The sequence below is a fragment of the Molossus molossus genome, unplaced genomic scaffold (assembly GCF_014108415.1).
Source record: "Molossus molossus isolate mMolMol1 unplaced genomic scaffold, mMolMol1.p scaffold_m16_p_1, whole genome shotgun sequence".
In the NCBI taxonomy this organism is placed as follows: domain Eukaryota; kingdom Metazoa; phylum Chordata; class Mammalia; order Chiroptera; family Molossidae; genus Molossus; species Molossus molossus.
The window spans coordinates 55,201,552-55,273,640 of NW_023425344.1; the positions used below are offsets into that span (position 1 = coordinate 55,201,552).

Consider the following 72,089-nt stretch of genomic DNA (forward strand, 5'->3'; position numbering starts at 1 on the left):
ATAAAATGTTGTGTTTATGAAAAGACTGCACAAGAATATGTTTGCTCTGTTATAGGAAAAAGAGCAGAACACAAATATGTAGTATGTTATGATCACAAGTAGGGGTTTTTAAAGCTTAGAGAAGAGATTGTGAGGAAATAAACCAAACTGCTCACAGAGTTGCTTTTGGATGCACGATTAAGGGCCACTGTTTTTCTCCATTTCTTCTTTCTGCTCCTCCACATTTCCTAATTTTCTATCATGAACATGTGTTTCTCTAATAAGAAACTAAGATAACCTCATTTTAGGAAAAACTGTGATCTGCGTAGTACTCTCATCATGGCAAATACATCGTCATTTTACTGATTTTTATACAACTTTAAAGCATTAATTTATAACGAGTTACAATTATTGTTTACATTATCAAATTGATGAGGGGAGTTTTCTCCTTATAGCAATGTTCCTGTTAATAAGCAAAAGATAAATAATAGACTAATCTTCAGCCCCTAATAAAGTAATGGATCTTAGGCCTGGCCAATCTGGGTCAGCAGTAGAGCATCAGCCCACAGACCAAAGAGTCAAGGGTTCAATTCCGGCCAAGGGCACATACCTCAGTTGTGGCTTGGTCCCCAGCCCTGGTGGGGGTCCTGTGAGAGGCAACCAATCAACATGTCTCTCTCATGTCATTGTTTCTCTCTCTCTCTCTCTCCCACTCTATCTGAAGATAAAAATGAAAAAAAGTACCCTCAGATGAGGAGTGTTTTTTAAAGTAATGGACCTTAGACAATGATCATAATGGCTGCCAGTCACTGTGTCTCAAAATGGAAGAACACAACATAATCTACAAGTAGTCTTGACAAAAAGTTATCTTAAATCTGATCAAGCTTCTAGATCAAGCTATCTATTTACAGGAAATATAGGAACTAGAAGAGCATGATAAATGATACACAGGGATGCACTGGTATTATTGATATTCAGATTATAATTTAAACACAATGGTTGTTATATAGTTAATTGTTCATTGCTTTTAGTGTAAGAATATTGTTGTTGTTGTTTTACTATAGTCCTTATCGTTTAGAGCTATATCTGAAATATGTAGGGATAATATAACATTATGATTGAGATTTACTTCAAAATAATGTGAAGAAGGAAAGTGAGTAAGGGCATAGATAAATCAGAGTGGCCATGAGTTGATCATGTTGAAACTGGGCAATGAATATAGGGTTCACTGCATCACTTGCTCCACTTTTGCACATGTTTGATATTTTCCATGGCAAAAATTTAGAGGGGAGAAGTAGGCTACAACTGTGGACTTTTTTTAAATTGACTTTAGGAAGAGGGAGAAAGAGAGGAAAAAGGGGAGGGGAGAGGGAAGAAGGGAGACAGAGGCAGGGAGGGAGAGAGGGAAGGAGGGAGAGAGGGAAGGAGGGAGAGAGGGAGGGAGGGAGAGAGAGATCTGCTGCTTCCCACACATGTCCTAACTGGGGATTTAACCCTTAACCTGGGTATGTGCCCAGGAATCAAACCTGCCACCTTTTGGTGTATGGGATGACACTCCAGACAGGATGTATGGGCTTATTTTCAAGAGGAGCACAATAGAAAGTAGTCTGTCATGCCCTGGCCAGTTTGGCTCTGCAGTTAGAGCATCAGCCCATGGACCAGAGAGGCCCGGGTTCGGTTCCCGCTGAGGGCATGTACCTCAGTTGCAGTTTGGCCCCAGGCCCAGTTGAGGTTGTATGGGTGGCAACCAGTCAATGTGTCTCTCTCACATCAATGTTTCTTTCTCTCTCTTCCTCCCTCTCTCCCTCCTGCTCTATCTGAAGATAAATGCAAAAATGTCCTCGGGTGAGGATTAAAAAAAAAAAGAAAGAAGGTAGTCTGCCACATCAAAGGACCCTGACCAGTCATGCTTCATTGTAGACCCCCTATTTGGCTATCCTAACCTTGATCCAAATCCTTATGCGCTCAAACTCCTTTCTGCTGTTTAGCTTTTAACTTCGGAAATGCATTCTTGACTTACTCTCTTAACCCAGACCCTCTGGTTGATGGACCCTAACTTTGTATTTCGGTTACTATTGTTGGGTAACAATTCACCTCAACATTTGGTGGGTTAAAATGATGACCATCACTTCCTCATTCTCGCTCATGGTTCTGGGAGTTGACTAGATTGAGCTGGGCAGCTCTGCGCTCAGTCTGCCATGTGGTCACAGTCAGGATGTGATTGAGGCTACAGCCCTCTGAAGGCTTCCTCACTCCTAAGTCTGACAAGCAGTGCTAGCAGTTGGTTGGGACATCAGTTGAGGCTGTCAGCCAGAACACCTACATGTGGGCTCTCCACGGACCTGGGCTTCCTCGCAGCATGGCAGTGAGGTTCCAAGAGCTACCATCCCATTATATCCCAGGTAGCAAATCTACCACCTTTATGACCTAGTCTAAGAACTATTATTTCAACCACAGCTACTGTCCATGCATATTCAAGAGGAGAAAAGTAGGTCCCGCCTCTTAATGGAAGGAGTGTCGCATTGGAAAATAAGCCTATGGAACAGAGATCTTGGTGCAGCCATCTTAAAAAATGCAATTGGCCATACTTTGGATCCCCCTTGATATGCACATTTGTTTCCTTGGCTCTGACCAGTTTCACTTATCAGCAAGCCAAACAGCACTTCTCCACTTAGAACTATCATTCATCTGGTCCTGCTCAGCTTGAAGATTCCCCATGGCACCAAAATGTGCATCATTTCAGGACCGCTGCTGCCTGCTCCCAGACTTCATCCTCTCCCCTTGACCCCTCACCACTGCTCCTCCCTCCTCTCTTGCCCCAAAATGTATAAGGACATAACATTAGCAGGTAACACTGGTCATATACTCTTGAAAATATTCCACCTTTACACATCTGACCCAAGGAATACAAACAGGCAGATATGAAATATGATAGTAATAGACATGCTTAATTAAAATTTAAAACTATTCAATGACTATGCATTCCTGATATTGGTTTGTGTCCTTCTTATATAATGAACAACAAAATTTCTCAATGTCAGCTCTTACTTTTTAAGTACCATGTAGAAAAAAAAAAAAAATCATTTTGCACAAAAATTTCCTGTCACCAGAAACACTGTGGCACCCTCTGCTGTCAGGAAACAAAGTTTAAAGGTAACCTAGGTTCATTTTCCCTGCAGGAGTCATCAGCATCCTTGTACCACAGACTGCCAATCATCTTATCCAGATGTAAAAGCATAAATCAAAGAAGGGAGGAAAGTATGGGGCTTAATTTGGGCAAGATGGTGAAGGTAAAAAACAATTATCCAATCAGTGTGTATAGCTGAATTGTAATAAGTACAGAATATCAAAAGGTAGCAGATATGAGGGACATCATAATATAGCTATTTTTGTCTAAACCCTTGGCAGAAGTAAGGTTAATCTTCACAAATAGCCCATGAGGCACAGAAAGGTTAAATAAGTTGCACAAAGTCACACAGCAAGTAAAAATAACAGAACCAATAGATACAAACCCCAGTACTCTGTCTCCAGAGCCTGTGTCCTTAACCACTCTACTGCCTAATAAATAACTATGACTACTAATAGGAGGAAAACTTTTTCTAAATGTATCAAGAATTATTATTATGCATTATTCTTACCTAAAAGAAAACTGATCACTAGGAAAATTACTTGTCCCATACTAAGCAGAGAGATTATGAAGTAATCCAAGTCTCCCATCCACAATTAAACCATTCTAAAGCTTAGAAGATTCCTTCCCTTCTAAACTTAGAAATGTGTTCTTTTGAGAAATCAAAATGTATTATAATGATCTCAAAAGTCATCACAACCTCACGAAAGTCTGTCAGCCACTTGTACAGAGAAAATGGATTCCCCGTATAACAAGCTCAGGGCCTATACAACCAGACTGATTCATCCACCAGTCAACCAGTCAGCTGAGCAGACAGTCACTCAGAACGTCCACAACCGAAGACTAGTTCACTTGCCTTTCCTCATAAAGAACAGAGCAACCTGCTCCTGTCCTCAGTGGACAAGTGAGTCAAACAGGTCTGGGCCAAGATGAGAGAAATGTCCAAGGGACTGGAGAGCCCTGAGCTGCAGGCTGAATGGATAGGACCTAGTATGGTGCTAGAAGAACCTCCTGGTCTGTGAGGCCCTCTAGGAAGAGCAAGGAGCAAGGCCAAATCCACTTGAGGCCATTTGTCCCCGAGCAGACTCCCAAGCCTGCCTCAGTCAGAACCCGGGTGAAAATGATAGGACATAGACTGTTCCAGCCACTGGAGATTTGGAGATAGTGGTCTAGTTCAGTGAGAGCAGACACTCAATGCTGCTGACAGGAAGGGTATGAGCCTTAAGGTCTACTGAGGGCCCAGTACACACCAGGCACTCTCCTTAGTGCTTTACACTTTATCTTATTTAAACCTCACACACAAACCCTATGAGGCTGTTACTACTATTCCTATTTCACAAAGAGTAAAATGTCTGGGAAGTTAAGAAATGCTCCAAGGTCATATTAGATTGATGGAACTTGAACTTCTGTGCTCCCAAAGTCCAAGACATTTCTATTCTATTAAGCTGCTCGCTCAACAAACAATTCATGATGTTAGGCAGCTCAGAGTTGCTTCTGGCCCCTAAAATTTTAGACTAGCCTAGGAGCCCAAATGTTTTGATATAGAAGTACTCCCAGATTGCGACACCCAGCTGTGACATTAAGAAATACAGCTTGGAGTAGATACCTATTCTATTTATTCCTCCATGTTTTCCATTCTTCTCCCACATTCCTCATGTCTCCTTTCTCCCAAACCAGATCATCTCTTATCTCTATGTCTGGGCAGGTGTTTATGCATGGGGAGAAATGTATTTATTGCAGCCTCCCATGTACATACATATACAGAGCCTCAGAGGAGACAATGGTGCAGAAAATAAAAACTCTTCCTTTGCAGGCCTTCTTAGAAAGCTTGGGCAAGTAAATGGCAATTTTCTAGAATTCAGTTTGATCAAGTGAAACCAGTGGGCTGGATTTTATAACTTTTCCAGCTCTAAAGTTTAGGATTCCATTATTTTAAGCAAATCCATTAATCTTCACAACACAATAGCCCCAAAGAAATACATCAACTCACAGAGAAAAAGGCCAAAAGAAAGAGAAAGATTAATTCTGACAAATACTGCTCTTTGCCTAGACATCAACATGATTTGATTTAAAAAAAAAAAAAATGCACAGATTACACCAGCTAGCACTGCTTTAACTCTCACGATTGACAGAGTGAAGTTGGATCTTGCCTGATGCCACAGCCCCCCTGTCCCCAGAGGTCAGGCCAGCTTTCGCGTCTATACTGGGAAGAGGTTATTTACCCCAAGTTACATTCGGCCCACAAAGTCTAACCGTATTCAGATTATCTTCATCCAAAGGATGTCAGGACAACACACCGCCTCGGGGTGTTTGGAACAGGGATTCCTCCACATTCTTGCCTCAGCTAATCAATTCTACTCCCTTTGGAAGAACAGTTAAGCCTTGAACAATGCGGGTTTGAACTACACGAACTACATACAAGCAGTTTTTTCTTAACTGACCAGCGTTGTTCAAGGGTCAAAGGCAAGTTGAGAATCCGCACGTGCAGAGAAGGCCAGCTGATAGTATATATTCCTGGATTTTCAGCTGCGCAGTTGGTCCAGGTCTCTTACCTCTGTTGTTCAAAGGTCAATGGCATTAGAAACCAAGCCTCCAGCCTTCTCTCCTTGGCTTCCCCATTCACCCTACCCCATCAGAGGAGCTACCTGATGGTGGTGAGATTTGGGGGAAAGCTACTGCACATGAGTGGTGAGATTTGGGGAAAAGTCATTACACATGTGGCGAGATTTGGGGGGAAAGCCATTCATTGCACATGCGTGTCCTCAGCCCTTTCTAGGTTGCAGCCTTGCCCTGACAGCTGCCTTATTTAGGACTCACTACTCCCCTCCCCAAGGCAGAGCCTCCCCTGTGGATGGGAGGCTTTATTCAGTGACTATACAGGTAAATTCAACTTAGAATAAGAAAGAGCAAACTCAATTTGGCCTAGATTCCAAACCACAATCTACTTTCCCCATTAGCAGAAATATCTGACTCCCACATTTACTTCTCAATTGATTTAGAACTTGATTCAGAACTCCAGAGGAATATAACTCTTTAAAACTTTAAGAGAAGGCACAGATTCATATTAAGTTCCATACGGCCCTGGCCGGTTTGGCTCAGCGGTTAGAGCGTCGGCCTGTGGTCCTGAGAGACCCGGGTTCGGTTCCCGCTAAGGGCGCGTACCTCGGTTGCAGTTTGTCCCCGGCCCTGGTCGGTTGTGTGGGTGGCAGCCACTCGATGTGTCCCTTTCACATCGATGTTTCTCTCTCTCTCTCTCTGTTCCTCTCTCTCCCCCCAACTCTACCTGAACAAAAAATGGAAAAATGTCCTCAGGTGAGGATAAAAAAAAAAAAAAAAGTTCCATATGAAACACTATACTGGTTGTTCTAAAGGAAATTAGAATTCAACAAAGATTAACTTAACGTGGAAATAAGCAAAGCAGACCGGAACAAATGCCCATCAGAGACTTCAAGCAGACATTGTGATGCCAAGTGGGAGGTCGGGGGAAGGGGGTGGTGGACAACAGACTGGGGCAATCAGGGATGGCTTTCCAAGAGATCTGATGTTGTGACCAGGCTCAAGAAGACTCAGAAATGTTTTTTCCAAGTTCTCCAGACTTGTGCAGCCTCAGCTCCTCAGAGTCCCCATCCACAAGGATGAGGAACCAATGGCCACGCCCTACGTAAGCCCACTCTACAGGCAATGACTGGAATTGCATCAACCTCTAGGCAGGCTAAAGGGCTGTTGACCACACTTAGCTCATGCTGAATTCTGACACTAAGAAAAATAGCATATGCAAGAGGAGTGAAAATGGGACAATAGTTGGAAACAGGTAGGTGATTAAGGGAAGTTTTGAGTCCAGTTTGAATATCTTATGTGTTTGCCTCTAGGAGAAAAAAAGTGCAACCAGCCTGAAGCTCTGACCCCATCAGAGGTTCACCAGAGTAGATGCTTGGCAGCCCGAAGCAACAATCTGGACAAGGTCAATCCTTAATGAATTGGGGAATGGCAGGCATTACACCAGCAGCCCTGTGCATCACATAGCACAGAGCGGGCCTGTTGACACTCATATGAATTTAAGCTTACTTATTCGAAATAGAGAACACTTAAGTCACAGGCTTGCACACCTCCCAAAGACCATACTTTTGTGGTCCCTACGTGGTGAAACCAAACCAAAAAGTTGTCCAGAAGAGGCTGTTTCTAAGGGCTCCTTACCTAGTGAGCCCCTTGACACAGCTGTCAGAAACAGGAAAAGCACTCCTATGGCACTGTCACACCCCCTCTCCCGGGCCAGGAACAACGTGAGGTCATTTACTCATTTTTTTTTTTTTATAACCTGGCATAACTGGTGCAAAATAAAATTTGTTCAATGGGATAAATGAATAGATGGACCTATCCACCAGATTCCAGCATGACTTCATGGAGTCCTGTCTTCTAGTTTGAAAAAGGTTCGTGGTATCACATTTCAATTGATACATTCTAGTACTAAACACTGGGGGGAGGGGGGGGTGTTCTTTTCAAGGAATTTTACACATATAGGTATATACACTTCTATCAGATTCTTAAATACAGTAAAAACTTGGAAACAATTTTTTTTAATCTCACTAGACATTCAGCAACTTCTTATGAACAAGAAATTTTGAGATGAAAAGCCCCATCACTGTCCTCACGAAGCAGGCCCCTTCTCCCACTCCCAGCTACCCTGGGTGAGGGTGCTTCCACAGCCCACCTTCTTCCCTCGGCCTTAGCGCCCATCAGTTACCCGTGTCCTCCACAAGCCATTGCCAGAGGGCTCTCAGGAGTTTTAGTTGTATGCCAAACCCCAGTCCTACTCTGCCCACAGGAAGCTTTATATACACTGCTTCACGTGCAATGTTTACGTGAGAAGGGGAAAGGCAAAAACTGAACCGTAATAAAGGACATGCTAAACCCTTTAAGACTGGCACACGTGCTACAGTGTATTAGAGGGAGAGGTTACAAAAACATGTTGGATATTAATTAGCATTCATGGAGAAGGTAAACTCTGAGCTGGATCATGAAGAAGAGGCAGGCCTTTGACAACTGTTTTTTTCTAAGAATGATTGTTCATTAGGGAACTGTGTGTGCCAAGGCAAGGGAGCAAAAATGCAGAGGAGATATGTTTCAGATATATGTAAATGACAAATAAAACTGAAAAGATAAAATTGGAACAGATATTGTAAAGACTTCAAAGTGAGGCATCTGGGTTTAATTAAATACACAGTTGGGAACCTGTAGTTTATTTTGACCAAAATTATAGTAAGTCTAAACTTAGGAAAAGTAAGCTAGCAGGATGTGAGGGGAGACAGTGAAATTGGGTGTAATACAACCAGGTAGATATAAGATTATGATGAGAATGAAAAGGGAGGTGTGAGAACAAGTAGACCTGCCAAAAGCTGGCATGAATCCAGAGGGTTACCTGGACAATCACAAGGAAAAAAACCCACATGGAAATGACAGTAAGAAATAAGTCCACTTAGGAAGAAATAAATTCAGTGAACAGAATGCAAACAGTGAATTTTTAAAGAGAACTTAGAGATGATTATTTAAAGAAATGGCACCACCACTTCAAATTAATTCATTTCAAATTAATTTACTCACTACTGAACACCTATTAAGTGCCTAGCACTTATAAGGATGTTGACTCCTTAGTGCTCACATTCATTTTGATTCATGACCAAAATTTTTTTAAATTAAAAGAAAATTAAACATGTATGCAATATGCAAAAAAAGTTTTAGTAAAAAGAAAAAAAAAAAGATTGATTTAAAATAAAAATCTATGACTCCATAAACATACTACTACTTCAAACATGAGCTAAAGTTAGTATCCTGCAGAGCTCCATAACTGGTTATGAAGACTCCAGAAATCACAGGAGATAAAAAAAATAAATAACCTACCCACACTTCTTTAATGATAAAAGGGGCCAATGAGCTTCTTTGCACCAAGAAATTCATAAACATGTTGAGTTGCTGGTTTTTAAAATAAGTTCACTAAGAAACAAATTATGTGGCAGGGCAACCTTATTAAGGAACAAGTCTGCTGTTCCATATTTCAGGGACAGACAATTCTACCACTCCTAAAACCAGACTAGGCTTATATTCCTGTAAGCTTTTTAAAAGTCTCTAGGAGCAGGAAAAGAAAAGAATAAAGTTATCTTTAAAATGTTAACAGTAGTTATTTCTGGAAGATAAGATTTACCTTCTTTTTTTAACCCTCACCAAAGAATATTTTTTTATTGACTTTAGAGAGAAATGGGTGAGGGGAGAGAGAGAGAGGTACACTGGTCAGTTGCCTCCCCTACATGCCCTGACTGGGGCTCAAACTTGTGACCTAGGCACATGCCCTGGCTGGGAATCAAACCAGCAACCCTTTGCTGTATAGGACAACACAAAAACCAACTGAACCACCCAACCAGAGCAACCTTCTTCTTACATATTTCCTACAATATACTTTTGAATGAGAAAAAGTTACAAAAAAAAGTTAAGATTTTCCATTTTACGTTAATACGTACTAAATGCTAAGGAACTTGTGATTGTGAATAAGAACTGTTAAAGAATTTTAAGCACTGGATTGATATGTAATGAAAAAATCCTTGAAGAAACCTGGGTACTACAGTCTAGACTTCAAGGGCATTTGAAAACTGCTTCAAGTACATGACTGGATATCATAAACAAGACATTACATACTAATTTTGCATTATGTTGGACAAATTTGGATCCTGAGTTGAAGGTATAAGTAATCATATTTTGAATTAAAATCAAATCATGAGCTCCTCCATAATAGATGACTTAGCTATCAGGGGTACTTTAGCAAAATAAAAGTTTGAGTCAAAGGCAGGGTGGTATACTGGTTTGTGGTCATATGCCTGGAACTGATTCCCAGCTCCAACATTTAGTACATCATGTACTTGAGCATATCATGTAACCTCTGAACCTCAGCTTTCTCATCTATAAAATGAAGACAATACCTACCCTACAGAATTATTCTAATGATTAATGCTAATGCAAAAGCATGGCACACAGATTCTCAAAACACAAAACTTTGTTATATATTCATTCCAACTTAAAGATCCAGTGATTATGATTAAAAGCAGTAACAGGATTTAACTAGTTTAGCAGGATAACAGAAACAAAAAGTATTACAACTAGAAAACTAGTCTTGCCTTATCTGTATACCGAGTGGTAACACTAGAAAGATATCCCATTCCTTCCCCCAAATCAAAGTCAGCACTGCTGCTCTGTCCAGGCCAAGGAAACAGGTGAAGGGAGAGATCACAGAAGAGCAGAATATGTAGGACAGGAAGGCAAGAGAACAGAGAAGATCTGGGCCCAAAACTGGAAATCAATACTGCTGCCTTTATCCAGGTAATTTCAACAAAAGAAATAAATGTACCAGAAATGTTAGGATCACTGTCTTCCTTATTCACAGAACATTCAACTCAAAGTTAGAAATGTAATAGGTGTTGACTGATAAGTACATATTTTACTTCCTAACCTGAAGCTTTTTAGAAACAGGCTAAGTTGGATACTGAGATAATACTGCAAAAGTTCAGGATCATCAAGCATTGTTGGGTTCATTGTTCCTGAATTAAGAGGTATATTTAATTCTACTACATACGTTTTAAAAAAGTATTATAAAATCAGAGATCTTAGCAGGAATATTCTGTGCTCTTTCTACTCATCTATCTACTTTCAAGCATTTAAGGACGAAAGAACCCACCCACTTACAACAAAGACAACCACTGCATACATAAAAACAAACAAAACAAGGAAGCCCTGACCAGTTTTGCTCAGTGATTAGAGCGTTGGCCTGCAGACAGAGTCGTGTGTTCATATCCCTGTCAAGGACATGTACCTAAGTTGTGAGTTCAATCCCTGGCCCTGGTTGGAGTCGTGCAGGAGGCAACCAACCAATGTCTCTCTCTCACATCAATGTCTCTCTCCCTTCCAGTGGAAAAATATCCTCAGATGAGAATTAAAAAAAAAAAACAAAGAAGAAGCCTGTCAAGTATGAGAAATACTAGAATGTACCATAATAAGGGCAGGGACTTTGTCTATACTGTTTTTTTTCTCTCTACAGCATCTAGAACCATACCCAGCACAAAGTAGTAGCTCACTAAATACTTACCGAGTTATTCTTTAAAGAAATAATTGTGGGTAACCAAAACAAAATTATTGTCAATGTTAATGGTTGTCTTAAGGCTTAGAAGAGTTCTATTAATTTACATTTTTCCCAACTACTCTTATGAAAGAATACCGCAAAGAAAAAACAAAGAAAGAAAAGAATATTTCTTTTACATTATAATTAGGGCAGTATAATCTGCCCTAATTGAGCCAAAAACAGATAGTCTTGGAAAAAACTTTCTATAAAAAACTGTTTCAATATAATTTTATTAGCAGTTATTATGTCAAAATTCACATTTACAAGATACAAAGGACTGTCAGAAATAGTTTCTAAAGCATATGGAATTAGATTTTAACAGTAAGATAAAACATATTCTTATTATAGTACAGCCCTTAAAAGTCAAGAATAATACTTAGAATTATTACAGTTCTGTCAAACTAGAAATGAATTCTGCGTGCATAGTGCCACTTAAAGCAAACCTCCATGAAAGTATAACATACTTCTACAGATATGAATTTCAGCGGCAAACATCATCGGCTTCCAAACAACTGACACTAAAGGAATTTTCTATCAAAACACAAGTGCAGTGACTTTCATTAAATATAGAGCTATGATAATTCCATAAAGAGACCCTGAATCCTTAAGTATTTGCAATATGACTTTATGCTGTGACACTAGTACAAAACACAACTCTAATGCATAGATTCTGACACATTATGACAATAGGATACTAAGGATAGCCTTTTTCTATCAGAAAATGCTGAGTTTTCCAGTGCAGTATTAGGCTGGTCATTGCTGATCTAGTGAAATTCTACAACCTCCAGCTTGAGCAGTATTGTAGGATTCACAGATATTACACTTCATGCCTAATATATGGAACTGGACTGTAGATCTCCCATTGCAATCATTGCAGAGAATCTAAAAGTGAAGAGATAAATTCAAATTAAGTACATTAAACTTTATAAAGTGGCATTGCTCAAAACAATTCCTCAAAAATTATATTGAAGACACATATCTATGAGTCTAACCATTTCCATAAGTAAAAATACACATTTTTTGTTCCTGCAAACTCTAAGAGGCTACTTTGAATTCAGAAAATGAAAATGTAGATTTGAGCCAAGAAGACTATTTTAAAATAGCTCCCAAGTAGCATAAATAGTACTAGTATAAAATTTTGTTTTTGCAGTGGAGAAATTAGAGTCGCTTTATTGCTAGCACTATGCAAAGAGAATGGGAAAGCTATTGTTCAAAAGCGCAAACTCCTCAATGGCTTATAATCAGAGGATTTTAAAGAGTCAGGGGGAATACGTATGTGAAAGTGCTAGTGGGGCCAGTTTTAACTGCGGAAACTTGAAACTGGGTCATTTATGGTAAAGGTCTTCAGCACCACATTTTCCTGGACAATGGACCCTCTGCTTCTTCTTCTTTAAGTTTCATATATTAAATACCTAGTCTTCTATACCTCAGGAATGAATTAAAGTTCAAAAGTAGTTTCTAAAATTGAACAAAGAGAAGCTTTTGGCTCATCCTTAAAATGCCAATAAGATGCCACTTAGGAATTAATCTTTTCTAGTACTAAGATCCTGAAAAACAAAAAAGGTGTTAACCTGAAAATTGATCAATACTATGTGAGAAAAGCATTAGCTTTAGAAAAGTCACACCATATTAAGGAGAAAACTTCCAAATTTACTCTAAATTATAATTTGGAAAATAATTCTCTTATGAATACGATCTAACTATAGAGAATAGTAGTTGCCTGGAGTTAGTAAATTGAGGAATGACTGCTAATGGGTACAGGGTTTCTTTTTGGAGTGACAAAAATATTCTAAAATTCATGTTGATGATGTTTGTACAACTCTAAGAATATACTAAAAGGCACTAAATTGTAAACTTTAAATTAATGAGTTGTATGGTATATGAATGATATCTTATTAAAGCTGTTATTTTAAAAAATCATCTATGTGGGACATGGCACAGTGTGGCCTCTAGTGAAACATCACAATTATGAGTTAGCATTCCAAAAGTGATCACAGACCTTACCAACAATTCAATTATCCACATGAATTATAAAATGCCCCAGTGTGATTAAAACAAAAAAATTTTTTTATTTGTCTTTTATAAGTGGTTCTAGTCCTTTTGTGTAGAAGTAGCTAAACTGATGATGTTTAGAAAATTTAGATGTCCAAAAATTACTAATGCACCAGAAAGCTATCTAGAATTCTAATTCTGATCTGTAATTCAATATACTATGCCGAGAATAGACAGCATCAAATCTAATTAATGAAGAAAAGATTATTATTCTCTATAAGGCAAAAAAGACACAGAAATACTTCTTATATTTTAGGTTACAGGCTAATAAGCTCAAATTTTAAAAGAATAAGCAAGGGTAATAAACATTAAAAAACAAAACGTGTCAGGCCGGTGTGGCTCAGTGGTTGAGCATCGACCCATGCACCAAAAGGTCACCAGTTCGATTCCCAGTCAGGGCACATGCCCAGGCTGTGGGCTCAACTCCAGTGGGGAGCATGCAGGAGGCGGCCAATCGATGTTCTCTCTCATCCATGTTTCTATCTCTCTCTCCTTATTTCTTCTCTCTCTAAAATCAATAAAGGAAAAAATAAAAAAACAAAACGTGATCTTCAAAAATCAGAAAATATGTTTGCTTGACAAATTGAAAATAAAACAATTTAAAATAAAACATCAAACCAGTTATTCACCTCTACTCAGTTACATTACTGGTTCTGGTAAGTAATGTGTAACTATTTCAGAATAAAGTTTGTGCCTGCCACCTAGTGTTAGGAAGAATTGCACAACGGTATTCTTAGAACTTTTTTCCCTAGTCTTTTAAGATCAATGTAACTAAAATTTAAAGATTATTTTGTGCGTCCTTCCCATTAATCATCACACTGCCATCTATGCCAAAGCAGTATTTTTTAGACAGATTTGATCAAAAGGACAAAAATAAACAGAAACATCAACAAGGGACTTTAAAAGTTTTCAGCATTAATTCTACTCACATCCACAGTCATGTTCTGATATTCAGATGGCATAGGGGTCTGTGCTACCTCATCATCCAGCTGTCTCCAGTACCTTGTCATATCTACAGCAGAGTGCATACATAAAGGACATCGGTAGCCTCTAGAAAAGATAGGAAGGTTATTTTCCAAACATTAAACTAGGAGCATATTAACCCAGGTATACAAGATAAATGCTACCTGGTACATAAACTATCCAAGATAGCATTATTCTGTATTTCAAGACAAGCTGTTACAAACCTGTAAACTTTTACACTATAAAAATTTTCAGTGAAATTCTGTATCATATGGCTTTTTTTTTTTTTTTTTTTTGGTTACTCCTCACCTGAGGATATTTTTTCCATTGATTTTTTTTTTTTTTTAGGGAGAGTTGAAGTGGGGGAGGGAGGATAAGAGAGAGGGAGAGAGAGAAAGAAACATCAATGTGAGAGACACATCAACTGATTGCCTCCCTTCCATACTCCAACTGGAGCCAGGGATCAAACCTGCAACCCAGGTATGTATCCCTGACCGGGAATCAAATCTGTGACCTTTTGGTGCAAAGGCCAACACTCTAACCACTGCACCACACTGGCCAGGACTCATACGGCATTTTTTGAACCTACCTCTTTTTTCTCAGTCCTCTAAATGAGCAGAAATTAGTCCACAGTCTTTGCAGACTATATTAAATATATTTTTAAAATCAATTAAGCTTTTTAGCTAAATAACCTCAATATCTGAATATATTCAAGTAAAGAAGACATATATTCCTTAAAATTTATTCAAATATTATTTCCTAAAATTCTGAAAGTTTCCTTCTATCTGGCTATTATAAATTGAAACTTCTGCTCATCAATTTGCAGGACCAAAATATACATTTTGCACGGTCTCCTCTTTCCTAACTATTCTTATCTCAATTTAACATCCTTCCCCCAAAATAAAGTCTCAGCTTTAGGTAATCTTGTTTAGATAAGCTTTCTTTGCAGGTCATTACTGAGCCAATATAATGACTTAACAAAATTTTGAACAACACGCCTCAGCATTTTTACAAAGCTATGACTGCCTCTGACAGAGACGATGCTCCCTAATGAGTGTAGCTAGAAAATCAGAGGTGTCTGTCTCAGTTTGTAGGATGAGATAAGGCATAACAGAAACATGAGGACAAAAATGTAGTCCTTATCCTCCAAGATGCTTTGCCCAGTTAAACACTACTCATTTCCCCTACCTATCTGAAGATAAATATGCACCATGCCCAACATGCTAATAGCAATGAAAAAGAAGAAAACAAAAAACCCAGACATCTTACAATTGTAACATTTTTAAATCCCACTCACTCTTTCAACATTTCTTCATAACACGTTCTGGGGGAAAAAAAAAACAAAAACATTATTTTAGTAAAACAAAAAATATTTCCACTAATTCAAACATTTTTGAGAAAAGAAACCAAAGTTACTTTACCTATGTAAAAGATGTCCACATGGCAAGACATGAGCAACAACACGAGATGTGTGAATGTCCTGTGAAAAGAAATAAATGTTACTGCTTACATGAAGACACTATAAACAGCCAAGCATTTTAAATTCAAGAAGGGATATTTCCAAAGCAAAAAATATTCTAACCTTACCTCCAAACATATTGGACAGTTCTGCCGGGAAACATTTTCAATACACTGTTCAAAAGAGAAACTCAAATTACCACTTCTTAATGAGATGGAAATAACAGATATGACAATAGTATTATTAATAAAAACAAATAAGGAAAGAACACCAATTTACTCAAGATAATAATTAACATTAATACATTTCCTATATTTTAGACAAGAACAATTTAACTCTCACAACCTTTTCAGACTTGGCAGAGTACCTGAAATAATAAAATTGCTCAATACATAGTAATTATTCAAATCATATTCATTGTACAGATAAGAAAACTCAGTGACTCAAGTCTTGCCAAAATTGCAGAGGTAATGATGTTTCGAACCTATTTTATATGTATTTTACTCCAAAACTAAACCACTTAATAATATTTATAATAACAGTTCATATTATCAAGATTTTACTACATGCCATATGCTAAGTTCACTACCTGTACTAGCCTAATTAATTCTCACAACTCTAAATGAAACATGTATAACTTTTACCCTATTTTATAGATGAGGTACTTGAGGCCTAGAGAAGCTAAATAACTTCCAAAATTACATGCTTGTAAGAGATGGAGAAACAAAACTACATTTGAGCTCCAACAGGATACCTCTAGGGTCTGGGTTCTTAACTTGACAAGACAGTGTCTGATTAGATGTGGGGAAGTAAAGGAAAGCGCCAAGCCATGGATGATGCCGGGGATTTTTAAGTAAGCACTACAGTAGATGGTAGGACCATTTACCAACACAGACAATTAAAGATAACTGAGAAGTAAAACAAAAATATCTTAAGAGAAAATATATACATTTTTTAAAGACAACATAGCATATCTTCCTGTCACCCCAAACTCAAGTCTATACAACAAAACTCAATCCTTTTAACTCAAACAAATTCACAATCTATTAAACAAGTACCATAAGCCAGAGCTAAAAACCCTGAGGGTCATCTTTACTCAGCTCCATTCTTTCTCCGTTATGTCTTGTCACTATATCCCATATGTGCATTACTTCAATTTCCCTTACCACTTTACTATTATAAGGCAGTTATTATCTAGTATCTATTTTTAAAAACCCTCACTAGTCTGTCCATTCTCTAAATTCTTATGTTAGATAGAACCAGTACTACGAATGATAGTTTACTTTTTTCCCTAAATAATGAGAAATAATTTTAAAGGCCCTGGGATCATGATATAATTGCTACACCCAGATTAAAAATATTTGTCTAATTATTAAAGAAAATATAAAATTATTATCTGAATTTTCTTGGAATGCAGTATGCTAACAGTATATTTTTCCTATACTATGCATCTTATTTAATTTTTTTTTCTTTATTAATTTTAAAGAGAGAGGAAGGGGGAAAGAGAGAGAGATAAAAACATCAATGAGAGAGAGCATCAATTAGCTACCTCCTGCATGCCCCTGCCCCCACTGAGGATTTGGCCCACAACCTGGGCATGTGCCCTGACTGGGAATTGAACCAGCGAACTCTTGGTGCGTGGGTCAATGCTCAACCACTGAGCCATACCGGCCAGGCTATACTATGCATTTTAAAGGATATTTTTTAAACTAATACCAATGATAAAGATTCATTAACCCATTTAGAAATAGACAACAATATACTAATAATTGATATAAGTGCTCTTACATACTATAAAGAAAAGGAATAGATCAGTTATTCTTAAGCATATATTTTAGAACATCTGCTCCTTAACACTGCTTAAAAATAAAAAGCATAGTAGTTGTACTTGATAACACTGAAAATTAGCATGATTCCAAACATATTAGGTTTTAAACTGGTTTGTAAAAACATTGTTAATACTTTTTAATTATGCAAACTGATACCTTGTGCTTTCCTTGAAGATTCATAGCTAGGCATAAGTTACATTTCAAACAGTGGAAAAAATCTTCCTTTGGACCAATCCTACAAAAACACATGAAAGCCAAAAGATTAGATTTGTTTTTACTACAGAGTCAAACAACAGTATTCTAGACAGGGGTTTCTCCACATAGGCATACTGACATTTTGGGCCAGATAATTCCCTTTGGTGGGGGACTATCTTGTGCATTATAGGATGTTTAGTAGCATCTCTGCCCTATAACCAGTAGATGCCAGCAGCAGACTACCTCCCCTCCAAACCCAGTTCTAACAACCAAAAATGTCCCCAGACACTGCAAAATATGCCCAGAGGCAAAATCATCCCTGGTTGAAAACCACTGTTTAGACTCTAATGATGATGGTGAAAATGATCATATATGCAATAAATCAGATTATAGTTTTCAGATGATGATGTCCTAGGTGAATGGTCTCACTCAAGAAAATGAATGAGCAGTATATTTCTAAGAACAAAAAGAAATATGTTATCTTCATCTAGTTAATTATTCAATAGAAAGCACTTCAATTCACAACATTTTCTGGAAAGAACCTGGACCATCCCATTTTGCTAAAAGAATGTGTGGCAGCATTCTTCCATCGGGAGATGAAGGAGACTGCACCACTGGATCCCACAGGACAACTATCTTTGAAAAGATAAACAAGACTGATGAACCTTTAGCCAGACTCATCAAGAAGCAAATAGAGGACCCAAATAAATAAAATCAGAAAAGAGAGAGGCAAAGTAACAATTGACACCACAGAAATACAAAGGATTATATGGAAATACTAGAAATAACTAGCTATTGCCAACAAACTGGACAATCTGGGCAAAATGGACAAATTCCTACAAACATACAATATTCCAAAACTCAATCAGAAAGAATCAGAAAACCTGAATAGGCTGACAACAACTAATAAAAATGATGCAATAAAAATAATAACTCCTAGCAAATAAAATTCCTAGACCAGATGGTTTCACAGGGGAGTTTTACCAAATATTCAAAGGAAAACTAACACCTGTCCTCCTCAAACTATTTCAAAAAAATTCAAGAGGACAGAAGACTTACAAGGCCAGCATTATCCTAATTCCAAAACCAGATAAAGACACTACAAAAAAAGAAAATTACAGGTCAATATCCCTAATGAACATAGATGCTAAAATCTTCAACAATATATTAGCAACTCGGATCCACAATACATTAAAAAGACCACACACCATGGCCAAATGCAATTTATTCTGGGGAACCAAGGATGGTACAATATTTGCAAACCAGTAAATGTGACACATCACATAACAAAATGAAGGAGAAAAGAAATCACATGATCATATCAACAGATGCAGAAAAAACATTCAATAAAATCCGGTACTCATTTATGATAAAAACTCTCAGCAAAGTGAGAATAGATCATACCTCAACATAATAAAGGCCACATATGACAAACTTACTGTCAACATCATACTCAATGGGCAAAAAACTAAAAGCATTTCCCTTAAGATGAGGAATAAGACAGGGATGTCCACTTTCCCCACTCTTATTCAACACAGTACTGGAAGCCACTGCGGTGACACAAGAAGAAAAAAAAAAGGCATCGAAATTGGAAAGGAGAAAGTAAAACTGTCATTATTTGCAGACGACATGGTATTATACACGGAAAAACCCAGACTCTACCAAAAAACTACTGGATTTAATAAATGAGTTTGGCAAAGTAGCAGGATTCAAAATTAATATCCAGAAATGATGGCACTTTTTATACACCAACAATACCCATTCATCATTATAACAAAATTAAAAATAAAGTACTTAGGAATAAACTTAACCAGGGAGGTAAAATACCTGTACTCAGGAAACTATAGGACACTGAAGAAAGAAATACAGGAAGATACAAACAAGTAAAAGCATATACTATGTTCACAAATTGAAAGAATTAACATCATTAAAATGCCCATACTTCCCAAAGCAATCTATAGATTCAATACAATTCTATTAAAATACCAATGGCATATTTCAAAGATCAAGAATAGCTATTCCACAAATGTATATGGAATCAAAAAAGACCCCAAATAGCCTCAGCAATCCTGAGAAAGAACAACAAAGTTGGAGGGAGCATGATACCGGATATCGAACTATATTACAAAGTCACTGTAATCAAAACAGCCTGTTACTGGCACAAGAATGGGGATTTGGATTAATGGAACAAAACAGAGAGCCCAGAAATCAACCCACACCTTTACAGTAAATTAATATTTCACAAAGGAGATAAGAACATACAATGGAGTAAAAACAATCTCTTCAATAAATGGTATTGGAGAAATGTATAGGTATGTGCAAAAAAAAAAAAAAAAAAGGCAACTAAACCATCAACTTACACCATACACAAGACTAAACTCAAGGCAGAATGATGGCAGAGAGCAGGACCAGAGGGAGGGTAAGTGTGTGAGAGAGCACACTAGTGTGTGAGAGAGTATGAGTGGACGACCAAACTCGTGCAGTACAGAGAAGCAGAGCAGAAGGTTCCTGTGCTGTGGACGGAGCAGCCGGCTACCATGGTAAGCAGCTCTTCAGGGCGCTTCTCCCTGCGCCGTGGGGAGGTCCCACCATTTTAGAAGTTCCCGGGTCTTCCCTGGGAGGAGGCAGTGGGAGTAGCTAGGGCCCAGCAACCTGAGCCCACCAGTGCACCTGGCACCATCAGACTAGTGGACACCCTGCGTCAACACAGACCAGTGAACAGTAACGGAGCTGTCAGAGTGCCTGTTGCAGAAACCGCAAACGGCTGGGAGACCAGCACCATCCCCCACAGTAGCAGCCCAATCAGAGTCAAGATATACCCCCAGCAACAGAGGCTGGGGAGCAGACATCCATCCCCAGGAAACAGAAGCACAGATCAGCAGCTGAGACCCATCCCCAAAAACTACAGAAAAGGCTGAGCAGGAGCTGAGCCCCACTGGGCAGCAGCACTCCCCAGCCACCAGCAGCAGGACCTGGGGTTCCATTAGGGGCCTGGGCAACACAGCTGCCCACAAGAGCGGTGGGGAGCCGGGGCACCAGAGAGGCCTGTACAACCCAGCTACCCACAAGATCAGCGGGTACCCAGGGCTCCAGTGAGGCCTATGAGACACAGCTGCCCACGGTGTGGGCAGGGAGTGCAGCTCCAGCAAGGCCTGAGCTATACAGCTACAGGGGGCACCAGCGACCAGCTGAGAACACAGCTCCAGAGGGTCCCACGTGATCCAGCAGCAGCAACTATCAGGACACACCAATACCTGCCCCCAGTAGTCAATCCTCCAGGATCTACAGCAGGCAAGAGGTGACACGCAACAGAACAGTCTAGGAGAAACAGTAGCCTTATTTGATATACAGTGAGCTGCCTATACATCCAAACATCCCTCACCAAGTCTAGAGCTACCAGACAGCTAAAATGGGGAGACAAAGAAACAACACCCAAAGGAAAAAAAAAGAGGAATCACCAGAAAAGGAACTACAGAAAATAGAAGACAGCAACTTGTCAGATAAAGAATTCAAAGCAATGATTATAAGGGTGCTCAAACAGTTTGGTGAGAATTACAAGCAACTTAGTAAGAATTATGAAGAGCTCACTGGGAACTACTTCAGCTTAAAAAAGAGGTAGAAGCTACGCATAAAGAGGTAGAAGCTATGCATAAAAATCAAGAGAAAATAAATGACATAGCTGTTATGAAAAATACCTTAGAAGGGTTCAATAGTAGATTAGAAGAAGCTGAAGATCGAATCAGCGACTTAGAAGACAAGGTATAGAAAAACACCCAAATAGAGCAGCAAATGGAAAAAAATTCTTTAAAGCAGGAGAGTTTAAGGGAGCTGTGGGACAATATAAAACGTATCAACATTCACATTATAGGGATACAGGAAGAAGAAAAATCAGAGAAAGGAATAAAGAACCTGTTGGAAGAAATAATGACAGAAAACTTCCCTAAACTGGCGAAGGAAGAAGTCACACAAGTCCAGGAAACACAGAGAGTCCCAAGCAAGATGAACCCCAGAAGACCCACAGCTAGACACATCATAATAAAAATGGCAAACATTAAAGACAAAGAAAGAATCTTAAAGGAAGCAAGAGAGAAACAGAAAGTTACCTACAAGGGAGCTCTTTTCTGATTTCTCAAGAGAAATGCTGCAGGCCAGAAGGGAGTGGCATGAAGTGTACAAAGTAATGCAAGGCAAGGGTCTGAATCCAAGACTACTCTATCTTGCAAGGCTATCATTCAAAATTGAAGGAGAAATAAAGAGCTTCACAGATAAAAAAAAAAAAAAAAAAAAAACTAAAGAAATTTACCACCACAAACCATCACTGCAAGAAATGCTGAAGGGACTGTTGTAAGAAGAAGAAACAGAGAGAGAGAAGAGAGAGAGAGAGAAACACAGGCATAAAATTAAAATGGCAATTAATAACTATCTATTAATAATTACCTTAAATGTAAATGGGTTAAATGCTCCAATCAAAAGACATAGGGTAGCTGATTGGATAAGAAAACACGACCCATATATATGCTGTCTACAAGAGACCCACCTCACAACAAAAGACTTACACAGGATGAAAGTGAATGGATGGAAAAAATTTTCCAAGCAAATGGAAAGGGAAAAAAAGCTGGTGCAGCAATACTCATATCTGACAAGACAGACTTCAAAACAAGGGCCATAATAAGAGAAAGAGAAGGTCACTACATAATATTAAAAGGATCAATCCAACAAGAAAATATAACCCTGGTAAACATATATGCACCAAATATGGGAGCACCCAAATATATTAAAAATCTTCTGGAGACTTCAAGGGAGAGATCAATAACAATACAACCATAGTGGGTGACTTTAACACATCACTGACACCACTGGATAGATCTCCTAGACAAAAAATTAACAAGGACATAGAGTCCTTACAAGACAAACTAGATCAATTGGACTTAATTGGTATTTACAGAACAGTTCACCCCAAAGCTGCAGAATATACATTCTTCTCAAGTGCACATGGGTCATTCTCAAAGACAGACCACATGTTAGGACACAAAGCAAGTCTCTACAAATTCAAGAAGATTGAAATCATATCAAGCATCTTCTCAGATCACAGTGGCATGAAACTAGAACTCAATTACAATAAAAACACACAAAAACATTCAAACACTTAAAGGCTAAATAGCATGTTATAAACAATGAATGGGTTACCAACGAGATCAAGGAAGAAATTTAAAAATTCCTGGAAACCAATGAAAATGAACACACAACACAAAATCTATGGGACACAGTGAAAGCAGTCTTGAAAGGGAAGTTCATAGCACTACAGGCCTACCTCAAGAAACAAGAAAAATTCCTGGTTGACTTTCTAACCTTACAACTTAAAGAACTAGAAAGTAAACAAAAAGAAAAACCCAGAGCTAGTAGGAGGAAGGAAATAGTAGAGGTCAGAGCAGAAATAAACAAAATAGAGACTAAAAAAAACAGTTCATAAGATCAATGAAACAAAAAGCTGGTTCTTTGAAAAGATAAACAAGATCGATGGACCTTTAGCCAGACTCACCAAGAAACAAAAAGAGAGAAGAAACCAAATAAAATCAGAAATGAAAGAGGAAAAGTAACAACTGACACCACAGAAATACAAAGGATCATCGAAACATACTATGAAAAATTATACGCCAACAAATTGGACAGTCTAGGAGAAATGAACCAATTTCTAGAAACACACAGCCTCCCAAAACTGAACCAGGAAGAGATAGAAAACTTGAACAGACCAATAACAACAAAGGAAATTGAAGATGTAATTAAGAAACTCCCAGGAAAACAAAAGCCCAGGCCCAGATGGCTTCACAGGGAAGTTTTACCAAACAGTCAAAGAACATCTAATACCCATTCTCCTTGAACTATTCCAAAAAATCCAAGATGAGACACTTCCAAACTCATTTTATGAGGCCAGCATAATCCTAATTCCAAAACCGGATAAAGACACTACAAAGAAAGAAAACTATAGGCCAATATCCCTGATGAACACAGATGCCAAAATCCTTAACAAAATATTAGCAAATCGGATCCAGCAATACATCAAAAAAATTATTCATCATGACCAAGTAGGATTCATCCCAGACATGCAAGGATGGTACAATATTCACAAATCGATAAATGTGATACACCACATAATCAAAATGAAAGATAAAAACCATATGATCACATCAATAGATGCTGAAAAAGCATTAGACAAAATCAAGCAACCATTTCTGATAAAACCGATCAGCAATGTGGGAATAAAGAGATCATATCTCAACAAAATAAAGGCTATATATGAAAAACCTGCAGCCAACAACATACTCAATGGGCAAAAACTAAAAGCATTCCCTTAAGAATGGGAACAAGACAGGGATGCCCACTTTTGCCACTCTTATTTAACATAGTACTGGAAGCCTTAGTCACAGCAATTAGACATAAAGAAAAAATAAAGGGGATCCAAATTGGAAAGAAGGATATGAAACTGTCATTATTTGCAGATGACATAATATTGTACATAGAAAACTCCAAAGACTCCATCAAAAATCTACTAGACTTAATAAATGAATTTGGCAAAGTAGCAGGATACAAAATTAATGTCAAGAAATTGATGGCATTCTTATACACCAATGATAAACTCAGAAAGAGAAACTAAATAAACATCCAATTTACCATCGCAGCAAAAAAATTCAGATACCTAGGAATAAACTTAACCAAAGAAGTAAAGGACCTCTTCAAAGAAAACTACAGGTCATAAAAAAAAAAAAAAAAAAAAAATTAGAGGAAGATATAAAAAAGTGGAAGCACATACCTTGTTCATGGATTGGAAGAATTAACATCATTAAAATGTCCATACTATCCAAAGCAATATATAGATTCAATGCAATCCCCATCAAAATACCAATGACATATTTCACAGAACTAGAACAAACACTCCAAAAGTTTATATGGAACCAAAGAAGACCCTGAATAGCCACAGCAATCTTGAAAAAGAAGAAGAAAGTAAGAGGGATCATATTACCAGATATCAGGTTATACTACAAAGCTACTGTAATCAAAACAGCCTGGTACTGGCACAAGAACAGGCACATAGATCAATGGAACAGAACAGAGAACCCACAAATTAATCCAAGACAATATGCTCAATTAATATTTGACAAAGGTGGCAGGAGCATACAGTGTAGTCAAGACAGTCTCTTCAATAAATGATGTTGGGGAAACTGGACAGCTACTTGCAAAAAAATGAAGCTAGACCACCAACTTAAACCATCCACAAGAATAAACTCAAAATGGATATAAGACTTAAATGTAACTCGTGAATCCATAAAAATTCTAGAAGAAAATGCAGGCTACAAAATTTCAGACATGATATGCAGCAGAATTTTCACTGACAACACCTAAGGCAAGAGAAACAAAGGAAAAAAATGAACACATGGGACTACATCAAACTAAAATGATTCTGCACAGCAAAAGAAGCAACCATGAAAACAGAAAGGGAATCCACTATATTGGAAAACATAATTGCCAATGATGCATCAGATTAACCCTTAGGGTTAATTTCCAAAATATATACAGTGCTCATACAACTCAACAAAAGAAAGACAAAGAACCCAATTAAAAAATGGGCAGAGGACCTAAATAGACGCTCTCCAAACAGGAGATACAAATGGCCAAGAAACATATGAAAATATGCTCAACATCACTAATCATCCAAAAGATGCAAATTAAAACAACTATGAGGTTATCACCTCACACCTGTCAGAATGGTCACCATCAACAAATCATCAAACAAGTGTTAGAGAGGGTGTGGAGAAAAGGGGACTCTAGTACACTGCTTGTGGGAATGTAGACTGGTGCAGCCACTATGGAAAACACTATGGTGTTACCTCAAAAAGTTAAAAATTGAACTGTCATTTGATCCAGTGATCCCACTTCTAGGAATATACCCTAAGAAACCTGAAACACCAATCAGAAAAAAATATATGTACCCCTATGTTTATAGTAGCACTATTTACATTAGCTAAGATCTGGAAACAACCCAAGTGTCCATCAGTAAATGAGTGGATAAAAAAGCTGTGGTACATGTACATAATGGAATACTATGCAGCTGTAAGAGAGAAAGTTCTCTTATCCTTTGAGATAACATAGAGGGACCGGGAGAGTATTTTGCTAATCAAAATAAGCTAAGCAGAGAAAGACAAATACCACATGATCTCACTTACTTGTGGAATATGATGAACTAAACAAACTGATGAGCAAAACTGACCCAGAAACATAGAGTTGGGGTACAGACTGACAAACCTCAGAGGAGGGGGAGTTGAGAGGGGAAGAGATGAACCACCAAACTTATATACATGTATGCATGACCAATGGACATTGACAACAAAGCTGGGGATGGGTGAGGGGGTAATGGGGAGGAGGACGTCAATGGGGGAAAAAGGAGAAACATCTGTAACTAAAACAAATGAATAAACATAAAGAAAAAGAGAGAGAGAAAATGCATATATGCTTAACTCATGGACACAGACAATAGTGAGATGAAAGCCTGGGGTGGAGGCAGGAGCAAGGTGGAGGGGATCAATGGGGAAAAAGGAGGGCCTCTGTAATACTTTCAACAATAAATACAAATTTTTTTTTTTTTTAATAAAAGAATAAACTCAAAATGGATATAAGACTTAAATCTAAGTCACAAAACCATAAAGAGCCTAGAAGAAAAGATAGGCAGTAAAATCTTAGGTATCTCATACTGTAGTATTTTTGCATATATATCTCCTAAGGCTAGGAAAACAAGGAAAAGTTAAACAAACAGGACTACATCAAACTATAAAGCTTTCTACACAGCAACAGAAACCATCAAAAGAATAGAAAGGGGCCCTTGGCCAGTTTGGCTCAGCGGTTAGAGCGTCACCCTATGGTCCAGAGAGACCCAGGTTCGGTTCCCACTAAGGGCACATACCTCGGTTGCAGTTTGTCCCCAGATCTGATTGGGTCATGCGGGTGGCAACCACTCGATGTGTCCCTTTCACATCGATGTTTCTCTTCCTCTCTCTCCCCCCCCCCCCACTCTATCTGAACAAAAAATGGAAAAATGTCCTCAGGTGAGGATAAAAAAAAAATGGAAAGGGAATCCCCTGTATGGGAGAACATATTTGCCAATGGTACATCAGATAAGGGGCTAATTTCCAAAATATGTAACTCAATACCAGGAAGAGAAATAATCCAATTAAAGATTGGGCCCTGGTTAGTTTGGCTCAGAGGTTAGAGCATCAGTCCTTGGAGAAAAAGGTCTTGGGTTTGATTTTCGATCAAGGGCACATATCTGGGTTGCCAGTTCAATCCCCAGCCCTCGTCGGAGTTGTATGGGAGGCAACCAATCAATGTCTCTCTCTCACATCAATGTTTCTCTCTCTCTCTCCCTCCCTTCCTCCCTTCCACGCTCTACAAATCAATGGAAAAAATGTCCTCAGGTGAGGATTAACAAAATAAACAAAAAAAAAAAATGGACAAAGACCTAGCTGGGTAGTTCCATTCCCAGTGAGGCCACATACCTAGGTTGCTAGTTCGATCCCCAGTCAAGGCACATGCAGGAGGCAACCAATTAAAGTTTCTCTCTCACAATGATGTTTCTTTCTCTCTTTCTCTTTCTCTTTCTCTTTTTCTTTCTTTCTCTCTCTCTCTCTCTCTCATCAATGAACAAACATATCCTCCAGTGAGGATAAAAAAAATTTTAACGGGCAATGGACCTGAATAGACACTTTTCCAAACAAAGAGGACATACAACTGGCCAATAGACATGTGAATAAATGCTCCATGTCACTAATCATCAGAGAGATACAAATTAAAACTACAATGAAGGATCACCTTACACCTTCCAGAATGACTACTATCAATGATAAATCAATAAACAACAAATGCTGGTGAGGATGTGGAAAAAAGAGAACCCTAGTGCACTGCTGGGGGGAATGCAGATTGGTGCAGCCACTGTGGAAAACGGTATGGAGTTTCCTCAAAAAATTAAAAATATTTTTTCATTAGCCAAGATCTGGAAACAGCACAAGTACCCATCAGTAGATGAGTGGTTAAAAAAGCTGTGGTACATTTACACAATGGAATACTACATAGCTATAAAAAAAAAAAGTAACACTTACCTTTTGCAACAGCATGGACGGACCTGGAGATTATTATGCTAAGCAAAATAAGTCAGTCAGAGAGACAAATACCATATGAATCTCAGTTATATGTGGAATATAATAAGCAAAATAAACTGAAGAACCAAACAGGACCAAAGGCATGGATACATGGAACTGACAGTTCTCAGAGGGGAGGAGGTGGGGGGCGGGGGGGGGTGACTGGAAGAGTTTAGCCAAAGAACATATATACATAACCCATGGACAAAGACAACACTATGGTAAAGGCTGGGGGTGCAGGCTGAGTGGAGGGATACAAAAGGGAGGAAAATAAGTGATATCTGTAATAATAACAATAAAAGAAAAAGACATTGCCAAATTTAGTACATATATCTTCAAAACTAGAAAAATACTGCCCTGGCCGGTTTGGCTCAGCGGTTAGAGCATCGGACTGCGGTCTGGAGAGACACGGGTTCGGTTCCCACTAAGGGCACGTACTCCAGTTGCAGTTTGTCCCCGGCCCTGGTTGGTCGTGCGGGTGGCAGCCACTCGATGTGTCCCTTCACGTCGATGTTTCTCTCTCTCTCTCCCTCCCACTCTATCTGTACAAAAAATGGAAAAATATCCTCGGGTGAGGATTAAAAAAAAAAAACTAGAAAAATACTGAATAAAGTTTAGGTTTGAAATGTTTAAATTCTTATTACAATTTCCAATGAAGTTATTTTCACTACGTTTATTCTTACTTCTGTATGTTATTTGTAAAAGGACTTAGTAAATGTTAATGACAAATTTTCCTCATATACAGAGAAATCATAATACTAAAAACAGTTTACCAAAGATACATTGCCTATTCATCACTGAGGACCTACTGTGTATACAAGGCACTCCCAGATATAGAAATTTAAACTTTGAAAATACCTTATTTCATGAAGCTTAATATATACTAGGTAGGATGATATATGTATGTTGAAATCCCAAAAAATTGTAAGTCAATAAAGGAACTATACAATTTGGTGATTCCTTGGTTATGATAGTGGTAATTAAATGCTGTGGGTAGACATACAAAATAACACCATACAACAGTGAAAATAAATTGAAGCTTCTGAATCAAATAGATGAATCTTAGAAACAAGGCACAATTTTTTTTAAGCCACAGAAGAATATACACAGTATAATTTTAAAAATAAGCAAAACTAAATATATATATTATAACCTCCACTCCTACTGAAATTATGATGGCTAAATTTAAAAACAAAAAACAAGCTGTTTGAAAGTAGTAGTGAAGAGCAACTATGGGCTTAAAGAGTCAATATCCCAGAGAAAAGGGAAATACACTGAGGCAAAGCCAATTATCTGCTTTTTACTCTTTGGTGGATATGCTACCTTAAGCTATGCAGTGAGAAGCTAAAAAGCAGCTAAGGATCAAGCAGCTGGTAAGAGGCTAAGAAATGAAGTAGTTTAAAGCCTCTGGCTGTTTCCCTGTGCTAGGGAGGCAAAAAGTAGAGTCCAGGTCCTACCACAAAAGACATGCCCTGGTAAACACCCCAGGCTTTAAGTCAAGACCCCTGAGGGACCATGTCCTGGGAGCCTAAATCTAAGGAGACACAAAATAGAACATGACTTATAACCGAAATTTAGCCTCTAATGACCCCAACCCTTAGTTGAATTAAGGTGGTCTACCTATATATTAACTGTCTATAAAATGAAAAATGAATTGTCTCTGGGAAAATAATAGCATCCAGAGCTTATACAATTTTTTACATAATATGTCCCACAATCAACTAAAACAAGTATCAAGCATTCCAAAAGGTAAAACCAAAGAACCAATCTCCAAGGGGTAAAAACAAAACACAGAACTGACCACAAGTAATCAAGATATTGGAGTTATCAGATACAGCCTTTAGATTATCTGCAATTAATATGTTCAAGAAAAAAAAAAATGAAGCATTTCATCTAAGAACTGGAAACTTCAGGGAGAGGTGATTTAAAAAGCGTAAAGCCTATAATTTAAAGAAAACCTAAAATAAAAAACTCAATAGGTTTAATAGCAGATTCAACACAGTACAACAGAGCCCTAGAAGAAACATTAGTATAAACTACCCAATTTAGGCACAAAGGAAAAAAACAGACAACGTAAGAAAGAAAGTAAGATAAATATGGGATATAATGAAAAGGTCTGTACCTAGAGTCCCAAGATAGGTAAGAGAATGGGGCAGAAACATTATCTGAAGATAATTATCTGGTCAAGAATATTTCAAAAAACATGATCTTGCCAAGAACATTTCAGAACTGACAAGACATTAAGCCACAGATTCAAGAAATTCTACAAACTGCAAGACATAAATATCACACACACACCTAAACACACCATAAAAAAAAAAAACTACTAAAAATTAATAACTTAAAACATTGAGAGGAGCATAAAAGACAGATTGCCCTCAAAGAGGCAATAATGATTCTGATAGGTGGCATTTTGTTTGTTTTTATTTATCCTTACCCAAGGATATTTTTTCCCATTGATTTTTTTTTTTTTTTAGAGAGAGTGAAAGGAAGGGAGAGCGGGGGCTGGAGGGAGAGGGGGAGAGGGAGAGGGGGAGGGGGGAGAGAGAGAGAGAGAGAGAGAGAGAGAGAGAGACAGACATCAACTGGCTGACCAGGGTGGGGATCAAACCTGCAACCCAGGTATGCACCGTTCACCAGGAATCCAACACACAACCCTTCGGTGGGTGGGCTGATGGTCTAACCACTGAGACACACTGGCCAAGGCCTGATAGGTGACTTTTAAACAGAAACCATGACACCAAAATATCTTTAAAGTGCTGAAAGAATCTGTCAACTTAGAATTCTACACCCAGAGCCCTGGCCAGTTGGCTCCGTGGTTGGAGCGTCAGCCTGCGAACCAGAGAGTCCCAGGTTCAGTTCCCGCTAGGGGCATGTACAAAATAAATAAAGAATTCTACTCTACACCCAGCAATAATAAAAGTTTAAAAGAAAAACAAAATAAAGACATTTTAAAAGAGACAAAAAACTGAATTTATCACCAGCAAAGCCTCACTAAAAGTAATACTAAAGAGAATTCTTCAAGTAGAAGGAAAATAATCCCAAAGACTTCAGGTCAAGATGTTAGAGTAGGTAAACGCAGTACTCACATCCTCCTACAACCATATCAAGATTACAACTAAACTACAAAACCACCACCACTCAGAACCACCTGAAATCTACCTGAATAGAAGTCCTACAACTAGAGATTTAAAGAAGCCACACTGAGACTGGTAGGAGGGGCGAAAATGCAGAACAGGCTCGTCTCACAGCCATGGGTGGCAGATAAAAATCAGACGGGTTAACTCCAGTGCAGAGGTCACTCCTGAGGAGTAAGGGATCCCAGCCCCACACCAGGTTTCCCATCCCAAGGCTCCAATGCTGGGAAGAGATGTCCTCATAACTTCTGGCTGTAAAAACCAGCATGAGCCCTGGCCGGTTTGGCACAGCGGTTAGAGCATCGGTCTGCAGTCCAGAGAGACTTGGGCTCGGTTCCCGCTAAGGGCACGTACCTCGGTTGTGGTTTGTCCCCGGCCCTGGTTGGGTCGTGTGGGAGGTAGCCGCTCAATGTGTCCCTTTCACATAGATATTTCTCCCTCTCTCTCTCTCTCTCCCTTCCTCCCTCCCTCCACTCTATCTGAACAAAAAATGGAAAAATGTCCTCAGGTGAGAATAAAAAATAAAAAACAGCACGAATTGAGGCTATGTGAGACAAAGGGCTTCTGGAGTCCCAGGCAGTTCCTCTTAAAGGGCATGCACATGGACTTACTCTGACTCACTCTTTCTGAGTTCCGGCACTGGGATAGCAGCTCAAAAGGCACCAGGGACATACAAGGAGGAACTGAATTGTTTAGCATCAAGGCAAGAGCTGGGAGGAAGCTTTATCCTAGAGAGAAGTGCTGGCAGAGGCCATTGCTCCTTTTCTGAGCCCTTCCCCAACAGTGTTAGCAGATGGGAGCCATATCTGAGTCTCCATCAACCTGACTATACAGTTTGCCTGCCTGATGATTCCCTGAGATCACACCCCATCAAACTTGCCAGTCCTCCCAAGCTGTTTCCAGTGCCTTTTCCACAGGAATAGCCTGTCATGGCTCAGGCTTAAGACTTTCCTAAAATCTTTCAAATGAGCAGCATCTGGCCTCAGCAAGCCCTGTAATTCTCACTAAGTTGCCCCAGGCCCAGCACTAGCAGCAGCCAGCTGTGGTTCACAGCCTGGTCTCTCCTGGGCACCTCCAAGCCCAGCACAAATTGCAGGCAGCTGCAGATAGTTTTGTAACTCAAGCTAGGTGGCCATGGCAGAACACAAGCAGTGGCTAACCTTGGCCTGCACCTCCCTGGAGGCCCCAGAGCCGGTGCATTTGGCAGACAGCTTCAGATCACATTGAGACACAACCCAAACACCTCCACACCGACACACTCAAGGGGCAGACTCAGCAGGCACCAGAGCCACGCTGAAGTAAGTCCTGCTCTGTGGGGCGAGCCCCTGCACAGCTGATCCTCCATAGTTGTTAATGGTCACAGCCAACAATAATCAAGGCTCAACTACAACAAGACACAGCCCACATGGGAGTGCCCATCTTGGGTGATCAGGGAGGCTGTGCCAATGGACCCTACAGGACGCCTACTACATTAGGCCACAATACCAAGCCTGGAAGACGTAGCAGCTCTATCTAATACATAGAAACACAGGAAGGCTGCCAAAATGAGGACACAGGAAGCACGTCCCAAAAGAAAGAGCAAAACAAAACTCCAGAAAAAGAACTAAACAAAATGGAGACAAGCAATCTACTAAATGCAGAGTTTAAAACACTGATTATAACGATGCTCAATGAACTTAGGGGAAGAGTAGTTGAACTTATGAGAACTTCAATAGCATTAAAAAAAAGATATGAAAACTATAAAAAAGAAACAGCAATGAAGGATGCACTAAATGAAATAAAGATTAATTTACAGGAAATTAACAGAAGAGTAGATAAAGCCAAGAATCAAATCAGCAATTTGGAATAGAAGGGGGCAAAAATAAAAAAAACACTTAAACAGAACAGCAAAAAGAAAAAAGAATACAAAAAATAAAGACAGTGTAAGGAGCCACTGGGACAACTTCAAGCATACCAATATTTGCATCATGGGGGTGCCAGAAGGAGAAGAGAGAGAGCAAGAAATTCAAAACCTATTTGAAAAAATAAAGACAGAAAACTTCCCTAACCTGGTGAAGAAAACAGACATATAAGATCAGGAAATGCAGAGGCCCAAGATGAACCCAAAGAGGCCCACACCAAACACATCATAATTAAAATGCAAAAGGTTAAAGATAAAGAGAGAATCTTAAAAGCAGCAAGAGAAAAACAGTTAACTACAAGGGAGCTCCCATAAGACTGTCAGATGATTTCTCAACAGAAATTTTGTAGGTCAGAATGGATTGGCAAGAAATATTCAGAGTGATGAAAAGCAAGGATCTAAAACCACAATTATTCTACCCACCAAAGTTATCATTCAGAATCTAAGGACAGATAAAGAGCTTCCTTCCCAGACAAGAAAAAAACTAAAGGAGTTCATCACCACCAAACCAGTATTACATGAAATGTTAAAGGGTCTTCTTAAAGAAGTAAAAAATAAATAAAAATGGCAATAAATGTCTATCAACAATTGAATATTTTTTAATCTAAAAAAACAAAACAAATGAACAAGTAGAACAGAAACAGACTCAGAGATACAGAGAACACTTTGACGGTTGCCAGATGAGAGAGTGGTTGAGGGGATGGGTAAAAAAGGTGAAGGGATTAAGAAGTACAAATTGGTTGTTACAGAATAGTCAATGGGGATGTAAAGTACAGCATAGGGAATATAGTTGATAATATTTTAATAACTATGTATGATGTCAGATGGGTACTAGAATTATTGGGATGATCACTTGGTAAGTTATATAGTGTCTAATCACTGGGGTATACACTTGAAACTAATATAGTATTGCAGGTCAACTGTAATGAAAAAATAAAAAATAATTCAAATTTTTAAGAAAAGAAGAAGATGCAGAAAGGATAAAAGAGCAATTGAAATGGTAAATATAAAGGTCAATATAAGAGAATATTGACTGTTCAGAAAAACATTTTATAGAGTTTAAAATATACATAGATTAAAATACATAACAACAACAGCATGTAAATTCTCTTAGTGTTTAAGATTCTTGAATGACAAATGTGTTATGCTACTAAGCTAAGGATGTATATTATAATTTCTAAGATTTAACACTAAAAGAATAATGGAAGAATGTACAATTAATAAGCTTACAGAGAATAAAAATAGAATAGAAAAGGCTGATTAATCCAAAAGAAGGCAAGAAAGGAGAGGGAGAAAAAAGGGAAATAGGTAAATACTACAACAATAAAAAACACTAAAATTGTAGATTGAAATAAATATAATTATATTAATAAATGGACTAAATACTTCAGTAAAAAAATCAGTCTTTATCAAATTCAATAAAAACATAAAACTCTAGCCCTGGCCAGTTTGGCTCAGCGGTTAGAGCATCAACCTGCGGTCCCGAGAGGCCCGGGTTCGGTTCCCGCTGAGGGCGCGTACCTCGGTTGCAGTTTGTCCCCGGCCCTGGTTGGTCGTGCGGGTGGCAGCCACTCGATGTGTCCCTTTCACATCGATGTTTCTCTCTCTCTCTCTCTCTCTCTCTGTTCCTGTCTCTCCCTCCCACTCTACCAGAACAAAAAAGGAAAATGTCCTCGGGTGAGGATAAAAAAAAAAAACAAAAAACATAAAACTCTACTATATTCTGCTTACAAGACGTGCAGCTTAAACATAAATATACAAAATGTTTGCAAATAAAAAAATGAAAAAGGAGATACATGCAAAGCCTAATCAAAAGAAACCTGATACAGATACAGTAATCTTAAGGCATAAAAGATTATTAAAAATAAAACAGACATTATATAATGATAAGTGAGTCAATCATAAAGGAAAATATAACAATTCTATGTAAATATCTAATAATATTGCTTTAAAATATATAAAACATAACACAAAAGAGCACATACTATATGATTCCATTTATAAAAAATACAAAAAGTCAGGAGACTGTTTACCTTGTGGGAGTGTATTGACTTAGGGCATAAGAAAGTCTGTTAAGGTGTTATGAACACTGTTTTTTAATTTGGGTGGTGGTTAAAAGAGTGTGTTCATAAGCAATCTCATAAGGCTGTTTATGATTTCTGCATGTTATTATGTTTGTTATCTTTCCTTAAAAACAAACTATAAAATAAAAGCAAGAAAGTGATTTAAAATATTCAAAACAGTCATTATCTCCAATGGGAACAAAGAGAACGGATTGATGCAGAACACTAGGAGTGTCAACAATATTAGTAACATTCTGTTTCTTAAATTGGCTTTTTTATTACTATACTTCAAAACATGCATAAACTACATATATGCTTTTGTATAATGCTAATAGTTCCAGATATTTTTATAAACTTTTTTTTTTAAATTCTCATCCAAGGATACTATTTTCCCATTTATCTTCATATACAGTGGGAGGGGGAGAGAGAGAGAAACATCAACATGAGAGAGACACATCAATTGGTTGCCTCCCACATAACCCCAACCAAAAATGGGGACCAAACCGCAACCGAGGTGCATGCCCTTGACCAGAATCGAACCCATGACTCTTTGGTCCACAAGCCTATGCTCTAATTGCTGAGCCAAACTGGCCAAGGCACTTCAGGATATTTTTAAATAAAAAAATTCTTATATACCAACATGTCAACACTAGCTTGTCCATGGGTGGCTGATTGTAGGCTGTTTTATTTTTTTTTTTCCTACTTTTCCATATTTTCCGATTGTATCAAAACTTTTGATAACTTTTTTAAAAACTAATTTTTAAAAAGAAAAAACCCATCCTAATATTCTACCTCGGTTGCCTACAAAACACTTCATTATACAAGTATAGTTTATATACCAAAGTTAAAATGTTAAATAGCCATACAATAGTGGGCTAATTAAATGATTATTACAAAAGAAGCATGAAGAAACTTCTTAGAGTAATGGAAAATTTTTTTTTCCATCTTGATTGTGTAGGTAGTAACATAGATCTAGATATTTGTCAAAATTTACTGAACTGGACAGTGAAAATAAATTATTTTATTAAACATAAGTTATATTCCAATAAAGTTGGCTTTTAAAAACTATTATTGCCCAGACACACTAGAAGTAATTAGAAAAGAACATTTACATACAGTACCTACAAATTCCACAGTATTCACAATGATACTGTTTCTTGTCTTTGTCAAACAGATGGCATATACTGCAATAATATTCTCCAAACAATGTGCTACATTCTTCACAAGTCTGTTGGGCCTAAAAAAGGCACATGTAATTAAAAATTGGGATAAATTTACCAAAACATTTTGAATTACTATTTGAATATACAGAATTTATGTTAAGTATATGCAGTTTTATTTTTACAAGTTTTTAAACATTTAAATCAAAGACACTGCTTACTTTGAGAGTTGTCTGACTTGGCAATACTCTTGACTAAAATTTTTAAACCACCTTAGAAAAAACTTTTTTGAAATAAAGAAAAAAGAAATGTGATTAAAATCTTACATGTTGAATTTTTTCACAGTTTATGCACTGCACTTCCTTTACTTTAAAGCGATCTAGTTGATGATCTTCCTTGTTATCATGACACAACCGGCAAGTATACAACTTGTCACAGCAAGGTGCCTAATGCCCAGGAGAGAAAAAAAAGAGTTACAAGAAGCAAGAGAAGGCAAGTTTGCAATGCAAAAAGAAATTTTCTCCCTCCTCCTCCTAGAACAAGGTCAAAGACTACAACCTATGAATCAGCTGGGTAAGCTGATCCTAAACATAACATTTCGCTCTTCCTTGGCATATCTGAACTATTCTTTTCAACATAGTTTTATGAAGTTGAACACAATCTTGTCCTTAAAGACAAAAGAATCATGAAGGATGGAAATCCCTGGACTGAAAAATTAACCCTGCCAACACCCGAAATTCATTCTCTGCCTAACGAGCAAGCCAACAACTTCTTATTGACATTTCGAGATAAATTCATGTATCTACTTCAATCCCTAAACATTAAATAGTATAAAGATACTTTTAGTTCATTTGTGTTTATTAGTCATTAACTATATGCCTCATATTTTAGAGGATAAAATAAATGTAACAAATAGTCCTTGTTTTCTAGAGTGACAAAGACTGCCAGTTGTCCACCAAAATCTTTTCTCCTTCTCCCAGCTACATTATAGTTTCTAGCCTTCCTTACTGTTAGTTGTAGCCAAATGACTAAGTTCTTACCAACAGAATATCAGCAGAAGACATCAATGCCACTCCCAGACCTGAATATTAAGAAACAGCATGACTGCTCTCTTTTCCCTTTCCTTAAGATGAAACCTGGATATGGCAGCAACCCAGCAGATGACTATGTGCCCTAAAACATGGCAAAATAATACAATGGAAACACTTGTCCCTGGAGTGATCATATGGAACAGAGCCTCATCAACAAACAGGATCACTGACCTTGGAATTGTTAGGTAAAAGGAAATAAACTCATTATTATCTAACCCACTTTACTGTTGAGTCTTTTTTTTTGGGGGGGGGTACATGCCCCTAGATGGAACCGAACCCGGGACTCTCTGGTCCACAGGCCAATGCTCCAACCACTAAGCCAAATTGGCCAGGGCAAGTCTTTTTGTTATAGCAATTTAGCCTTACCCTAACTAGTACATTAAGAAGGCTCCAGGCTAGTAAACTAACTTTCCAGTAAATTCTTTCATTTACTCATCAAAAAATTCTTTAGGTACTGGAAAGTATTCAAGCTTATGGGAACTAAGACAAGTTTTCCAAAATTCTACTTTGTACGCGGAAAGCTCAACTTTTATCACTGTTGGTTGTTCCTTGTAATGACAGTCTCACATCTCTCCTTTTTGAGAAAACTTCCACCAAATACCCAAGACTAAATAACCACAGTTCAAGTAAAAATATGCTATTCCATGAAAAATGCAAACAGTTCAGGTCATAATCGAATTGCACAACAGCTTTTCCTCACAAAACCACCTAATTTCAGTTTGCAAAAGTTGTTGATGAAAACATCCCATTTCATCAAACATGTGAAAGGATGTATTCAAGGGATGGTATTTTATAAAATTAGTAATTTTACTACTTTAACGTTATCAATGACATTCTTAAGTGAACTTTGCTGTTTTTTTCATTATTGGTATAGCACAGTTGAGCGCCACTGCCTTGATTTGTGCTAAGGTGCCAGAAGTTTTAATCACTAGTTTTACACACACTAAAAAAGACAATGTCTTATATTAAAAGGTAGTTTTGACTTTGATGATCTCCAGAAAGAGCCTCAGGAATCACCAGAGGTACATTCACTACACATGGAGAAGCACCACTCTAGAAGAACCGAGTTCTGTGTGTAACTTAATTATAAGTATGGAATTCTCTAAACACTACCTCCTCTCTTTCCAACACTCCAATTTTTCCCCTGTACACACCCTAGTTCCTTCTCTCTTCCTCTACATACTCACCTACTCAGAATCTCAACTGGTTAAATCCAATTCTCTCCTACTTAACTTATATAGGAATAGCTGAATGTAGCTAAAGAAAAAGCATCCCAACACTGACTGGTCTCACTTTTAAATCATAACCACTAGAAAAATAAATAAAATTTTTTTTTAAAGTGGGCTCTTACTATCATGTTTTCCTGATCAATTTCCTCATTCTTCCAGAGTTTAGGACCTAGAACCGAGATGATTATTTCACATCTCCTCTCCTTTTAAACCTCAAACACCTCCTTCCTCCCTCCTTACAATCAGCTCGTGTATGACTGTGCTTCTTATTTCACTACCAAAACAGTAGAAATAATCAAGAACAGATCCTCCCACGTATTTTATCAACCTATTTGCAATTGTACCTCATACTCTGTCTACCTTTTTGTTTGTTTGTTTGTTTGTTTTTTAGTACGTGCCCCTAGCGGGAACAGAACCCAGGACTCTCTGGTCCGCAGGCCGACACTCCAACCACTGAGCCAAACCGGCCAGGGCTGTCTGCCTTTTTGTTACAGAATCTACAGTCCACTTTATGTTCTCTGTGGATACTCAAGGACTGTGCTGCTACAGTTTCCCTTGTCCTTCATATTATATATAATGTGTACTCACTTTAATGGGTCATTTCCAATAATATACAAACATGCAACAATAACTACCATCTGAAAGGGGAAAAAATCCCCCTACCCCACACCTCCCAGCAACCACAGCCTTACTATTTTTGTTTTTACAACACTCCAAGAGCTGTCTATAAAGACTGTTACCAATTCCACTACTCTGATTCTCTCTTGAATCCACTCCGGTAAGGTTTTTTCCCAGTATTTCCACAGAACTTTCTCAGGATCACCAATTACCTCCTCCACAACCAATTTAAAGGTCAATTTTTAGTTCTTATCTAACTCAAACAACAGCATTTGATTTAGTTGATTACTTCCTCCTAAAAACTCTTCACTTGGCCTCTGGTATTTAAGGAAAACACAGAACGAAAAAGCAGCTGATCCTCAGGGCCCAGCATCTCAGTGCTATGAAACACAGATACAATCAATATCTGCAGTTTCTTGAGGATTGGAGGGAGGGCCAAGATGTTGAATTCAGTTTTAGATCTCAAACTTAAAGAGTAACAGAACGACTCAGTGACACAACATCTGGTGAATGACCAACATTGAAAGAGTTCATCCAGTGCAGTGGAGCAATGTTCACCAAACCATAGCCTACAAAAAAGGCTTTAGGTTGTCCTTACAGGCCTCATAGTTCTTAGGAAACAGAAACTTCTATTTACCCGTATTTTACTTAACGAGGCACTTAAAGCGTAATTTGCTCCAAAGCACTGAGTTAATAAGGAGCAGAGCTAAGATTTGAGTGTAGGGCTGTGGGACTCCAAATCTCAAGCTTTCTAGGCAAAGTCTTTATACTGTTTCTTGCACACACAAAATCAGGAAACTTGAATCGAATGGGTGCCAACTCTTCTAAAATTATAGATCGAATAGAAATTTTTCTCAAAGTGAACAGCAAAAGTAACAATGTATGTATACTGGACACTGTCCTATCTATAATTTCCTTCTGAGTGACAATTACATGATTTCTTCCTATTCCACACATCCATTTTCTCCATGGCAGGTCTGGGCACACTCATTGCCCCTCACAGGAAGCTGGCAAGATGTAAAACGTATCTACTACAGGAGCTGAAATCGTAACCCCAGTCTCTACTGCTTATCCCTCTTCCATTATTTCATCGCACACTTGGAAGGGATCCTGGGGGAAAGCCAGCCCAGGCCCGAGGCTGCCTCAGTCTACTTCCAGCATAAATAAACTCACTGATAAAGTGCTCGATGTGCAAGCCCAGGCTCTTCCCAAGCAGATGGGCTTGGCTTGCGGAGAACAAAACAGGAGGAAATGTGGGGCCTGTGGATGCCTTGCCAAGAATGTTCTGTGCAGCAGGAACCCAGTTCGAGGTGAAGAAGGTAGCCTGACAAACAGCTTGGCCTCAAACTTAAGCCCAAATCGAATCGCCTTGCCCACTCCGCCCCCCAGCCCTGCCCGGCGGGAGCTCGTAGAGGAAGAGCCCAATTAAGTCGTCACCTTCAGGAGACATCCTCTGTCATAATGTTCGCAGCCCCGCCGCCCTTGCTCTGGGGCTCGGGCGCCATCTTCCCGCACCAAGGCCGCCATCTCCTCTACCTCCCCTTACACTCCAAGGACCCTTCTCCTAGGGTGAAAATTACGCCCAGAGAAGCAGCGCCGCCCTAGTACACCCCCTCCCGGCCGCAGCTGCCACCAGAGCCAATATGGCGGCTGAGCACGTGACCCGGGGCAGTCGGATTTCCGGCTGACAGGGCGGAAGCAAAGGAAGACGCAATCTCTGTCGACGTTAGTCGCTGTCTTCGCAGCTAACGGTAATAACTCTTAGGTTGCCTCTTCTTTCCCCACCCTGTAGCTGCCCGCCCGCACTCTTCGGGGCGAGGAGGACTGCAGCGGCGCGGAGACGCCCGGAGGCCCCCGGGGAAGGGGCCCTCGGGGGCGCATCGGCACCTGACAGGCGGCCCCTCCCTCTCCGCTGCGGGGGCCGGAGCCTGGAGAAAGGGGCGGAGCTCGCCCGCCTCTGGGCTCCGAGCGGACGCCGGCGCGCGCCGCTGTGCTGGGCACCCCGACTCTCACCGGCGCCTGGCTCCGCTTCTTCCTCTGTCCGCCCCTTCCCCTTGGTGGCTCTTCATTCCTCCAGAGTACGTGTTAACATTTACTGTGTGCCAGTCACGAGCTAGGTCGTGGGGACCAGAAGTGAGAAAACACGCCGCACCGTGCCCTCGTGGGACTCCCAGGCTGCTGGGGAGAGAGACATTAGAGACTCTCCGACCTCAATGTAAGATTACAGCCCTGAGAAGTGCTAGGAAGAAGCGTGTGGTCCACGTAGTAGAGGGGATCTGCCTTTCTCTGGGAGTCAAGGGAGGCAACGCTTGAGCTGAACGGCGGGGGCGGGTTAGGGTGCTAAAGCCCCGAGGCAGAGCGAGCGTGGAAGGCAGCAGTGGAGGGGAAAGGTACAAACAAGCCTAGAAATTGAAAGCATATGCTTCATAGTGCATAGCTAAATATGACTTATTAAAGAGCCAAGCCCCTGGAAATTTTTACAAGCAAAGCTGCAGGTGTTGGAAAAAAATATTTGCCTTTGGCCATCTAATGTGATTTCACTTTACCTAAAATGTACTGGGAAAGGTAAATATGTTCCCCTGGGCCGTGAGGTTGCTAACTCTGACCATTTTAATTTTCTTTCAGTTCTGTTATGAGCTGCTAAGATCATGGTGAAATGTTGCTCGGCCATTGGATGTGCTTCTCGCTGTTTGCCCAATTCCAAGTTAAAAGGACTGACTTTTCACGTGTAAGATTTTGCTGTTTAAAGCCAAGTACTTTTAAAAAGCAAAAAGCGGTTTTACTTAAAACTTAAGGCTTGACCTATAGTTCCCAAGTTCTTCTTAAGTAACCTTTTTGGTTAAATTTGAAGTGACAGTGATACCCTCACATTTTTATAATTTAGTTTAGAAGTTTAAGATACCCGCCAAGGTATTAGGCTTGTTAAAAATATGATCAAAGCCATGTTTCTAGCATTACTTTGCATTTAACATACCTTCAAAGAAATTCAGTATTTACATTCTGAATGATCTTTGCCCAAATATAGGCTATCCTTGGACAAAAAAAAAAAACCTTCAGTTGTGTATCTACTATAAAATATTAAATATCCTTTGAAAAATCTTCTTTATAACATGAGAAAAATTTAAATGAGGGCCACATGTCTACAGCATGATTGGTAGAAAAATTTGACTATTAAAACAAAGTTGGGAGGAGATAAACCAAAGAACTTATATGCATATATGCATAACCAATGAACACAGACAATAGTTTGGGGAAAGCAGGAGGGGAGTGGGAGCCGGGAGGAGGGGTCAATGGGGGGAAAAAGGGGAGACATCTGTAATACTTTCAACAATAAAGATTTTTAAAAACCTGAAGGTTATGAAAGCATAAATCTTGATGGTTTCCATAATATTTCCCAAGAGTAATAACAAACTAGTTAAGGAATTAATTTAGTCACATCCTTAATTCAAGTATAATATAATATTAATAGTGTTTAATTTTAAAAATACTTCTTGTATTTTTTTTCTAGATTCCCCACTGATGAAAATATCAAAAGAAAATGGGTATTAGCAATGAAAAGACTTGATGTGAACGCTGCAGGCATTTGGGAGCCTAAAAAAGGAGATGTGTTGTGTTCAAGGCACTTTAAGAAGACAGATTTTGACAGAAGTGCTCCAAATATTAAACTGAAACCTGGAGTCATACCTTCTATCTTTGATTCCCCATCTCACTTACAGGTTTGTTTATGAGATACTGCTTGCCCCCATTACTCGCTTTTTATGGTACTATTTAAGAAGCCTCACAATACTTGTTTTGAAATTCTTTAAGTTTTTAATAATGTAAACTGCTGCTTGAGACTTTGTAATATGTAGTAGGAGTATTTTACTAGTAGCCCGAGGAGATAGTATAACTCAAGATTTGTATCTGAAAAATAGAGGGACATGAGAGGGTTGAAGTAAAGTTCCAAGTTGGCAGTCCTGCTCACTCTGGAGCAAAAGTCAAGAGCAGAGCCTCCAATAGGACCAAAGCATACTTTTAGAGCCACATACATTCAAACTTAAAGCCTAGGTAGGACTGAAAGGAAGAAACCAAAAAGAGGTAAGAACAGGAGAAGATAAGGACAGAAGAGATCTGAAAAGGAAAATGAAAGGATTGGATAAGTAAATTTTAGTTGAATTCTGTTTTTTCTCAGTGATATTAGTGGTATGGGTTGGCAGCCTCACCCTCAATACCTTTCTTGACTTCATATACTTAGAAGTGTATTTGCTTCCAAAAACTTTAGACTGACTGATTCCAATGTGGAAAGTTCAGGGAGAGCCTGTGGGTTCCACAATAGTAATGAAAGTATCTCCTCCCTGACAACTGGAAGCAAGGGAAGTGGTCCAGAAGTGTAACTGCCATGTGGTCTTGGTCACTTTCTGCTTCACTTTCTTCCTTATTAATAAATGTGCAATATCTTGTGCAATTTGCTCTGAAGGATTTTTATCCTATAGTAAGGCATCAGCTATATGTAACGATAAGAGGACATTAAAAGTGGGAAAGTGGGCATAATAAATCAAATAAACCATAAGTTACTTTTAAGAAATATTTCCTAATAAGAAATTTTTTATTATAGGAAATTAGATATAAAAGGAAAGAAAATAAAAATTAACGATAATAACATGATCCAGAAATAATACTGGTAACACTCTGATCTGAGTATCATTCTAGTAATGTGTATGTGTATATTTCTATATAAATTCATCTATATTTATATAGTATTATAAAAATAGAATTATACTGTATGTATACCCTCTTTTTTATTTGCTTCTCTCTTTTTATTTTTATTCTTTATTTATTTTAGAGAACAGGAGAGAGAGAGGGAGAGAGATGGAGAGAAACACTGATATGAGAAAAAAGGTTGCCTCCTACCCCAGCCAGGGATCAAACCCACAACCTGGGTATGTGCCCTGGCCAAGAATTAAACCCACCACCTTTTGTTGTATGGTACAATGCTCCAACCAAGTCAGCCACACCAGCCAGGGCATGCAGAAAGCAGACAATCAATGTTTCTCTCATCAATGTTTTAATGTTTCTCTCTCTCTTTTGCCCTCTCCTTTCCTCTCTTTCTAAAATTAATAAAAACAGATTTTTTAAAAAATGAAAGTACTTACTATGTGCCAGGCACTAGTCTAAGCACTTTGCATGTATTGTTCATTTATGTAGTCCTCACAACAATCATATAAGATAATACTATTATTATTCTCATTTTATCATTTGGGGAAACTGAGGCCCAGAGAGCTAGAATACCTTCCCCAAGTCATACAGCTGTTAAATGACAGAGAGTGGATTTGAACCCAGGTATTTTGGCACCAGAGTCCACTTTCAACTACTATTTTCCGTAATGTTAAATATAGGGTGGGGCAAAAGTAGATTTACAATTGTAAGTACGTGAAACACAGTTTATTGTTGTATTATTAATTATTATATTATTTTCCATATGAACAACTGTAAAGCTACTTTTGCCCCACCCTATATTTTTCACGATGGCTTTCGAATGTTAGTTTGCCTATGTAAGACTAATCAAGAGCCCTGGCCAGTTTGGCTCAGCGGTTAGAGTGTTGGCTTGCGGTCCAGAGAGACCCGGGTTTGGTTCCCGTAAGGGGGCGTACCTTGGTTGCAGTTTGTCCCCGGCCCTGGTGTGTCGTGCCGGTGGCAGCCACTCGATGTGGCCCTTTCACATCGATGTTTCTCTCTCTCTCTCTCTCTGTTCCTCTCTCTCCCTCCCATTCTACCTGAACAAAAAATGGAAAAATGTCCTCGGGTGAGGATAAAAAAAAAAAAAAGAAAAGACTAATCAAGAAAGCTTGTTTAAATGCAGAATCTCATGCCCCTCTTTAGAGAATTTGATTCAGTAAGTTTGTGTTAGAGTCTAGGAATCTGCACTTTATAACAAGCATCCCACATGAGTGTGTTGCAGATCTATGGATCACATTTTTAAGAGAATACCATATAGAACCTTGATTTTTTTTAAACTAAACTTTACATTGAAGTATAACATATATAGAGAAAAGTGCACACATCATAGGTGTATTATATAGACCAATGAATTTTCACAAAGTGAATACACTCATGTAACTCCCCTCAGACCAAGATATGGTATATTACCAGTGGCCCAGAAGCCTCCCTCATGCTCTATCCCAACCACTACACCCACAGAGTTAACTGCTGTCATTGTCAGTTTTATGAATGGAGTCATATACTATGTACTCTAGCTCAACATTTCGTTTGTGTGCTTAATACACGTTGTAGCATGTGATAGTAGTCCATTTATTTTCTTTGTAATATAATATCCCATTGTATAAATAAACTAATTTTTCCATTCAATTACAAACATTTTGTCTGTGTCTTTTGATGCACTTATGTACACATTTCTGAAGAATATATATACACTTCTGTTAGAAATGGAATTGCTGAGTCCTAGGGATGTGTATGTTCAGTTTATGTAGATATCACCATGATTTTCCAAAGTGGTTTGCCCATTTATAGTCCCACCAGCAGCATAAAAAAGTTCCTCTGGTTCTATATCCTTGCTAGGACTTATTGGCATCAGCTTTATAGAACATTTTTAATGACCATACAGTTTTTTTTATTTTATGTATGAACAATAGTTTATGTAATCAGTCCTCATATTATATATGGGTTATCCACTATTTTAAACAGCACTAAAATGAACATTGTTGTAGCTGAATCTTTGTACATATCTTTTTTTTTTTTTTTTAAGTCCTCACCTGAGGATATTTTTCTATTTATCTTCAGATAAAATGGGAGGGAGGGAGAGAGAGGAGGAGAGAAGGAGAGAGAGAAAAATATTGACATGAGAAGAACATAATCACCTGGTTGCCTCCCACATGACCCCGACCACGGCCAGTGACAAACTGCAACCAAAGTGCACGCCCTTGTCCGCAGTGGAACCCGCAACTCTTTGGTCTGCAGGCCAACACTCTAACCGCTGAGCCAAACCGGCTAGGGCTTTGTACATATCTTTATTTCCTCGAACTAAATTCTTCAAAATAAAATTGTTGGATCAAAAATTGTACGCTTTTTTAAATTTTAAAGAGATCTTATTTTTAAAAATTTAAATTGATTTTAGAGAGAGAAGGAAGCAATCGATCAGTTGCCTCCTGTATGCACCCTGGGGATCAAACCAGCAACGTGGGTATGTGCCCTGATGGAATTGAATCCTCCACCTTTTGGTGTAAGGTACGACAACGCTACAACCAACTGAGCCACGCCATTTTTAAGACTTGCTTTCTTCCAAAGACCTACCGCAAAACGTATACCAATGTATTACTCTACTAACAATGCATAAAAATCTCTATCCACCCTAATACTCAGTATTAGTTGTATTTTTAACCTTTGCTAAATATGATAGGCAAAAATGTCATTGTTTTCATTCATTTTTGAGTATTAGTGAGTTTCTATATTTTTAATGTGTTTATTAGCCATTTGTATTTCTTTTGGTGTGTGTATGTGAGTTAATTCTTCAGGTCCTCTTCTATTTTTATATTTTTTAAAGTGTATTATAGCGTCACTGTATATTGAGGATATGAATCATTTAACTGCCATCTATGTTGCAGTTAATTTTTGTTGTCTTTAATTCTAATTAATGGGGTTGATTTTGTTTTTTAAAATTCAGACTTTTTTGTTAAGTAGTCAACTCTATTTTCTCCTGTGTTGTCTGATGTTAGCCTCTCCCACCTTAAGATTATGTAAACATTCTCTATATTTTTTATAGTTCCTCATGGTTTTTATCTTTAAATTTTTAATACATGGAATTTCATCATATTTTATTATATATAAAGGATGTTACTGTTTTCTTAATTAGTTCATTTTGACATGATTTATAGCTTTTCTCCACTTACTTATAATGCCATTTTTTAAATTCTAAAGGCTTTTGTCTACTTGAACTATTTCTAGATTTTTCTGTCTAGGAGAGTAGCAAACTATTTTTGCTATTGTTTCTGTGTAAAATATTTTTAATACCTGTAGGCATATTTTCCCTCATTATCACTCTTCATTTTTAGGAAAATTTGTGTTTCTAGATGAATTTTAGAGTAATTTTGAGAAAGTTCCTTTAAAATAATTTCAGTGAAATTTAAAATGTACTTTTAAAAGCAGTTTTCATGAAGAGAAATGTATTAATTTTACTATACAAAGTTAGGAAGAAATGAAAATTTAAAAGGGACAGAAATATCTACAATAATTGTTATTAACTATTCTTAACAGGGGAAAAGCAAAAAACTTCATTGTAGGAAAAACTTCACCCTCAAAACCCTTCCAGTCACAAACCACAATCACCAGCTTGTTGGTGCTTCCTCGTGTATTGAAGAATTTCAGTCCCAGTTCATTTTTGTAAGTAAAATTACATATTTTTTAGATGAATTTGTCCTCTCCATTAACATTAAATCTTTCAAAATCTTATTTAAAAAACTCGAGGTTTAGATGGTTGAGTTTTGTTTTTTTTTTTATCTATGATATTCAAAAATAATACTGCTTCCTTGGGCCATTATAATGCAATAACAAATTGGTTGGTAGTTAAGCCTTTGGTTACATATTTAGTTCTGAGAATGCTTTCAATGAAGAAAATGCATTGCCTCCCACTAGGTACTACATTTTTATATGGAAATACCTAATTTAAAAAATAGTTATGTCTTTAGGTTTTAAAGAACAGTCATACATACAGAGTAGTCAAGCTCGCATTTATTTATTTATCTCATTGTTCATATTAAAACCAGGCCTGGAATTCAGGTCTTTTTTACTATCTTGATTACTATAGTTTTATAATAATTCTTTAAATCAGGTTGTTTTCCAACTTTGTTCTTTTTCAAAGTTGTTTTGGATATTCTTGGTCCTTTGCATTTTAATATAAATTTTAGAATCACTTTGTAAAAGTCCACCAAAAAGCCAGCTAGAGTTTTACTACTGGTACATGAAAATACAGTTGGTTTTTTATATTAACCTTGAATGTGGAAAACTTGCTAAACTCACATAATAATTGTCAGAGTTTTTTGTAGAAGCTATCAGATTTTCTACATCATGTCTGTCATTAAGAAGTTTTAATTCTTTCTTTCCAATATGAATAACTTTGATTTCTTTTTCTTGCTTTATTGCGCTGCCTTGAACATCCAGGGCTATGTCAAATGGAATTACTAAGAGCTATTCTCCATGCCATGCTCCTGATTTTTTTTTTTTTAATTTGAGAGAGAGAAAAAGAAACAGTGATTTTTTGTCCCACTTATTTATGCATTCATTGGTTGATTCTTTTTTTTTTGGTTACAGATGTTTCTTCTTTTTTTCCCCATTGACACCCTCTTCCCCATCCCCCCCAACTCATCCCCGGCTTTGTTGTCCATGTCCATTGGTTATGCAGTACATGCATATAAGTTCTGTGGTTTATCTCTTCCCTTCCCCCCCCCCACCCCCTCTTCTGAGTGGTTGATTCTTGTATGTGTCCTATCAATCCACAACCTTGGCGTGTCAAGAGGACATTCTAACCGACTGAGCTACCCATCCAGGGCTTCATGTCTTGCTCCTGATTTTAGGAAGAAAACATTCAGTCTTTCACCAATGAAGATATTAATATGATATTAAATATAGCTCTTTGTAAATGCCCTTTATCAGGTTGAGGAAGTGCCTTTCTCTTCCTAGTTTACTGAGAGTTTTTATTGGAAAAGAATGTTAATTTTGTCAAATAATATTTTTTATCTTTTGAAATATGTTATTTTTGGTTATTTGTTTGTTAAGATGATTAGTTACATCAACTGATTTTTGAACGTTAAACCATCATTGCTTTCCTAGAATAAACCCTACTTCTTAATGATGTATCATCTCTTTTATATATTTTTGGATTCAGTTTGTTAAATTTTTGTGTAGAATATATTCTTATATGTTCAAGAGTGATACTGGCCTGTAGTTTTCATTCCTTTTAATGTTTTGTCTGATTTCAGTATCAGAATAATGCTGAACTCAAAAGAATGAGTTAGACAATATTGCCTCCTTTTTTGATTTTCTGGAAGAATTTGTACAGAATTGAAATTATTCTTCTATAAATATTTGATAGAATTCCCCAGCAAAGCTATCTAGGCCTGGAGTTTTCTTTAAGGAAAAGTCTTTTTGATAGCTTGTATTTTCCAAAGGATTTGTTCATTTCATCTCAGTTGTCATGTTTATTAGTTTAAAATTGTTCATAATATTTCCTTATTATCCTTTTAATATCTATAAAATCTGTAGTAATATCATTTCTGATATTGGTAATTTGTTCTTGTTCTCTTTTATTGCTGAGCAGTCTGCCTAAAGAGTTATTAGTTTTATTGATCATGTCAAATAACGAGCTTTCATTTTCTCACTTTTTTTGTTGTCTTTGTTTTTTACTTCACTGATTTCCACTCATCTTTATTATTTCCTTTTACTTATTTAAATAAAATTTTTTCATCTTTTTAATGTCTTAAGATGGAAGCCGAGGTCACTGACTTGATGCTTCTTCCTTTCTAATATTAGTATGTAGTGATATTAATTTCTCCCTAAGTGTTGCTTTAGCAGCATTCCACAAATTAAATATTATCTTTTCATATTCATTTCTTTTAAAATACTTCCAAATTTCATTTTGATTTCTTCTTTGACCCATGAGTTATTAGAAGTTTGCTATGTAGTTTTCAAATACTGGAGAATTTTCCAGATGTGTTATTAAGTTCTAATTTAATTCTGTTGTGGTCAGAGAACATACATTGTATGACCTGACTGCTTTTAAAATTTTTTGAGACTCACCTGGCTGGTGTGGCTCAATGGATTGAATCTTGTCCCATGGACTGAGAGTTCCCAGTTCAGTTCCTGGTCAGGACACATGCCTTGATCCCCAGTAGGAGGCATGCAGGGGACAGCAGATGGATGTTTCTCTCTCACAGCCATGTTTCTATCTCTCTGTCCCTTCCTCTCTCTCTTAAAAAAAAAATCAATAAAAACATATTTTTAAAAAATGTTTTAATTTTTTTGAGGCTTATAGCCTAGCATATGGTCTATCTTCACAAGTGTTCTTTGTGCATTTGCAAAGAATATATGTTCTGCTCTGAGCTGGAATGTTTTATAAATATCACTGTGATCAAATTATTTGATAATGTTGTTCAAGTCTTCATTCTTACTGAATTTCTGTCTACTTGTTCTATTATTGAAAGAGAGGTATATAATGTTCTAGTATAATTATGGATTTGTCTAATCCTTCTTGTAGTTGTCAGTTTTTGCTCCAGACATTGTGCAGCATTGTTATTAGATGCTCAATATTTAGTATTATTACATCTTAATAAATTAACCCTTAATTATTAAGAAATGGCCTTCTTTATCCATGGTAATATTTTTTGCTCTGAAATTTACTTTGTCTGATAGTAATATACCCACTCTGGCTTTTTTTTATTAGTGTTACCATAGTTTATCTTTTTCCACTCCTTTACTTTCAGCTTTTTTACATCTTTTTATCTTGGAAGTACATAGTTTGTAGGCAGCATATACTTTTTAATTTTTTAATCTAACTTGATAATGTCTGCCTTTTAGTAGGATTTTTTAAACCCTTTATACTTAATGTGATTATTGATGTAGTTTGGTTTAGTAATCTTACAAATAATCTGTAATCATCCATTTATATTCTTTGTTCCCTTTCTTTTTCTGGGTTTTTAAAAATTAATGCTTTTATGATTCCATTTATCACCCTCCTTTTTTTTTCCCACTCATTAGCTATAACTGTTTTATTTTAGTAGTTGCTTTTAGGTCTGTAGAATCCATTTTTAACTTGTCATAGGCTACATGATAAGGGATATTAATATACTTAACATTTAGTATAAGAATCTTACAGCCCAGGCTGGTTTGTCTCAGCAGTTAGAGCGTCAGCCTGTGGTCCAGAGAGACCCGGGTTCAGTTCCCTCTAGGGGTGCGTACCTTGGTTGCAGTTTGTCCCCGGCCCTGGTTGGGTCGTGTGGGTGGCAACCACTCGATGTGTCCCTTTCACATCGATGTTTCTCTCTCTCTCTCTCCCTCCCACTCTATCTGAACAAAATATCAAAAATATCCTCAGATGAGGATTTTTAAAAAAAGAATCTTACAATAGTATACTTTTATTTCTCCTCTCCAACTTCTGTGCTGTTGCTTATCATACATTTCATTTTTACATATGCTATGAACCCCACACTACATTATTACTGTTTTTGTTTAAGTCATAAATTATCTTTTAAAGAGATTTAAATAAGAAAAAATCTTATGTTACCCATGTAGTTACCACTGCGAAGGCTTTTCATTCCTTTGTGTAAGTCCATCTTGTTTTCATCTGGTATCATTCTTACTTTAACACTTCTTACAGGGCAGCTATGCTGGTGATAAATTCTTTCAACTTATATATATCTTTAAAGTCCATTCTGGACAGTTCGATTGCTATATCTTCACCTTCAGTAATGTTTTCTTCTAAAATGTCTAATCTGCCATTAACTCCCTCCAACATGTTTTTTACCTCACACATTATAGTTTTTATTTCTAGATGTTCTATTTTATTTTTTATATGTTTCATGACTGTACTTTATGAACATATAGAATACAGTTTTAGTAATTTTCTCAATTCCCTTATCTAAGTCTAACATTTGCACCTGGGTTGGTTTCTATGTATTGGTTTATATCTTATTATGTCTCACATTTTCCTGCTTCTCTGCAGGCCTGGTAAGTTTTGTGTGCCTCACACTGGATTTTACTTAGCTAGATGCTGGATAGTTTTGTATCCTGTATTCTTGGGCTTTGTTCTGGGGTGCAGTTAAGTTATTTGGAAACAGTTTGATCCTTTCAGAGTTTGCTTTGGTGGGCAGGACCTGAATAGTGCTCAGTGTAGGGCTTTTTGTTCTCCGCTACTGAGGCAAGACCCTTTTGTATCCTCTGTTCCGAGCCCGTGAATCTTGAGGCGTTCTAGTCTGGCTGGTGGAAATAATGGCTCTGCCCTGTGAGTACAGGGCACTCTTAATCTGTTTAGTTGTTCATTCATCAGCCTTGAGCAGTTTCCTACATACATGCTCTCATCTTACTCAGAGTAATACTGTAGGGGAGCCTCTGTGGATCTCTGTGAAGATCTCTCCTCTCTAGTTCTGTGTCCTGTGAACTGTAGCCACTTTAGTCTCCCTGGATGCTTTGCACTATCTTTTCAACTCAGTCCACTGAGCTCTGCTTGTGTTTCCCCTCCTTGCACTAAGACCTAGAAACTCTCTCAAGGCAGTAAGCCAGGGTGACCATAGGGCTCATCTATGTGTTTCCCATCTCTCCACAATCTCTTCCGTTCTTGACTGATATCCTTTATCTCAAAACTTTTGATATCTTTGGCCATGTGTTGGTTTTTTTAGATAAGAGTCAATCCAGTATCTTTTATTTCATTTTGGATGGAAGCAAAAAATCCTTTTCACTAATTTTAATATTAAATAAAAGCTTTTCAAAATTATTTTATAGTGCCATTATAAATGTCTGTGTTATTTTTTCTGTTTCCAAAGGAAAAAAATGTATACCCAGCAAACATAAGCATAATCATAATAAATATTGAGAAAACTTAAATTATCCCTTTAAAAATCCAAGGCCTGCCCTGGCCAGTGTGGCTCAGTGATTAGAGTGTGGCACACACAGAAGAGTTGTGGGTGGGTTCGATTCCTGGTCAAGGGCACATGCTTTGGGTGCAAGTGTGATCCCCACCCTAGTCATGGCATGTGTGGTAGGCAACCAATCCATGTGCTTGTCTCACATCAATGTTCCTCTCTCTCTCTCTCTCCCCCCACCTTCCTTCTACTCCCCCCACCCAAAAATGCAAGGCCAGAGTCCTGTCTTAAACCCTTAACACCCAGCCTGAGGACCTGCTTTAGTCAGTGCTCCTGTCCTGTCTCCCCTTATAAAGTCAAATATTCATCAAAATAAAGTAACTCAGTTACAAGTTTAACAGTATAAGTTTGTTTGATTGATAAAATTTAAACTTAGTAGCCCCACACTTAAGGAGCGAAGTTGTATAGTCATTATGAATGTCATGGTGTTCATAAGCAGATACCTACTTCCAAATGAGAAATTCATCCCATCCATAGCATTCTGCACTCCTCCAGTCTGCCTAGCCATTGACAAAAGAAGGAGTCCCTAGGCACCTGAAATACTGCTTCCAACTTTATCCTCTTCTTACGTTCTTTAAACCTCTTACTGTCACCAACTTAAAGGTCTTCTCTAAGCACAGTAAATGGAGAAACAGCTAAGGCCTAGTCATAAGCTTTTAGCTAACTGCTTGTCTGTCTGTTCTACTAACTTGGTGTTTATATTTTTAGGAACATAGCTACAGTGTAACGGACAGCCCAAAGAAACTTAAACATAAATTAGATCATGTGATCAGCGAGCTAGAGGATACCAAGAAAAGTCTGCGGAATGTTTTAGACCGAGAAAAACGTTTCCAAAAATCATTGAGGAAGACTATCAGGGAATTAAAGGATCAATGTCTCATCAGCCAAGAAACAGCAAATAGACTGGAAGCTTTCTGTTGGGAGTACTGTCAGGAGAGCATAGAACGAGACTATATTTCATGAAATAATTTTATGTTATGTTTTATCTAAAGTTGACATTGGTTCAGCTTTTTAGAAAATAATTGTTATTTACTATCATTAAATACTATCCATCATTTATAGTACTTCTTTGGATTCTCTGCAACATTATGCATTATATATAGTTGTTATCCAAGGACTTTTTTTTGGAAGACATGCAGAAACTTGTGCTAGTTATCATGTTTTTGTGTGACCTGTGACAATTATGTTTTTATAGACCTAAACTAGTTCCAGGTTACTATTGTAAGATGTTAAAAGATCAAAAAAATTCCTCCTAAGGAAATGAGATCAAATCAGCCATGTTAAGCTGTAGTAGTAGGAATTAAACACTTTTCAGCAGCATCAGATTTTTTACGTCAAAGGAGTACTTTGATTATTATTTACTTAGGTGTTCTTTATTGTAAATTTGTTGAATTGTTCTTTAAGCATATCTTACTATAAAGCAAAATTTACTTATAACACATGTCAATCTTGGATCCAATCCAAGATGCTTTCGTTATCAGTAATACCAAAAGATCTTGTTATAAGACATCCCATGGTACTGACCCTGAGAACAGCATATGGTACAGCTCTTTTGGCTTTTAAAGTTGCCCAGAGGCAAGTTAAGAAGACCCTGACAAGGTCTCAGTTTTTCAGTACAGTACATTATTCTTTCTCACTAGGAGCACTTTGATCTAAACCTGCATAGCTTTAAAATTTTTAGAAAGGGTCATAAATCTGACTTTTTAAATAGCTAGTTACTCTGACAGTTCTTCTGAACATTTTGTTTTATGACTGTTACTTCATCATAAAGGTGTATCTTCAAAATCTGAGTGCCAGTACTAAATGAATATTTTTAATGCTGTTCTGAATGTTACAGAAAGTAATATTGCTGACATTTTAAAAATATAAAATAAGAAGAAACCATTAAAAAATAATGATGTGGCTCTTCCAGTTGAAATAGGAATTGGAGAAGGAGTAACAATATTTTCCTTTAATTAGAAGAGTAGATTACCATCCAAGAGCTTTTATTTAGAGAAATAGGTAAGAAAAACAGCAGCTTTAGAATAGTTTCTTACTGGATATACAGATAATAACTCGACTATTTTCTGATTAATCCAAATGTCAGAAATTTTGGTGTTCTCCCAATTTCTTAGTGAAAGCAATTGAAATTAAGAGTCATAAATACTGTGGATTAGAATAAAATTTACTAGCCCAAGGTCAAATTCTACTTTGAAGCATATGTAAATATATGAATTTCATTCAGACATCCATGCTGTAGTAGTTAGAATTTGATTATCAATTATTTCATTGTGTTAACTAGAAATGAACTACATTTTGTGCTAAAATGTTCATTATAATTTTATTTGTGTTATATTAATATCAATAAGGATAAGGTCACTTGAATTTTTTATATTTAAGAATTTTCTGGTTTAATGCATGTTATATTTTTATGTAGGATTCCAAACCTTTCCTCTGAATGGGATTTTACCCACATTTGACAGATTAACATTATGCTAAGAAATGACTGAGGTCATATATTTTTACTACCTTAAAAAAAAAACCTCATTAGCTACCCACTATTTATTTTTGTTATTTAATTTTGAATTCATAAAGGACCCTTTAAATGGGAAATTTGAATATGATCGTATGTTTTATGGCGATTCTGTAACAGAGATAGAGATTTTTTTCCTCGCCCTGTTTTTGAGTGTAAAAATTAAAGTCAGTGGACAGTGGAAAAAAGTAAAAGGATAGATCCAAAACAGTGTGTGCAAATTCTAGCTCTTTACAGGCTGCTTAGAATAAATCAAGCCCAGGAGACCTTTGTAAAAGTCAAGTCTCAGATTCTGCCACTATCACAGATGCCAGTCACTTTTACGTCTTGTGTTCACAGTGAATTCAACCCCTGTGTTCTTTTTCATTGGTCTTAGTATCACTGAGTGAGAGATAACTGTGGGGAAAATATTGGTATCATCAATGACATGGAGCTACCCATTTTCTCTTTATTTTTCTGGAGAAATGATTACCAATAGAAATAGGACATAAATAAGGCCCTCCCCACCTGCCACCACAAACAGATGCCTGAATAGAGTATATATACCTCAGTCCACTGTTTCCAGAAAACAGTTCTTAGCCTGGGGAAGAACTGTCCTGTGCAGAGCAAAACCAATCATCCCCCATCCAGAGGTTCCTCAAGCAACCAAGGCCAACCTAAGGATTTTACTTTGCTTTAAAGCTTGGAGTGGCCTCTAAACAAACCAATACACCAGTTCAACCTCAGCATCAAATCAGGTACGGAGGACTTGACGTGACATTTTTCTCCATATCAAGTTTAAATCTTTAGACTTTGGTTGCTCAAGACAATCACAAGTATAGCATAGTCTTTAATTTGAGAAAAGATGAAATGTATTAAAATATGTATATTTAGTTTTAATAAAAAGATAAAATTGTTACAGAAATAATTGAGGGGTGAAGAATCCATTATCTATTTGAAAAATAAAATATTTTTCTTTAGTAATGTGCTCTATGTGGTTTTTATACATTTAGTTATTTGATGAAGTGAACAGAAAAATCAAGAGACTATATACAGTGGTTTTGCTTTATTCTTCCACATTTTTCCCTCCACGGATAGTCTACTAGGTTAGATGACCCAAGTGGCATCACAGACCCCTTTCCTGCTCTGGGCCTCCCTCAAAACTGGCAGCCTTGCATGTCACCCAGTATAGAGCAGAGGGCACTGTTCGTAGGTGTGAATGAAAGGTGCTGCCTTCAGAACCCAGAGAGGCCTATTAAGTGCTGTGCTTCCACCTTCCTAGTGAGATGCAAGTTGTGTCTTGTACTTCAGTGGGGATGTCCTCACATGCCCCTGGTCACTGGACATTCCTCCCTTAAAGTTTTACTGATGTAAGCCCCTGATGCCTTTCTTCTCAGTGTGCGCTGCTCTATTGGATGACACGCATGCTCAGCATAGCACAGCATCTAAAAATTTAAGTGTTTGAGTCTCATTAAGTCTCATTTACATAATATTTATTTGTCTTAGATACATAAAGTTGATAGACTAACATAATTAATGTACTAACCTATTGCATGTAATGCTTTCAAAGCCTCATACACAAGTATATAACACAAATACAGAGAAGTGGGCAATTGGCAGGACTATGACAATTAAAGGAGGCACCAAGACTATGAAACTAATGGATCCTCAAAGTTCCAAAATAGAACAGGAGTGTGTTGTGTGCATTTTTAAAGTTCTGTCCTAGGATCTGGATTCTGTTAGCATCCTCCTTGGAAATGTCAATAAGAGACCAAACTACCCAGGAGAGCATCAGACAGACCTGGGTTCCAGTCCCAAATCTGCCACTTTATTACATGTGGGACCTGGGCCAAGTTAACTGAACCTCTAAGCATTTACAGTGTGGATAATAATACCTTCCTCGCCCACTTGTGAGAATTGTATTTAATTCTGTGTAAAACATAGAGCATAAAATGATCCCTCTGTATATCGTTTTTCTGTCTTTAAATCCCATGCCAGAGTTAACAGGAAGAAGGGCAAAGAGTAAGAAGGGGAGATGCGTTTGATAGGAAATGACAGAGGTACTGGCAACAGCAGCCAGGTAGGCTATTGGTGCCTTAAACTGTCTCTCCCTGTGGCAGCTCAAAGGCAAGGAAGGGTCGTTTTCCCACTGAAAGAGAATATTTTATTTAATCACCATCCCCCTCTCTATTCTCCCACCTCCACCCCGAGAAACCATTTAGTCCATCTTAGATCTATCTTTCTCTTTCTTTCTTTCTTTCTTTCTTTCTTTCTTTCTTTCTTTCTTTCTTTCTTTCTTTCTTTCTTTCTTTCATTCATTCATTCAACTTCATACAGCACCTTAGAGGTGCTACGCAAATGTGGTTCCCAGATGAGTATACAAGTTAAGGAGTTTGCACCAGAATGTAAATCAACTACATTTTTTTCCATAGCAAGACTTTCTCGGTGAGTGGAACAGTATGTTAATTTACATTCTGGAACAAACACCTTATTTCATTCTGGACCAGTAAAAAGGAGTTCACAGAGCAGTGATTTTGAATAGCTGTCTCTGAGTACCCAGTCACTAAACGGGCCATCTTTGGATTAACCTTAGCTCAGTGGTCTGTGGTCAGTTGACAGCAGAAGAGTCCTGGACAGATTGTGTCAGATAACAAACTTCTTGAATGCTTATGGTAGAGCTTTGTGCAGTTGAAAGATAACATCACATCTGACCCAGCAGATCTGGGCCTCATGCTTTTGAAAACACAGTGTTTTATTAAACAGAGATAGCGAAATGTACAGGCTGTGCAGAATGCTAACCACAAATACTGGTGATGAGCACCTGTGGAGACAGGCGTTCCACTGCAGACTTGCTAGCAAACTAGTCAACATACAATTTAAAAATGAAGGGGACTGGTGTTTTTGAAAGAGATTTTGTAATGGTACAAAATGTTCCAGGCTACACAGCTAAAGGAAACTACCATTGACATCCTGAGCACTTCAAGAAACGTTTTGGTGCCACTCTCATTATGACACTTGTAGATGAGTCTTAAGCAGGGTGTGTCTTACTGAGATGTACATTTCACCTTTTTTTGTGGCCATCACCATTTTCTGGCCATATTTTGTTGAAAAGATGGGAAGTGCTTTTAACCAGCAATAAAATGTGGCTATCCATAGAGACTGGGAAATTTTAGAGTGAAATAAAAATGTATTCTATAATTTAAATCTAAAACTAGTTTGGGCAAGTTATTTTTAAATGTGCCTCATGGCACAGGAACTCTACATATGCCCAAAGGAGGTTATGGGAGGGTTGTTTGTAAGAACAGAAAATGGAAAGCAACCCAAATTCCATCATGCAGTGAATGAAGAAATAAAACTATTATGCGCCCATATAGTGCTGTAATAAGCCACAATTCAACAGAAAGAGAGGGATCTATATGCACTGGCATGGAGAGAAAAGACATTTTAAGTGAGAAGAAGTAATGTAGAGGACAACCCAAAATACCCTGTTTATATAAAAACTGTTAAATCCTCCTACAAAATAATTTCTAATTGCATGTGTGTGTAAATATACAGAAAGGGGCATTGAAGGATATCTGCCAACTGTAAAGTGCTTCTGAAGGGGGAACATATAGTTCTGTGACAAAGACAGAGAGGAAAGAGGAAGGGAAATGCAGGCAGGGAGAGAGGGTAAGGAAATTAAGGAAATTGTAATAACAGCATTCTATGTATTTAAATAAAAAACATTTTTTCTCTGAAAAACTAGTGGTTGCTTGTTATCATCACCCTTATCATCTCCTTGAGACATTGTAAGTTGGATCTAGGTCTTGAATTGCTACCATTTCCCGAGAAATTTGGATATTTCAAAGAACTCTCTCAAACCCTTGCCAGCTTAACTATTGAGATTTACAAAAACTGCTGTCTGGGTAGTTGTGTTTACAGATTTTAGTTAGCTGTGACTAGTCACCTAGCAGAACCCTAAAAACAAACACACACACACAAACAAAAACACCCTCATTCTCTGCTGAGAGCCTTCCAATCCAGCTTTTCAATTAGCTCAATACCTCAGAAAACTAAAAAGCATGACTTCAAAGTACTGATATCTGAGAAATGTGGCACACTCATAAATCCTCATATTTCTGCCTTTTCTTTGTTTTATTTCAGATATCCAGATTCTAGAGGAATATTTGAGGCAGAAAATTATGAATTTTCAGTCATAATGATAGCTAACATTTGCAAGCTGCCGATCTCTATTCCAAGTGCTTAAATGTAATTAACTCATTTCACCTCACAACAATCCCATGAGGTAGGTATTGTTATTATTCTCCTTTTACAGATGAGGAAATTAAACAGGTTATGTAACTTGCCCAAAGTATAACAATAAATATTCTCATCCTTGTACAAGGAGGCACATTGTCATCAACCCTGATCCACAATGCCAGACCCAGAGGTTTCTTCTATTCACTAAATGTTGAACTGCTGTGAACATTCACAGTATCTGGAGGCTAGATTTCAATCGTTCCATTCAGAAGATCGAACTGGGGCAGTTACAGGTCGAAGGATAAAATGTGAACTCATCCTGTGTCTGAAGCTGGGGAGAGCCCACAGTTACTCATTACCACAATCTGGATCTGCCTGATGCCTCTGCCACACACACCTAGAGCAGCTGAGCACTCAGGGTGAAGTCACCTTACCACATACATAGGCAAGACATTCAAGTATTCAAGGTTTCACCTGCGCAGGAGTTCCTCTAGTTATCTGGTTTCTCTCAGCTCTCAGGATGAATGTATGGAATAAGAGGAAGATTGATCCTAATCTCTGTTAATGCTTTACCCAATCACTAGAACTGATTATTTTTACTCTGTGTCTACGTCTATAGTAGTTTCTAATCAAATACAGGAGTATAAAAGTTAATAGCTCTTCTTTTTCACATAGCAAGCAACACTAGGCTTCATTCCATATGTGATTTGCTGCTCTAAGACTGTGCTGGTAATATTTCAGAATCAGTTTTAGCAAACCACACACTGCATATGGCTTTCGGGTACAGCAGGATCCAGAGGTTCAAATAATGTCAGAATCTGATATCTGTCCACTCTGCTTTATCAAGTGGGCTCTCCCTTCATGTAGGTATGGCCCTTCACAACTTCAAGGCCAAAAGCACTTGTGTGCCTCTTTTTTAGTCACTCATAGAAAGTTCCAGGACTAGTTTTGACTGGGCCCAGTTGACTGGGTTTGAGTCAAATGCCCATACCTAAACATATCGCTATGGCCACAGGACTGCTGTGCTATGTTGGGTAGGTTACAGGCAATCTTGGAAACAGGAGAATAGAGAAATGATGGTTCCTCAGAGGGAACTCAGGGCTAGGTAATCAGAAGAATTGGGATGGATGCTGGGCTGAGCTAGCAAAAAAATCAGTGGCAGTGGAACTCAGAGTGTGGGCGCTGAGATGTGCCGTGGTGGGGACGTAGCACCTGAGTGAAGGTTTTTGTATTAGTAAATTTCTCCACCAGGGTAAAGAGGAACAGTATATGAGTATTTTGGTCCTTGTTATGATTATGGTAGATTAAACTGCCTGTAATGCACTATTTGTTTAAATGGGAAACATCATTTTATTATATTTGGTCCAGAAATTACATTCTATTCCTGATATTGTGACAGAATGGTTCTCCAACTCACTATTGACCAAATTAATTCACACTCGTTCATTCATATGCTCATGCATTTATGCAGTCTAGAAGAACGCACTAAGCACCTGGGATCACCCTCAAATAAATGACACCCTTTGAAGCTGAATCTTAAGCAGTGTCCCACACACTCTCTCCCATCGACTGTTGTTCTTCACACTAGCCCGGTGAAGTAGGTCCGTGGTGCTTGTGACATTTCTGAGAGAATAAAACAAAAATGTATTCTGGATGATTTTTAAAAACTTTTTAAATTGGACGGTTCCCAACAAAAGTAGAGAATATAATAAACTGGAATGTACCACCACACATACACAACAGAATCAAATGTGGGTGATTCTGTTCCAGCTATAGCCCTACTTACTCCCCATTCTGTCACTGTTTTGAAGCAAATCCCAGATAGCATATGATCTTTAAATATTTAGCATCTATCTCTTTTTAAAAAAAGATTCAAGTGTTCACATTTCCCCAGTTGTTTTTTCTTCCTTTTTTTTTTAATACAGTTTGCTTATTTGCAATGGCACCCAAACAAAGTTGAACACTGTAAGTGGTTGATCTGTTTCTTAGATCTCTTCTAATTCATAGTCATACCACACATCTCGGGTCAGGGAACACTGGGCTGTGCCCTGCATTATCCCAAAACACCCAGACTCTTTATTTTGCCTTGAAAAAAAATTTAACCAAGTCTTTTGTCCTACACAACATGATTGAATTTTAGGGATGCTTCTGTGGAGCTTTAAGTTGTCAGCAATAAGTTGACAGCCAAGGGGTCAGAACACACCTAGCCCAGTGGTTAGGAGCAAGAAGTCTAGAGCTGACTGACTGGGTTATATCATGGCTCTGCCACCTATTAGCCACACGGCTTAACCTCTTTGTGCCTCAAGTTTTCTCATCTTTAACATGAGAGTGACAATAATACCTATCTCATTGGATTAATTAGGATTAAATGGCCTAATGGATGTACAATGATTAGAATAGTGATGCTTAGAATACAGTAAATCATACACAGATAAGGAAATTGAGTGGTAGTGACTCTGATTTATCCCATTGGTTTAATATTATTTCAAGCCACTGATAAACTCGTGTAGTGGGCACCACTGTGACCCTGACCAGGATAGTATTGCCATTCTGCTATTAAAGCACTGAAATGATTTTAGAAAACTACCCAGGCCTCAGTCTCCTGGTCTGCAAAATGGGGGAGTTGGAGGTGTGTCTAAGTGGACTGAAATCCTTCTTAGGAGAAATCCCAGCAGAAGATGCCCCACCGAGCCTTGCAGGGGAGTCATTCAAGCCACCACAGAGCAGCACCTCCAAATCAGTACCAACCACAGAAACTTCAGATTCCCCGACGAGGCGTCTGTCCCATCCTGCCAACAGAGAACCCTGAGCCGCCCCAGGCCTCCAGGAGATAAGCCTTGCAGCACCAGCCACTACTTCCTCACCCTGACTCAGGGGCCAAGCCCAACACCAACCACTCCTCAGGCTGCCTGACTCACAGAATCCTGACTCACAGAGGCCCTCATGGCAGCTTCCACATTACTGCGGCCAGTCATCTGAGGGGAATGCCTCTCCCAGACGGGCAGCTTCTGCAGCAGCAGATTCGCCTCATTGGACGTAACTCTAGCTTGCCTTTGCTCCTCCAAATCCTGGCAGTCAAACGGGGCCTTCATCCCACAGAGATGAGCAAGGCAGAATGTAGCTGATGCATTCCTCGGGCAGACATCCCGGTGGGGCCTTGCGGATGTGGAAGGTGGCTCTGCAGAGCGGCCCCCCAAGCTGCAGGGGGACAGCTAGAACATAGTCCAGACTTTCTGAACATTGCTGGTTGTGTTTTTTCCCTTCAGGCTGCTTGCCTCCATTTCAAGTAATATAGAAGGATGGTGTATATCATCTCAATTTGAGCATCTAAAATAAATTACTTACCAAAAACCATTTTTACTTTATCCAAACCCAGTATCTTTAGAGTTGGGCACCCTGGAATTCTAAACACATTTTAAAACCACCAGGAAGGAGAGGGAGGGAGACTGATAGGGGAGATAAAGCAGGGAGCTCACCATAAGATGCTCCCCCAAAATACAGGTGTTCCGCCTCCAGTTAAAAGACGGCTATCCTGAGACTGGGGACATGGAGGTGGGGGAGCTTACTTTCCTCATGACCATCTTCTGAAGCATATGTGTTAGAGGTAAACCAGCCAAAAATTCCCAAGGTCATACCACACATCTCTGGTCAAGGAGCACTGGGCTATGCCCTGCATTATCCACAAACACCCAGACTCTTACATTAGAAGAATTTATTAAGTATTTTCATACATGTGTGTGCCCTAAACCTGCAGAGCAGCATGTATATGGGTGAAAGTGAGAGACAGAGAATATGAGTGTGTATTCGTCAGGGTTTTCCAGAGAAACATAACCAATAGGATGTAAAAATAGGGGAGATTTTAAGGAATCTGCTAACGTGATTATGGATGCTGGCAAATCCAAAATCTGCAGATTCCAAAAAGCCTGTCAGTCTGGAGACCAAGGGAAGAGCCAATGATGCAGTTCAAGTCTGAAGGCTGTAGGCTGCAGCTCCTTCTTGTTCTCGCTCAGAGGACATCAATCTTTTGTTCTATTCCAGCCTTCAGCTGAGCAGATGAGGCCCACCCATGTTATGCAGGGCAACCTGCTTTACTCAAAATTCACCAATTTAAATGTTAATCTCATGCAAAAGCATCCTCATAGAAACATTCAGAACAGTATTTGACCCACTATCTGGGCACCATGTCTTACCCAAGTTGACACGTAAAACTATCACAGAGTACAAGTGGGAAGAGAAAGACAGGAGATGAAATTGTCCTGAGCTCAGATGCAAAAGGCAGGGTGTGGCAGAGAGGTAGAGACCCTGGGTAGAGCCACCTTCCTGCCCTCATGTCCTCCTCACAGGGACTTGACAGACGACAAGGTGCAGGAGCTCGTGTGCATAAGCAGAGACCCTTCTCCTTCCCCTCCCCGGACATTCTTCTTTCCATGTAGCCCAAACTATTGACTGGGAGCCCGATGTGTGGGGCACTGAGGCCACCACTGTGATAAAGACTCAGTTCTTCTATATATTTAAAAATGGTCATTTTTATGTTGTTTATTTTATCACAATTCAAATTTTTTTTCAAAAGACTTAGTTCTTGCCATCAGGGATTTCAAAATCCAGAGAGAGACAGATACAAAGCACAGTTTTAATGTTAGGGCTCACCCATGGTAAGACAGGGCAAGCCAGAAAACCCAGAGCCCACCCAGGTCAAGAAAACCTGTGCCTCACTCACCTGTTCACCTCATCCTTTCGCTCCCCTCTGAGAAAACCGTCACTGGACAGAAGAATCCCCTGCCACCCCACCCATCAGGCTGCAAGACAGCCCAGAAATGATAGTCCCACTTCTCTAGTCCTGCAGCTGCACGGTACAGCTCCTTGGACTGATAACTTGTCTGAAGTTGTAAAGTTTATTAGCATCGATTCACTAAAGTGGCAATGTATTTTTACTTGTCCAATTTTTATTGATGGAAAAAGCAATACTATAGTTAACATTTTTTAATATTCAACCATAATTCACCACCTGATCACACCCAACCACAGCAGTGAAATCCTTAGACCAAAAACCTTGGTGTAATCCATGACTCCCCTGTGTCTCTCTCACCCTACTTCCAACTTGCCAGGAAATCCTGTCAATTCTACCTTCAAAATATGTCCATAATCTCCTATTTCCCACATCTCCACTATTACCACCCCAGTCTGAGTCACCATCATCTCCTCTTTACACTACTGCTATAGTTTATTAAAAATGGACTGCCTGCTTCCACCCTCTCCCCCAAAAATCTGTTCTCCACACATTTGCCAGAGTTGTCCTTGCAAAATGTAAGTCAGATCATGCGTCTGCAAAATCCTCCAATGGCTTCACATAATGACCCATTTACTCCTTGACCTCTTTTGCTACTCTCCCTCTTGACGCACTCTGTCCAGTCACAACCACCTCTTTGCAGTTGTATGTTACTTGCCAAGCTCACTCCTGTCTCAGGGCCTTTGCATTGGCTATACTCTCTGCCCAAAACACTTCCCCCGTACAGCCACATGAATAACTTCCCCACCCCCTCAAGTCCTTGTTCAAATACCATCTCCTACTTAAAACTACAATACCCACCAACATTTTTTACCCTGATTATTTTTTATTTTTCTGTAGTACATATTATAGAATATACTAGCATTCTGACGTATTACATAATTTACTCCTTTGTTACAATTATTGTTTACTGTCTGTCTCCATCCCACTAAAATGATAACTGCACTTGGATGGAGATTTTGCATCTGTTTCACTCACCTGGCATAGTGTCTGGCACACAGTTAAATAAATAGTTGTTGAATGAATGATGAAAACAAAGTACACATTCACAGAGCAACTCTCCCCAGTCCCAAACTCCCTGCTTCTCTGGGCTTCAAACCTAGGAGGAGGGCAAGAGGGACTTTTCTCTAAAAGGTTCAGAAAGACTAGATTTTTAAAACAAAGTAAATATATTAAATTAGAAGAAAAACATAAATTTTGGAGCCAGAAAAATCTCAGTTTTGAATCCTCATCATACCACTTAATATCTGAGTCTTTGGGAAAGAAATATAACTACTACTGTTGAGTTCTATATCACCTCCTCATAAAGTAATTGTTAGAAAAGCACCTAACACCAACTGGCCACATGGGTCCTTCCCCTTAACATTTTGGCCCAATAATAGTGACCCAAAACCACTGTAGTTTTTTTTTTGACCTGGGAATATGAAAATTTGAATCTCATTGATCAGCCTTCAACTAAATGATAAAGTTATGATTTGTGGACTTTTAAAGTATACAACTGAATAAATATTTCAGTCATAAACTGTAAGCTTTCAGAAATATTTCCTTTTTTAAGTTAAATAAAGATTTTTGCAAATGAATCTGATACACTGATGACCTCAAGCAGCTTCATTGGTGTTATGTATTGTTGGACACTTGGTTTCACTTTATGACATGTAGAGAAATAAATACGGCAAGACTTAGTTATTCTATCCAACAATAAAGAAATAAGAATTTTCTGTCAGAGTTTAATAAAAATTTTTTAAGTTTTGCCCTTTTTGAAGTTTTGTTTCTTTATTTTATAAATTTCAGGACAATAGATGTAAATGGGGAAAAATATGCCATTTGCTTTTGTTATTTATTTTCATCAACATTAAAATTGAAAGCTCCTTAGAAAGCCAACATAGAAAAGAAGGGAAATCATAAGAAATAATACAAATGTCCATCAACTAAAAGTTTGGTTAAAGAATTTAAAATAAATCAATGAAATGGAACACCGGGCAGTAGATAAAGAGACCAAGTGGATCTGATTTTATCAGCGTGGCAATGTGTTTCCAACGAAGGAGAAAAAACATCTGCGATATACACCCAGTGGTGGAAAATTACAAGTTCTGTGCTCTGCTTCATAGTCTCTAGTACTTCCTCACTCTTAGCACTCAAGATCCTTTATTGTTATTCCTTGGTTAATATTTAATGTCCCTGCCAGACTGTGTGCTCAGTGAGAGTGGGAACCCTAACTTTAGCCCCAGCACCTACACCAGTATGGGGCACATGATGGTCAACGGGGACCTGTTGAACCAGTGGGCAGTGCCTTAATAGAAGGAAATAAGCTGGATTTGAATGATCTCTGCTTCCTTTCCAAACTGCTGACAAATCATCTGTTTAATCATCTGTTTAGAATTTTGCCTAGGATTATCATCAAGCCTATACAGTTTACCATTTTCCAGTTTATGAGTGTCTGCCTTCTTACTCATTTTGGTTCTCAGTTTGCCTCACCTCCCTCATTAGATTGTTCTGTGTTGTTCATTCTGTAATGCTCAGGAAAATACTCTGCTCCAAGTGGAGGCCTTGAGAGTTATGGAATGATTTGGTAAGCATTACCTCCTAAGAGAAGAAAAAATTGGAGTTAGGATAACTTTATAACAACCACAACCAATCCTTTCACGGGCCAGACACGTGGTTGATTTTATGTCAGTTACCTCTTTTATTCGTCACAACAATCCTCTGAGGGAAAAACTGTAAGTCCCATTTTACAGATGAGGCACCTGAAGCTTCAGCAACTTTCAGGGACTCACCCTGGGCCACCCAGTTAGTAAGCAAAAGATCCAAGATTGGAACCAGTGTTTAGTAACTCCAAGGTCCGTGCTCTTTTTTTTTTTTCTTTTTAAACTTATTTTTATTGTTGCAAGTATTACAAATGTCCCTCCTTTCCCCCCCCCTTGACCCCCTTCTCCCTACTCTCACCCCTCTCCTGCCTTCCCTACACTATTGCCTGTGTCTATTGGTTATGCGTATATGCATATAAGTTCTTTGGTTTCTCTCTTCCCACCCCACCTAACCCCTTCCCTTTGGGGTTCACCAGCCTATCAACTGATTTGTACTTCTTAATCCCTTCACCTTTTTCACCCACCCCCTCCTTCCATCTGGCAGCCAATAAAAAGTACTCTGTATCTATGAGTCTGTTTCTGTTCTGCTTGCTCGTTTTGTTTGTAAATTCAATGGTTGATAGATATGTATTTATTGCCATTTTATTGTAAATATTTTTTAATCTTCTTCTTCAAGGAGACCTGTCAACATTTCATATAATACTGGTTTGGTGGTGATGAACTCCTTTAGCTTTTTCTTTATATGGCCATAGTATCTAAATGATGGCTTTGCAGGATAGAGTAATCTTGGTTGTAGGTTCTTGCTTTTCATCACTTTAAATATTTCTTGCCACTCCCTTCTGGCCTGCAAAGTTTCTTTTGAGAAATCAGCAGACAGTCTTATGGAAGCTCTCTTGTAGGTAACTAACTGCTTTTCTCTTGTTGCTTTTAAGATTCTCTCTTTGGCCCTGGCTGGTTTGCTCAGTGGTTAGAGCATTGGCCCGCAGACTGGAGAGTCCCGGGTTCGGTTCCCCCTAAGGGCATGTACCTGGGTTTCAGTTTGTCCCCTGCCCTGGTTGGGTTGTGTGGGTGGCAACCAGTTGATGTGTCTCTCTCACATTGATGTTTCTCTCTCTCTTCCCCCCTCTCTCCCTCCCACTCTATCAGAAGATAAATGCAAAAAATGTCCTTGGGTGAGGATAAAAATAAATAAATAAGATTCTCTCTTTGTCTTTAACCTTTTGCATTTTGATGATGATGTGTCTTGGTGTGGACCTCTTTGGGTTCATCTTGTTTGGGACTCTCTGGGCTTCCTGGACTTGTGTGTCTGTTTCCTTCACCAAGTTAGGGACGTTTTCTGTCATTATTTTTTCAAATAGGTTTTCAATTTCTTGCCCTCTTTCTTCTCCTTCTGGCACTCCCGTGATGTGAATGTTGGTACACTTGAAGTTGTCCCACAGGCTCCTTATACTATCCTCATTTTTTTGGATTCTTTTTTCTTTTTGCTGTTTTGAATGGGTGTATTTTGCTTCCATGTATTCCAAATCAATGGTTTGCTTCTTGGCTTCACCTACTCTACTATTGATTCCCTGTAAATTATTCTTTATTTCAGTTAGTGCCTCCTTCATTTCTGACTGGTCAAGGTCCATGCTCTTAATCACTTGTGACTATCCCCTCCCACTCCCCCAGCAGCTGACAGACAGTCCTCTCAGGAAAAAAACTGGGTATAGATGTACCATGTCCATCTTATTGTAATTTGGTGCACAAGAAGGAGCACTGGAAGATAACTCGCTAAGTTAATCCCCCAAAATGTTTGTGTTTGTTTTGACAGTGACCATGACGGCTATTAGAGGAGATAATTTTCTGACTCTGCTGCCTTGGGCTCCTGCACAAAAGCAGAGCAGAAGAAGCCATAAACTCTTATCAAACCCTATGAACAGCCTCTTTAAACTGCCTGGATCATGCCTTTAGATAATGCCCTCCCCATCCTGTTTGGATTTTTTAAGTAAGTAAGCTCCACAGAGGGAAGCAGGGTTGACTATTTCCCAGACAGATTCTTTCTCTTATGGAGGGAGACTCATATACAAAAGTAAAGAAAAGGTACAAACAGGAGAGAAGATATGAGGAAATTAAAAGAATAATGAAGGCCTGACCAATGTGACTCAGTAGACTGAGCATCATCCCATGGACTGAGAGGTCCTGGTTCGATTCCTGGTCAGGGCACTTGCCTGGGTTTCTGGCTCAATCCCCAGTGGGGGGGCCTGCAGGAGGCAGCCGATTGATGTTTCTCTCTCACACTGATGTTTCTCTCTCTCTCTCCCTTCTTCTCTCGCTAAAAAATCAATAAAACCATATTTTTTTTAAAAAAAAGAATAGTGAAGGCATTTTTGTGCACAGTCTGACTCCAAGGACAAGTGAATGAGGCTTGGCTGTCATTACAAAAAACTTCTGGTTGAGAAATACTTTCTGGTATTTCCTTGCTGATTTCTTACCCTCACACCACAGGCCCTGACCACTGTGGTCTATTATGCAAATGCAAATTACCTGACTCAGGGTGCTGGTGACTCACCAACTCCCTTTTAAATCTCCGCTGGGTTCCAGTAGCCACTGCTCAGGGTAGAAGCTATGGCTCACAGGCACTGCTTCTCCTACTGGCTATTGGCCTGCTGGTTGGTGGTAACTGTGGCAGAAGGTAAGTGTTTTGTGTTTATTCTACCATGGGCCCACTAATCAATCAGTAAGTTGTGTGAAAATATGAAATTTGGGTCCATGTTTATACATGTCCATAAATTGAAAATATTTATGTCAGCTTCCACCAGCCTGTGTAGTTAAAGAATAGGAGGCTGAATTTTATCATCTGGAGACCTCAGTCTTAGTCTCAGCTCTAGCTCTGTGACTTCAGACATACTTAACCTCTCCGATATCAGTCTCTTCATATATGAAGTGACGGTACTAGTAATATGCTTTGTTATGGGGGCTGTGAGGACCAAATGAGCCATCATGCAAAAAAACAATTCGAGCTTAAAACACTATACGAACACCAGTCACCATGGTTCTGACGCTGACCATTCACCACCCTGGATTACAGTGATGCCCACCCCTTTCTACCCCCAGAAGCATGGTAATTTGCACACGGTGGGTGTTTAGTCTCTCTTTTTTAGTTGCTTTAATTAATCATATCTCTTAAGCTGTGTTTTGGTGCCACTCAGGTGAGCATAGATTTCTTTCTTAAGGATTATATTAGATTCCATTTCTCCACTGTCCCTATTCTTTTTTCCTTCCTCCACTATGGAATTTCCAGTGGCCTGAGCCTTAGACGTGGCTTACAACCCCTGAGGAAATGAAAGAGAAGGATGGGCAGGAGGAAGAATGGGAAAGAGAGAGGAAGGAGATTCTGGGAGACCTGGGAGACGTCAGTCCCCTTAGCTTCAGAACTAGATACAGTTCAGGGAGTGGAGACCCAGGAGTCAAACTGAATCCTTCTACCTTCACATGCCTCTGGGGGCTTTGCAGGGGCCCAGCCAGAAGCTGTTCAGCCCCCAACAAGTTCTCTGCTTCCATCCCCCAAAGCTCAGAACAGCAGAGAGGGGCAGAGAGACCTTAGAGCTGGTGGAGAGACCACCAGAGCTCACCCTGTCCAAACTCTGCATGAATTCTGGTGATCAGAGGGCAAGGAAGTAGAGATTACCAGTAACCCTCGCCCCAATCTCTTCTTAAACCAAGGCCCCCAAGTATCACTTGCTAAAAGTGACATCTAAAGGAGGAACCATAAAACAGAACTAGCCACCTGACACTTACTTTCCAGAAATTGAACCATTTGTCAGGAAACGTGATGTGTAGCTAAACAGGTCATAATGAGAATAGAGGTTTTTTTACACATGCAGAAAACACCAATTAAAATGTGAGAGTCCTGGACTTGAACCACTCTTCCCCAGGTCCCTCAGACCGACACTGAAATCCGCAGAAGTGGCTCCACGCTGTCCTGGCCGCAGGGCTTCCAGCTGCTCGCTCACTCACACAGCCCTCCTCGCCCCCCTCTCCCTGCAGGCCGGGGTGCTCCCTCTCCGGGTCCCCTGTTCACTGCGGCTCTGCGTCACCGCCGATGCTTAAATGTTATTACAGCGTTGCCTTCACGAAGGCTTTCTTAGACACATCATTTCAAATGGCAATCTCTTTCTCTGACACCTTGGAATAATACTTACAGCAATCGGTACATGACCCGGGGCACTGACCCACGTGTTCGCCGTGTGCGCTTCCTGAGCTCGCCCGCCTTTCTGTCTGCGTCCGACCAGCACCTAACTAGCGGGCCACACTGGTGAAAGTGGCTGATTTAGAGCACAGAATTGAAACAGGCCTGGGCTCCAAATTATTTACCTGTAAAATCAGAGATTTGGCCAAAACAGTCAGTCATTTGGTGAGCCTACACGAAGAACTGAGTGGTAGCCCTGGCCGGTTTGGCTCAGCGGTTAGAGCGTCGGCCTGCGGTCCTGAGAGATCCGGGTTCGGTTCCCACTAAGGGCGCATACCTCGGTTGCAGTTTGTCCCCGGCCCTGGTCGGTTGTGCGGGTGGCAGCCACTGGATGTGTTCCTTTCACGTCGATGTTTCTCTCTCTCTCTCTCTGTTCTTCTCTCTCCCTCCCACTCTACCTGAACAAAAAAAAATGGAAAAATGTCCTCGGGTGAGGATAAAAAAAAAAAAAAAAAAATTGAGTGGTAGTTAACTAAGTTAAAATTAAATTGAGTTGAGTTGTGAGTAAATTAATCACAGGATTTATATTTCCCTCTGGTTCAATTCCAAAAGCATATGAGAATTTTTCTAAGCCACCATGTGCCATGTAAAGGAAGAACTGCGTACTTATAAATCAAGTATGAAACTTACTTCTCTTGAAGTCAGTCTAGTTCACTACAACCCAGCTATTGTCTGCCCAAATAACCACAGACTACAGGTAATTATATACACATAGATTAAAAAAAATCTTCTCATGCTTACTCTTTTTAAAAGTACTAGTTGTTGGTATGCTATGAGTTTTATGTCTAGACTATAATACACCCATTTAAAATTGATATCCAAACTTTAAGCAATATTTTGGCTTAATTTTTTATTTTACTCTAATTTTAAATGTAAGTTATTATTGTGAATTTTCTAAGACTGGAATTAAATATTCACTGAGCTTTACAAACATATATAGAGAGGAAAATCCGACATCTGCCTTGACATTCATTCAATGTATCAAGTGTGTACT

At 38.6% G+C, this 72,089-nt stretch overlaps 3 protein-coding genes across 7 annotated transcripts in view; 2 read left to right on the forward strand and 1 right to left on the reverse strand.

The window, feature by feature from the left end:
- Window positions 1-11,278: 11,278 nt before the first annotated feature.
- Window positions 11,279-40,816, reverse strand: RCHY1 (ring finger and CHY zinc finger domain containing 1). 2 transcript variants are annotated; one of them, XM_036260969.1, is made up of 9 exons: window positions 40,582-40,816; window positions 36,533-36,652; window positions 36,168-36,283; window positions 17,724-17,802; window positions 15,867-15,911; window positions 15,701-15,759; window positions 15,577-15,603; window positions 14,246-14,366; window positions 11,279-12,146 (listed from the first exon to the last, which is right to left on the reverse strand). In XM_036260969.1, the coding sequence occupies exons 1-9, from the start codon at window positions 40,669-40,671 to the stop codon at window positions 12,018-12,020; spliced, it is 786 nt and encodes a 261-aa protein (XP_036116862.1). In that variant the 5' UTR covers window positions 40,672-40,816; the 3' UTR covers window positions 11,279-12,017. The 2 variants fall into 2 exon arrangements, with proteins under 2 accessions (XP_036116862.1, XP_036116869.1); XM_036260976.1 differs by lacking the exons at window positions 36,533-36,652; window positions 40,582-40,816 and having other exon boundaries at window positions 11,507-12,146; window positions 36,172-36,279.
- Window positions 40,817-40,823: 7 nt separating this feature from the next.
- On the forward strand, window positions 40,824-54,986 carry THAP6 (THAP domain containing 6). 3 transcript variants are annotated; one of them, XM_036260997.1, is made up of 5 exons: window positions 40,824-40,895; window positions 41,770-41,872; window positions 42,653-42,860; window positions 47,392-47,517; window positions 53,475-54,986. In XM_036260997.1, exons 2-5 carry the CDS (start codon window positions 41,793-41,795, stop codon window positions 53,727-53,729), a joined length of 669 nt encoding a protein of 222 aa, XP_036116890.1. In that variant the 5' UTR covers window positions 40,824-40,895; window positions 41,770-41,792; the 3' UTR covers window positions 53,730-54,986. The 3 variants fall into 3 exon arrangements, with proteins under 3 accessions (XP_036116890.1, XP_036116881.1, XP_036116899.1); XM_036260988.1 differs by lacking the exon at window positions 40,824-40,895 and adding an exon at window positions 41,118-41,359; XM_036261006.1 differs by lacking the exon at window positions 40,824-40,895 and adding an exon at window positions 41,141-41,222.
- Window positions 54,987-69,471: 14,485 nt separating this feature from the next.
- The window catches only part of ODAPH (odontogenesis associated phosphoprotein), a 7,351-nt gene continuing 4,733 nt past the window's right edge, over window positions 69,472-72,089 (forward strand). For both annotated transcript variants that reach the window (XM_036261019.1, XM_036261029.1), the window contains exon 1: window positions 69,472-69,538. In XM_036261019.1, the coding sequence (XP_036116912.1) occupies window positions 69,472-69,538 (67 nt within the window). The remainder of the gene's footprint in view (window positions 69,539-72,089) is intronic.

Bases quoted from the DNA above. Each gene is read 5' to 3' on its own strand.
- RCHY1 (XM_036260969.1), bottom strand. From the start codon at position 40,671: ATGGCGGCCTTGGTGCGGGAAGATGGCGCCCGAGCCCCAGAGCAAGGG. The intron at 15,912-17,723 runs GTATCAGTTTGC...TCTTTTGAACAG, and splicing joins ATCTTCAAGGAAAGCACAAG to TGTATTGAAAATGTTTCCCG. The intron at 14,367-15,576 runs GTGAGTGGGATT...TATCTTTTCTAG, and splicing joins TATGAAGAAATGTTGAAAGA to AGGCTACCGATGTCCTTTAT.
- THAP6 (XM_036260997.1), top strand. From the start codon at position 41,793: ATGGTGAAATGTTGCTCGGCCATTGGATGTGCTTCTCGCTGTTTGCCC. The intron at 42,861-47,391 runs GTTTGTTTATGA...TATTCTTAACAG, and splicing joins ATTCCCCATCTCACTTACAG to GGGAAAAGCAAAAAACTTCA. The intron at 47,518-53,474 runs GTAAGTAAAATT...TTATATTTTTAG, and splicing joins TTCAGTCCCAGTTCATTTTT to GAACATAGCTACAGTGTAAC.